This window comes from Muscardinus avellanarius (assembly GCF_963383645.1).
Source record: "Muscardinus avellanarius genome assembly, chromosome: 3".
Lineage (NCBI taxonomy): Eukaryota > Metazoa > Chordata > Mammalia > Rodentia > Gliridae > Muscardinus > Muscardinus avellanarius.
The window spans coordinates 78,974,811-79,038,848 of NC_137788.1; the positions used below are offsets into that span (position 1 = coordinate 78,974,811).

General features: G+C 41.2%; 1 protein-coding gene across 1 annotated transcript; it reads right to left on the reverse strand.

Moving 5' to 3' along the window:
* Window positions 1-8,075: 8,075 nt before the first annotated feature.
* Window positions 8,076-44,056, reverse strand: KYAT3 (kynurenine aminotransferase 3; the record flags this gene model as incomplete). The annotated part of the gene is made up of 12 exons (XM_080692086.1): window positions 43,995-44,056; window positions 42,892-43,036; window positions 38,110-38,259; window positions 33,600-33,686; window positions 33,035-33,160; window positions 32,820-32,940; window positions 25,981-26,057; window positions 23,847-23,936; window positions 21,678-21,864; window positions 15,354-15,427; window positions 15,013-15,099; window positions 8,076-8,138 (listed from the first exon to the last, which is right to left on the reverse strand). Exons 1-12 carry the CDS (start codon window positions 44,048-44,050, stop codon window positions 8,076-8,078), a joined length of 1,263 nt encoding a protein of 420 aa, XP_080548212.1. The 5' UTR covers window positions 44,051-44,056.
* Between the last annotated feature and the right edge of the window lie 19,982 nt (window positions 44,057-64,038).

Below are 64,038 nucleotides of genomic sequence, written 5' to 3' on the forward strand. Positions count from 1 at the left end.
TGAGTCAGTAGGATGTCAGGTTCAAGGACAGCATCAGCAACCCAGAGAGACCTTCAGCAACCCAGCAAGACCCTGTTTCAAAACAAAAACCAAAAAGGCCTGGGGATGTAGCTCAGACTGAGGCACTCCAAATTCAATACACATGCATATAGGAACACACACACACACACACACACACACACACACACACACACACTTAGGATAACATTTAAAATGCTTGAATGTGAGGAGAAAGATGTAAAGGGTAAGTTAAAAATGATTTCTGGCCGGGTGTGGTGGCGCACGCTTGTAATCCCCGCGCTTGGCAGGTGGAGATAGGAGGATCAAGTAGGTTCGAAGCCAGACGTGCTGGCTTAAGAACCCCTGTTTAAAAAAAAAAAAATTATATATATATATATATATATATATATATATATATAATTTTATAAATTTATAAATTTTATAAATTAAAAAAATATATGTATGTATAGGTCTTGGAGTGTAGCCTGGAGGTAGAAGGGCTTCCAGGAACCCCAGTACCACACACACACACACACACCAAAAAAAAAAAAAAAAAAAAATTCTGTATTTTCTAGCTTGAGCTACTGGATTGGTGGCATTCTTCACTGAGATAGAGATACTGGGCTGGATTTGGTTTGGCTGGTAGCATTCACATGCAGAGGACAAATGAGGTGTGACATATCTGGATCTGAAATTCAACAGAAAGGGCTGGGCTGGGAATCACTGGTTGAGAGTGTAGTGGAGCCATTTAATGAAAAAGATGGGAATATAATCTAGTTCAAAATACCAGTATTTAAGTAACAGAAAGAGGCTGAGAAGAATAGCCAGAGAATTTGAGATGTGTCATGTCACAAGATAAGGTTGAAGAAGGCTGCCCTGGTCACCAGTGGTAAATACTGAAGTAAAGTCAGAAACGGGGAATTTTCCTTTAAATTTAGCAACATGGAGGTCACTAGGGAATTTAGAACAATAAAGTATGAATCCAGGTGTGAAGGATTGGGAATAAGTGAGGTGTGTGCATATGTGTGTGAGAGAAAGTAGAATCATCAAGTGAGGAAAATTCTCTCAAGAGTTCTATTCTGCAGTAAAATTTCACAAAAAACCAACCCCCACAAAAAAAACCCCACCAGAATGAAACTGTCAGTTCTCTCCTTGTTGCTATATATATCATGTATTTAGTTATCTCCTCCAGTCTCGTGTCTTTCAATAACACCAACATGACTTATTAATTTATTAAAAAAATGATTTTTGTGTGAGTCTGGGGATGGAACCCGGGGCATTCGACCTTCGAATTACACCCCCTGCCCTATTTTTTTATTCTTTATTTTCAAACAGGGTCTCACTAAGTTGCAGAGGGCCTCACTAAGTAGCTGAGGCTGTCTACGAACCGTGATCCTCAACTCTCAGCCTCCAGAATGCTGAGATTACAAGCGTGCGCCACCAAGCCTGGCTATGACTTATTTATAAACATTTATCTGAGACCTCTTTCCTAAATCCTATAGTTAACTATCCATCTGCCTACACATCATTTCCACCTGAAAGTTGGACAGACAACTCAATGTGGCAAAGCTGAGCTGCTGGCCTCCCATGCCTGGGCCTCCCGGGCTCTCACCTCAGTGATACAGATACTCTTTGTAATTGCTCAGGCCAAAATGGGGCTCATCTTTTTCTCTTTCTTTTTTTTCTTTTCTCTCTTCTCTTCCCCCTACTCCATCTCTCTTTCTTTCCTTTTGGTACTGGGGATTGAACTGAGGGGCAGTTTTTACCTCCAAATTATACATCCAACCTTTATCATTTCATTTCTTTTCTTTTCTTTTGGTATTGGGGATGGAACCCAGGGGCATTGTACCTCTGAGCTACATCCCAGCCCTATTATTTTTTCTTTATTTTGAAACAGGGTCTCACTGAGTTGCGGAGGACCTCACTAAGTAGTAGCTGAGGCTGTCCGCGAACGGTGATCCTCCTGTCTCAGCCTCCCGAATGCCCCTTTTCATTTTTAAACAGGGTATTGCTAAGCTTCTGAGGCTGGCCTCAAATCTGTGACCCTTTTGTCTCAGCCTCCCAAATACTGGGATTAAAGTTGTATGCCACCACACCCCACTTTGGATTCATTCTCAATTCTTTACTTTCTCTCTTGCTCCTTAAACATGGTTACTAAATTCTATTGGTTCTACCTTCAAAATATATTCAGAATCTGGCCATTTCTTATCTTTCTACTGCCTCCACTGTGATCTTTTACTTGAATTATTGCAATGGTTTCCATACTTCAACCTTCAGTGCCCTTAGACTACTCTAGACATAGTAGCCCAAGGAATCCTTTTAAAGGACACAAGAGCCTCATGAATTTGGGCCCCCAAGGACAGAGTAAAAGGAGCTGGGCACAGTGGTATATGCCTATGTTAGGGTCCGAGATGCGCCCCCTTGCCCAAATAACGAAGAGCACACCAAGGATGTAATGCACAGGCAAAGTTTTATTGTACTGCAGCTCTTTGTACTGGCTAGCCAGTGGTCGAAGCTCTTTCACAAGCCCAACTGTCATTAGAGGAACTGTCCAGGTGGCTACCAGGGAGTGCCCTGGCCGAGCCAACGTCTAGCCTCACCAACAGGGAGCGAGTGGTCAGAGTCGACCCCGAGCACACTTCAGGCTCTATATCTATAGCCCCTGGAGGGGTGGTTACACACGTCACAGCCCGCCAGAAAGTAGGGTACAACCAATCAAATAAAAAGGTAAACAAGTACAACCAATGATTTCAAAAGAAAGCACACACACACTTGAATTACAGCAAATAGTTTTAAAGGACAGCCTTTCTTCGTCACCGCCCGCCAAGGAATGACTCTCTCTCTCTCACATGCTTGGTTACTATGGTAACCTTTAGCCCGGGCTGTAAAAGCCAGATGTTTGCTTATAGATAACACGATGGCAGGCTTAGAACTCACTTCCAAGAAAAATAGCTTTACACTCTAAAGCACTTTAAAATACTTCAAAAATATATTTCACACTTAAAAGAAACGACTCCTAACAAAAATCTTCTTACTTCTACAGGGGTTCTACTTTAATTCTAATATCCTGCTTTCTTATTTCTAATGGGTTCCCTACACTAATATTGTCAATATCTTAGACTCCTTTCCCTGCATTCCTTCACCTATAATCCCAGTACTTGGGAAACAGACAGAAGGATGGCAGGTTTAAGGACAGCCTCAGCTACATAGCAAGAACTTCAGCAATTTAGTGAGACTGTTTCCAAAAAAAATGCTGGGGATAGAGCTTAGAGGTAGAATGCCCCAGGTTCAATCCCTAATACCCAAATAAACAAACAAAAAAGTAAAAGAAATGAACTCTGAGTAGCAGGAAATAAAGAGAGCACACAAGTGAACTAGGGTCACTATTTGAGAAGACAAGTTACACTGGGCGTGGTGGTGCACACTTGTAATCCCAGCATTTGGGAGGCTGAGACAGGAGGATCATGGTTCAGGGACAGCCTCAGCTACTTAGTGAGGCCCTGTTTCAAAATAAAGAATAAAATAGGGCTGGGGTGTAGCTCAGAGGTAGAATGCCCCTGGGTTCCATCCCCAGTAACACACACACACACACACCCCACAAATGAGAAGACAAGCTACCCAGTTTTCAACAAAGAAAGAGACTGCAAACTTTTACCTGGATGAGTACAGATGTAGATGTTAACATGGGGGCACACGCTTGTAATCCCAGCATTCTGGAGGCTGAGACTGGAGGATTGCAGTTCGCAGACAGCCTCAGCTATTTAGTGAGGCCCTGAGCAACTTAGTGAGATTCTGTTTCAAAATAAAGAATAAAAAAATAGGGAAGGGAGTGTAGCTCGGAGGTTGAATGCCCCTGGGTTTAATTCCCAGACCCGCAAAAAAACAAAACAAAAACCAAAAAAACATTGCAAGGCTAAAATACCTTGATAACCAGTTATGGAGCTCCCCACGGGCCAATCTTAAAGTTTGTCTGATCAAATCATGGAAACCCCCTTGCAAATGGACCCACAGAAATTCTAGAACCCTGAGGCTGGGGCTGACATATGAGGCTTCAGTAATCACAGTATCAGATTCAACATTAGAGAATACAGTGTACTTGAAAACAGTGCTGATGGAATGCACCCATGTTACTGTGAGTGGCTGCATTGGCTGTGTGCTAATACCCACCGTTGTATAATATCGCACTGTGTTAATGTGCCCCTTATGTTCGACTGTCCAGGGACATTTTGGTTGTTCCCAGTTTGAAATAATTATGAACATGATATGTGGAAGAAATGGAATGCTATTCTGGTTCTCCAGATTAATCACCATCCTTATAATAGACCTGAGGCCCTCTGCTACGTCTCTATCTAATACCTACTCCTGTTCCTCGTGCTTATTCTATCCACTCAAGCCAGAGCTTTAGTACTCGTCAAACACAGCAGGCACCTTCCTGCGGCAGAGCCATCGAGCTGCCTCCTCCTTCTGCCGGGAAGCTTCTTACAATCTCCACAGGTTCCACTGCTTCTCCTTTAAGTTCCTTTCTGTGTCCCCTCCAGGAGATCTGCCTGTTTAAAAGCTGCATTTTGCCTCTTGCTTCTCCAACTTTCTCATTTCCTCTAGCTTGTCTATTTTGTTTCTTCATACAATTATTATGTATAAGTTTATATACAATAGACTTCATTTTGCTGGTGATTTAGTCAGTCTCCTTCCCCTGTCTTCCCGGGAAGGCTTAGAGGGCCCAGACCTTCACTTGTGCCCTGGCACAAAGTAGAAATTCAGTGGATACTTGGGATAAAGGGAGTGTGGGAAGACAGATGCAAAGAAGGAAAAACTTTTGCCTGAAGCAGCAGCAGGGAAGTAGACAGAGAAGATTGGAATATGCCTCTTTTCTGAGGAAGTCTGCATAGGATGACATAATAAGTGAACTAGTCTTGGCATGGTGACACATGCCTGTAATCCCTGTGAGGCTGAGACAGGAGAATCATAGATTCCAGGCCAGCACTGGCAATTTAGCAAGGCCCTCAGCAACTTAGCAACCTAAGTTTCAAAATAAAAACTGAAAAGGGCTTGGGGTGTAGCTGAGGAATAAAATGTCCCTGGGTTCAACCCCCATTACCACATAAAACAATAATAAAACTTCAAGGGAATGGCTGCACCAGTTCTCTGAAGAGAAGGGATCCAGAGCAAAACATCTGCTATGGGGTCAGCACTGAACTAGTCTAGTACTGCCAAGAGCAAGTTTAGAGCCTACTAAAAGTTTCATCAAGTCCTCGGCAATGTTGGCAGGCAAGACATCTCCCATGGGATTTCTACTGTTGTGCAATAGCTGACTTTTGGGATTGAGCCTCCTTCTTAGTGACTGGGTCTGTCAATGTTTAACCAACAATCTTCTCTGCTCTGTGGCCATCCGTAACTTGTCTGCCTTGGACAAGCCAAGGGATGACCTTTATAACTGCAGGGAATGAGGAAAGACTGGGTTCTGATGCAGTTAAGTCACTGGATTACTGGTAGGATCCCAGGAGGAAGGGGGTCATCTTCGCTGATTTAATTATACTGCTGCTGGTAGGCTTTGAAGTGGGAGGAGAATGGAAGCTGCTGGACTTTTATTATGGAGAATGAGAGAACAGTAGAAACTGCTGGCTAGAGACGGTGATGCACACCTGTAATCCCAGTACTTGGGAGGCTGAGACAGGATGATCACAGGTTCAAGGCCAGCTTCAGCAACATATTGAGACTCCCAGTAATCTAGTGAGATCCTGTTTTCAAACAAAATATAAAGCCGGGCATGGTGGCACACATTTGGAATTACACATTTGTAATCCCAGTTTTGGGAGGCTGGGACAGAATTGTGGTTCATGGCCAGCCTCAGCTATTTAGTGATACTCTTTGCAACTTAGTGAGACCCTGTTTCAAAATAAAGAATAAAAAAATATATATATGGCTGGGGGTGTAGCTCAGAGGTAGACTGCTTCTGGGTTACATTCCTAGTACCGCAAAATAAATAAAATAAAAAGGACTGGAAGTGTTGCTTTGAGGTAGAATGCCCCTGGGTTCAATATCTAGTAACACACACACACACACACACACACACACACACACACACACAATAAATAAATAAAAAATAAAAATTGCTGCTGTCGCAATAGGTCCAGAAAGGGGATGAGGAACACAAAATTATGTCTGGTTTAGGATTACAATGTGAATTCATGGTTGCTAGAACTTGTCGGGTTGTGCAATTTGCTTCCTTGGGGCTCAGCAGCCCTGGTGCAGTCACGGAGTTGCAACCTCTGGGCTGAGTTATTTTTATTGTTACTTTTTGACCCCTTAGGCAAGTGACAACAATGGGGCAATAATTCAAGGCAGCAAAATTATCTAGGCTGAAGTGGACAGTGAAACCTAAACTGGGCAAGGCAGGCAGGCAGTGGAGGTTATGAGAGGGCCAATAGGAATAACATGGCGGGCCCGTGTTGTAGACAGACAACAGTGACTATCAAACTTGAACCTTCAGAAGAGTCAGGTCTGGAAGGGCCAGGTCCTCAAATGATTATTCACTAGGTCTGGAATGAAGACCAAAATCTGTGTTTCTAACAAGAATCCTGACTGGTTCTGATGTTAAGAGGGGCATGAAGTGTTTTTTGAGAAATAGTGATTTGAAGTGGTGGTAATTACTTTTTTTTTTTTTTTTTTTTGGTGGTACTGGGGGTGGAACCCAGAGGCTTTTCTACCTCCGGGCTATACTCCCAGACCTATTTTATATTTTATTTGAAAATAAGGTCTCACTAAGTTGCTGAGAGCCTCACTAAGTAGCTGAAGCTGGCTTTGGACCTCTGCAATCCTCCTGTCTCAGCCTCTCAAGCACTGGGATTACAAATGTGCACCACCATGCCTGGCCTAAGTGGTGGTAATTTTAAAAATTATTTATTTATTTTTGTGGTTGCTGGGGATTGAACCCAGGGGGCACTCTACCCCCATCCAAGCTATGTCCTCAGCCATATTTTATTTTGAAACAGGGTCTTGCTAGGTTACTGACAGCGACAGTAAATTGCTGAGGCTGGCCTCGAGCCTGTGATCCTCTGGGGGTAGAATGCCCCTGGCTTCAGGACAAGTATGAGCTGGAAGGATAGGTGGTTCTAGGATGAGGTTCATGATGAGTCCGTGATCTCAGAGGTGAAACAGCCCTGAGTGATGAAAGTCTCGAGGTGAGCCCAAGGGAGTGGGCGGCTGAAGTGGAGAGGAGGTGAACCTCACCAAAGGTGAGGAGGTCAAGGTATGGAAAGTTGAGGTTATCCTTGTGGACCTTGAAGACACCCCAAATGAAGGCAGTACTAGGAAGATGCAAAACCATGAGCAAAGTGCAAGGCCTTTGGTAAACGAAGGAGAAAGAATTATGGTGCTTAGAGATAAAGCAAAGATAAAAGAGGGGTGTCACTGGCTAGGAGTTTTTACACAAGAGAAAAGTGAAACTAGCTCATATCATGAGAGGGTTTGTTTGTTGGGTTTTACATAGGTTCGGCCATAAAAACCCCACAAGCCACCTTCAAATGAAGTAGGTTCTATTTTTTTTTTTTGTGTGTGTGGTATTGGGGATAGAACCTGTGAGCATTCTACCTATGAGCTATAACCCTAGTCCTATTTTTTTATTTTTAATTTTGAAACAGGGTCTCACTAAGTTGCAGAGGGCCCCACTAAGTAGTTGAGGCTGGCTGCGAACCTGTGATCCTCCTGTCTCAGCCTCTCAAGTACTGGGATTACAAGTGTGCGGCATCACACCCGGCTAGGTAGGTTCTACTTTTATTTCCCTTTTGTAATGTGGAAACTAAGGCTCAGAGAGGCTAAGCATCTCACTGTTTTTATCTACTATGCCAAGGTGGTTCTTATAAAGTGACAGCAGAAGGTGTTTTAATACACCACAGATGAAAAGTCAGATCTCCTGACTATTGTTGGGAATGGAGCTGACTTTGGAAAAACAATGGGAATATTTATTTACATTCATTTGTACGGAAATACTTGTTTTTCAACATACAGTAGGGGGCAGCACTGAGTAACAATGCCAAGTGGGTCATCTGGTAGCCAGTTAATGTGTTCTGCACACATCAGGACTTGGGTCCACTCCATGCCTTGATGATTTCTTCAGCGGCATCCAGTGTGCTATCTTTCTGTAAATTAACAAAATGATCGTAACATTATCTGCCAACAAAAATTCAAGAGGAAGGTTTAAATATACAAGATATAAACCATAATAGCACTGAATGAAGAGTTAAGTGATATCCAATCTTAAAGAGATCTTTTAATACAGAACCCCCCCCCCAAAAAAAAAAACCACCAGTTAATCAAATTAATAACAAAGCTGGGTGAGGTGGCGCATGCCTGTAATCCCAGCTTTTGGGAGGCTGAGACAGGAGGATCGCACAGGTTCAAAGCCAGCCTCAGCAACTTAGTGAGATCCTGTTTCCAAATAAAATATAAAATAGGTCTAGGAGTATAGCCTGGAGGTAGAAAAGCCTCTGCATTCCACCCCCAATACCACACAACCACACACACACACACACACACACACACACACACACACACACACAACAACAACAAATAAGCCAATTAGCACAGAAGAGCTTACACTGAGAAACAGTAAGTCTGCTCTACTCCTCCTGTTTTTGCCTTATGAACCCCTCCATCGTCCAAGACAACCTTTTATGGCAATTTCTGGGCTTAGTTCTAATGGTTACCACCAAAATCTAAATAATGTACTTATGTTTCTATTTCCTTATTGTAAACCTCACATAGTTTTCACTAAACTTTGCTCTGAACAAGGAAAATTTAGTTCACTCTAAACATTCCTTTGACCTTTCCTATCACAATGTCAGCTATCATTATTGGAAAGCAATTCACTTAGTTTTTGAATAGGTAACACATACTATGATATAAAATTAAATTAAGGGGTAAGCAGTGAAAAATCTAACTTTGTGTTTTCTTCTGTTTCTCTACTTCCTCTTTCTTCACTGTCTACTAGAATGATTCAGTCTGAACCTAACCCTAACCCTAACCATGTGGAGGTTTCACCTGTTGAGGCCAGAGAGCCTGGGCAGCCTATGGAGGATGTGGCCAGAGTAGAGTAAGCAGGGTGACCACTTTGGGTGGAAAATTTGGTGGGGAGTAGCAGTGTTGGGATTGACCCGAATCCTGGTGTCAGAGCCCAAGTAAGTGAGGCATCTGTGGGTAGGGTGGCCCCATACAGGGAAATGAACCCTGAATAGGGTAAGGCAGGCATATTGACAAGGGTGTCAGAGCCACGTGGGCACTGAGGAACGGTTCCTATGCCGTGAGCAGGGGTGGCCTGGTGCAGGGTGTTGGAAATCCAGAGGAGGCACTTCTAAAATAGCAGGTGGGAGCCGGGCGTGGTGGCGCACGCTTGTAATCCCCGCGCTTGGGAGGCTGAGACAGGAGGATCGCGCAGGTTCGAAGCCAGCCTCGGCTACTCAGTGAGGCTTTCGGCAACTTAGTGAGACCCTGTTTCCAAATAAAATATATTTAAAAAAAAAAAAGGTCTGGGAGTATAGCCCGGAGGTAGAAAGCCTCTGGGTTCCACCCCTAGTACCACCAAAAATAGAGTTGTTAGGTCAAAGGCTATGCTAATTTACATTTGGATGGAAACTTTTGAACTAATCACTATAGAGATTTTACAAATTATACTCCTTTTTTTTTCTCTCTCTCTGTGTGTGTGTGTGTGTGTGTGTGTGTGTGTGTGTGTGTTACTGAAGAATGAACCCAAGATATTCTACCTCTGAGCCACACCCCCCCCCCTCTTTTTTTGTTTTGTTTTGTTTTGCAACAGAATCTTGCTAGGTTGCAGAGAGTCTTGCTAAATTGCTGCAGATGTCCTCTAGTCTGTGATCCTCCTGCCTCAGGCTCCCAGCCATGCACCATCACTCCTGGCAATATTCTTACTCTTAATGTGTGACAGAGTGTTTGATGGAAAGTCTTAGTTGTTTTGGTCACTGCCAATCTAATAGATAAAATCCCACTGAGCTCTAATTTTTGTTTCTCTTATTCTGACTGAGGCTGAGCGTGCGTTCCTCAGTTTGACGGTGCTGTTTCTTTGCCTTGTTACTTTTATTTCACCCTGAATTAAACCTGTTTTTTTAGCTATTAGATGTCGATGTAAGAGACTGAGTTTATACTGCTTCTTTCCCCCTGGCCTCCACAGAGGCCTTGATGATTTTGTCTAGATGCCCCAAAAGATTATTTCTTTATCTTTGAAGCCCAGTATATTAAAGAAGGAAGGTCTATCTCCACACTAATCATTCTGTCAGTAATTTTCCAGGGATAAGCCATTCCCTTTTAATCTTTAGATTCTCTCTTACTGTCTCTCTCTTTCTCCACTTTTATGAAAAGAATTCTGAAAATAAATCTAAAAAATTCCTTTTGGGTTCCATTTGTTCTACTTTTATTTTTTGGAGATCCTACATATTTCATTTTTCTACCTCTTGCATACGTTTCTCAATCTTTCATGTGCTTTCATTTCTAATGCCACCATAATTCCCAATAGCTTTGTTTTTTCCTTCAATTTCTTGCCTGAACTGACAGGTACTATTTCATCTTTTTTTTTTCCTTTTCTTTTCTTTTTTTTTTTTTTTTTTTTTTGGCAGTACTAGGGATTGAACCCAGGGGCATATTCTACCTCTGAGCTACACCCCCAGTCCTATTTTTTATTCTTTATTTTGAAAGAGTCTCACTGAGTTGCAAAGGGCCTCACTAAGTAGCAGAGGCTGGCTGAGAACCGCGATCCTCCTGTCTCAGCCTCCCAAATGCTGGGATTACAAGCGTGCGCCACCACGCCCAGCTCCATTTCGTCTTCTTATATTACTCCATCTTCCTTAAACTGAAAAATCCCTGCTTTAATCTGTTGCTATTTATTTACTTATTTATTATTGTGGTACTGAGGATGGAACCCAGAGGCATTGAGGCATTCTACCTCCAGGCTACATCCCAGCCCTGTTTTTTTTTTTTTTTTTTTTTTTTTTTTTTTTGGTGGTACTGGGGTTCTTGGAAGCCCTTCTACCTCCGGGCTACACTCCCAGACCTACTTTTACATTTTTGTTTGGAAACAGGGTCTCCTAAGCCAGCGCGCGCGGCTGGCTTTGAACCTGCGCGATCCTCCTGTCTCTGCCTCCCAAGCTCGGGGATTACAAGCGTGCGCCACCACGCCCGGCTTTTTTTTTTTTTTTTTTAATTTTTTGTTTGGAACCAGGGTCTCACTAGTTTGATGTAAGTTTCACTATTTGTTGAGGCTGTCCTCAAACCTGCCATCCTCCTGTCTCAGTCTCCCAAGTACTAGAATTACAGGTGTATGATGCCATTCCTGGCTTAATCTATTGTCTAAAAAGTTTAGAATTCCATATATCACAGTTTTTATTTGCTTCACGGTGAACTTTTCCAGTGAATGTTTCCTGCCACTTATTTTTCCTTGTGTCTGTCTCTCCCTTTACAGAGTCCTTTTTTGGTGTGTGGTACTGGAGATAGAACCCAGGGGCATCCTACCTCCAAGCTACACCCCCAGCCCTATTTTTTATTCTTTATTTTAAAACAGAGTCATACTAAGTTGTGGAGGGCCTCACCAAGGCTGGTTGCAAACTTGGGATCCTCCTGTTTCAGCCTCCCAAGTACTGGGATTACAAACGTGGGCCACCACATCCAGTTTTCTAGCCCTATTTTTTATTCTTTATTTTGAAACAATGTCTCTTTACGTTGCAGGGGCCTCACTAAGTAGTTGAGGCTGGCTGTGAACCACAATCCTCCTTTCTCAGCCTCCCAAGTACTGAGTTACAAACTGGCTTACAGTGTCCTTCCAAAGATTACTAACCGGTTCTTCTTTGATTAATAACTTTTTATTGAACTTTTTGTAAGCTCTCAAGGCCTGTGCACACACTGTTCCTAAGATTCTGTGTAATGAAGATGCTACCTGCTGACTGGCTCTATGACTTTTATTTTTTGGTACTAGGCACTGAACTCAGGGACATTCTACTTTTGAGCTACACTCCCAGCCCTATCTCATTTAAAAAAAAATATTTTGAAATAGAGCCTCACTAGGTTGATGATAATCTCCCTACTTGCAGAGACTGTCCTTGAACCTAAGATCCTCCAATCTCAGCCTCCCAAGTAGTTCAATTACAAGTGTGAGCCACCATACTTAGCTGGCTCTCCAATTTTTTTTTTTCTTTTTTTTTGTGGTACTGGGGTTCCTGGAAGCCCTTCTACCTCCGGGCTACACTCCCAGACCTATTTTATATTTTTGAAACAGGGTCTCTTACACCAGCATGGCTGGCTTCGAACATGCGCCATCCTCCTGTCTCCGTCCCCAAACGCGGGGATTACAAGCGTGCGCCACCACGCCCGGCTAGCTGGCTCTCCAATCTGAAGATGTATTTGCCGACCCGTGTAGGGGAGGAGCCGGGGCAGCACTCGATGACAGCAGAGATTCCTGGCTCACAACTAAGTATATGCAGGACACGAGGGATTCTGTGAGGGGAAGCCTTTTTAGTCTTTATTTTTTCTTAACTCATTAAATGGGTTGTCTCTAATTTACCATATTTCCTATACATCCCTCACCTCACAGCGTGCTTAAATGACATGACTCTGCTTCTCCCTGTTTCTTCCCTGACTCTAGAGATGTTTCTACTACCAGGACATCTGCCATCCCTACCATTCTAGGTAATGAGTCTGGCATCTGGGGGCTCTGTCATTTGAAGATGAAGAAGCAGGATTCCTTCTAGTATTTTCCCTCTACCATCCACTTCATTGTATTTGGCAAGCTCAGGAATCTGTGAATTAGTTTACTTTTCTCCTGGTTGTTTTTGAAAAATCTCCAAGAAGAGACCAAGGAAGGGCTGTGTTTACCATGTTAAACTTAAGTCTTATGTTTCTCTCTCCTCACCCCCATTGCTTATGTATAAAGAATGAAGTAATTTAAAGGGCATTCTCCAAGTTAAAGTGGTTCAGCTTATAGTTTATTGCAAAAGCCAGAGGCATTCAGTAGAAACCATACTTAAAATTTTAATCATTTCTTCAGCTAGTGCTCTATGGTAAGATACTCTCTTCCTGATGCTGGGCGGTAGCCATGAGCCTCAGCATCCCAGCAGCTCTGAGGTCATAAGAGTGAATCATGACTTACCATGTTGCCAAATTATGATGCTCAGAAGGTTCTAAGTGTTAAATGGATTTTTGAGCATACATTTTCAACCAGGTTTATCTGGATAAAACCTCACTGCTAAGTGAAGGTATAAGTATCCCTCTATTTCTAGAGCCATTGTTAAGATTATATTAACAGCCTTACTTTTTCTTCTACATTTAATCCAACTGAGTGTTTACACAATTATCATTTATATCGCGTTCTCATAGTTTGTTTATAGGTTTTAATCTCTACATGCTAAAAACAGAGTTTACACTATTCTAACCAGGATTATGAGAGTTGAAATAGAAAGTGCTTTGATCCAGACAAGGCTGCTTTTAGTAGCAGTAACATCTTAAGAACAATACCACATTTGGCATATTTTTTAGTACAGGTCTGATGATGATTTCTGTTTTTGTTTTCAAGGATGTGTTTTTGTTTTTAAAGAATATTTTCCTGGTTACAGAATACTAGGCAGAAAGAGATATTATATCTGTACTATGAACATGTAGTTTCACTGGATTCTAGTGAAATATAATTTTTTTTTTTTTTTTAGGATTGAACCCAGAATCATTCTGCCTTTGAACTACACTGCCGGTCCTGTTTTTATTTATTTATTTATTTATTTATTTATTTATTTATTTATTTTTGTGGTACTGGGGGTGGAACCCAGAGGCTTTCTACCTCCGGGCTATACTCCCAGACCTTTTTCATATTTTATTTGGAAACAGGGTCTCACTAAGTTGCTGAGAGCCTCACTAAGTAGCTGCGGCTGGCTTCGAACCTGTGCGATTCTCCTGTCTCAGCCTCCCAAGCACGGGGATTACAAGTGTGCGCCACCACCCCCAACATTCCTGTTTTATTTTGAAACAGGGTCTAAATTGCAGAGAGCCTTGCTAAGTTGATAAGGCTAGCCTTGTCTCAGCCTCCCAAGTACTGGGATTACAAAAGTGAGCCACCATACCAAGCTTCCTTTTTAATTTTTATGTTGAGATAGGGTCTTGCTAAATTGCCCAGACTGGCCTTGAACTTGCAATCCTCCTGCATCAGCCTCCTGAGTAGCTGGGATGACAGGCATGTGTCACTGCACTCAGTATAAGTTGAACTTTTTTATTTCCTGATATTTTCAATCATCTGGTAAGCCTATCAGTGTTTCAGATTAGGCATTATACTTTTAAATTCTTGTATTTTCATCTGTTTTTATTTTAATAGTTCTAATTCCTCTGTGCTTCTTATGACCATATTTTCCTTTAATTTCTTGAATAGTTTTAACATTTACTTTAAAGCCCTTATCTGCTAATTCCTACATCTGGGTCATCTTTAGGTACTTTTTACTGCATATTTTTTTTAAAGTTATGGGTCATATTTTCTTGTGTTTTCATGTCTCTAGTAATTTTTTTCTGAATGTTGGGCATTGTGATATTATATGGCAAATTATCTAGATTATGTGCTTTTTTCCCTCCACAAAGTTGAATTTAATTCTGGCACACAGTTTTATGGCAGCATTTCATAAATTAAAAACTGAATATGAAGCCGGGTGTGGTGACACAGGCTTGTAATCTGAGCATTTGGGGAGTTGACACAGGAGGAGGAACGTGGTTCGCGGACAGCCTCAGCTACTTAGTGAGGTCCTTTGCAATTCAATGAGACGCTGTTTCAAAATAAAGAATAAAAATATAGGGCTGGGGGGTATAGCTTAGAGGTAGAATGCCCCTGGGTTCCATCCCCAGTACCACAAAAATAAGTAAAAGAAAAAAAAAAACTTCATATGATACACATGAGCAGATTTTTAGCAAAATGAAAAAAGGTACTTTATAAAAATCAGAAAGATACTATGAATGTGTTTTTAAGTAGAACAGGAAACTTACTTTAATGAAGCAAAACCTCACAAACTTCTCAAATTGTGATTTTGTTTCTGAGTTACAGAATGCTGAAACAGGGATGGCTGACAGTTTCTGAAAAACAAATAAAAGGAGACAGTAGGGAAACTACTCACATTTCAAATATTAATTTTGAGACTATAAGAATTAGAAATAGATATAATCATAAATTTGTGTTTACAATTCCCAAAAGGAAAAAAAAAATATTTTTCAATTCCTTTCAAAAGCTAAGAGCGGAATATTATATAACAAAACTACAGCCAATGATTTTCAAAGCACATCAGCCAGTTTACTTTATAAATTGACTATTGGAGACCTATACACATTACCTTATTTTTAGTCATCCACTTCACAAATTTATAGTCATAAGGTTCATCATTCTTCATATCAGAGAGGTCAGCATCTAAAAATGACATGTATTTCACTTAAGTCTATCCAGATGAAAAACTTCCTCCTGATTTAAACTGGTGTAGAACTTTCCCAGAGGCTATTCACAGCACATGGGGCAGCCTTATCATAGGCCATGCTCAGGTGCAAACGAGGAGCTCACAGGAGAGCTTTACTGACGTCCATGATTACGTGCACACACATGCTTGTACACGCAGCCGTCAGCACAGGAAGAAACAGGAAGGGGAAGGAAAGAGCAGAGTTGCCTCTCCATCTAGAACTAAGACTCCATGATAATTACTAAGGAAACAACAAAGTCAGTACCCATCAGTAATGTTCACCCCTCTCAATATGTCTCGAGTTCCGTGAGGGTAAAGTGTCTCTTTTGCAACTTGTATCTCCAACACTTAGATTAATGTCTAGCACATAAGTAATAAAACAGATATTTGCTGAATAAATTCCATTATTCATTATTTATAAACAGAATATTTATATCTTTTAGATGCTATCCTTATTATTTTTTGCTTCCATACATTAAGCTGGGTTTTTTTTTTGTGTGTGTGTGTGTATGTGTGATACTGGGGGTGGAACCCAGAGGCTTCCTACCTCCAGGATATACTCCCAGACTCATTTTTTAAAAATATTTTTTATTTGCCGGGCGTGGTGGCGCACGCTTGTAATCCCCGCGCTTGGGAGGCGGAGACAGGAGGATCGCGCAGGTTCGAAGCCAGCCGCGCGCTGGCTTAGGAGACCCTGTTTCCAAAATGAAAAATGTAAAAATAGGTCTGGGAGTGTAGCCCGAGGTAGAAGGGCTTCCAGGAACCCCAGTACCACAAAAAAAAAAAAAAAAAAAAATTTATTTGGAAACAGGGTCTCACTAAATTGCTGAGACTGGCTTCGAACCTGTGCAATCCTCCTGTCTCAGCTTTCCAAGTGCGGGGGATTATAGGCATGTGCAACCACGCCCGGCCATTAAACTGTTTTAAAATTTGTCTTTAAATTTGGGGGGAGAAGCTTTAAATATGTATTCCTATTCTCTTCACTTCTGGCAACCTTGCTTTAAAGCCTAGGAAAACTTTCTATGGCATTCAGTTTTAGCCATCTACATTTTCATATTGTTTCAACTATATTGGCTTATTCTCTTAAATCTTCTAGAATATCCCCCAAAATCTGAAGTTGATGATTACTGTAGTCAAGTGAAACTTATTATTAATATACCGCTAAAAAATACTTTACTTTTTTATTCACTGCTAGTAGATCTTTTAAAGTTAAACATATAAAAACCTTGACACTGAAGAAACCATCACCTTTTTGTTTAAGTCTTAGCATACTTTTACCTGGTGATTTCCTCTCCAGTCTCCTCTATGCTTTAAGAAAAATGTAGAATTTCCATCTAATACTACTACTAATGTGCTCAGCAAAGAACAGAACCAGCCTTTAGTGTATGAAAAAATTCACATGCTGAAAATTAATCAAATTAGATGAAAGAGTTAAAAAAACAAAAACAAAAATTTCTTCATATTTGGGAAGCTTTTATAGACATTAACATATTCCCCCATGGGTGGAGTACCATAAAGGAACATCTTCTCCTCTCTCCTTTTACATCATCCATAGATAAAGCATCACTATGCATTTTACTATTTATATAATTATAATGACCAATAAAAATTAAAGTATAAATTAAAAAACAAAATATTTTCTAACCAAGCTTCATATATATATATATATATATATATATATATTTATTTATTTTTGTGCTACTGGGGATGGAACCCTTCTACCTCCGGGTTATACTCCCAGACCTATTTTATATTTTGTTTGGAAACAGGGTCTCTTAAACCAGTGAGGCTGGCTTCAAACCTGCGCCATCCTCCTGTCTCCACCTCCCAAGCGCAGGGATTAAAAGCATGGGCCACCACCCCCAGCTACATTTCTCTTTTAACTATATTAGTTCAAGATCTAAGACCTAAACTAGTACTGCATGCAGGAAAGAATGGGGAACTAATTAAAGCCTAGTGCAATAATCTGCTGCCTCAGGGTTCTTTTGATAATTAATGTCACAGTGTGATAAATCCCTTTTAGAATTTACTACCTGGAAATTTTCGGATCCAGAAAAGAACTGTTCTTATCTAAAAAACTGTTTTTTTTTTTAATCCAAGAATTACATAACTAATTCAATTTTTCCATTTGCCTTTGCTTCCACAAGTCCCAAGAACCTCTGTAACTGAAATATTCACTTCCTCCACTTCCTATGTGGCATGGTTTTTATTTTTCAATATAGCCATTTCTACTTATATATTACTCTGTAGACTTTCAATGTGAATATGCTCAAATTCCTTTTGGAAGCACATGAAGTACAAGTCAGTTTTTTTTATTTTTATTTATTTATTTTTTTGGTGGTACTGGGGTTCCTGGAAACCCTTCTACCTCCGGGCTACACTCCAGACCCATTTTTATACTTTTTTTACGCGCGATCCTCCTGTCTCCGCCTCCCAAGCACAGGGATTACAAGCGTGCACCACCACGCCCGGCTAAGTCAGTTTCTTTTAAATAAGCACAATAGTTCATGTGGAAAATCTTATGGATTTCTGATTTCAAGACAAAAAATGTAAGAGATGAAAACCGTTCTTTTTCTTTTTACCATACCATAAAATGAGACGCCTCATAAATTTTTTTCCTAAATTTAGACCCCATTTAGGAAGAAAGCTTTCCAAACCCCAGTATATAGAATATCAGAAGGGGGTGCATGTAAGAATGGAGCTTGGGAGCCTGCCATATCTGGCTCTCTGACAGTTGGACCGTAAGAAGCCCTGCTTGCCAAAGCCTCCTGTGTCACAACAAGTGAACAAATGTAAGGAAAGACACCTAGCTTTAGTGTGAGCCAAAGCTCATGTGGTGAATTCTTAGAATTTGATGTTGCCTCAGTATCCATTCTGAACTTTCTCATACCAGAGCAGGCTTACTCCCCCGCGACAGTTTCCAGCTCTCTGCCTCCTCCGTTCTTATTCTTTTCCTTACATAACCACTGCTGGGTGATCACCTCCCAAAGGGACAGCTAGATGCAACCCTCTTGACTTGCTGCACTGCCCACACCCTGCATGGACTGCAGAGATCCATCGGGCTGGCGACCTCCTGAAGCGTAGCTCTACAGAGTTTGTTCCTGTATAGCTCTCTCTGCCAGACACTGGAAATGCCCTGACGCCTCAGTAAAGGCTCTGGCTCACAGGTCCCTCATTCTCTCCCTTGCTCTCCATCCACTGGCTGAGCACGCATTTCCCAGAGCACTCCTTGCTTCCCGTCAGCCCGACCAGGAGTGCTGCCCGGATCCCTCTGGGACCTGTAAGTAACACACTGCTTCTGACAATTTACGTGTTTTTGTTGCCCTGTCTCTGCTGTGTCTTCCTTGACCAAAACCACAAAACCTAAGCCAGGCGCGGTGGGTTTGAAATCCCAGCATTTGGGAGACTGAGACGGGGGATCACTGTTCGCGGACAGCCTCAGCTACTTAGTGAGGCCCTTTGCAACTTAGTAAGACCCTGTTTCAAAATAAAGAATAAAACAACCACAAAAACTACTTTTCTTCTGGCCAAGTTCTCTGAGAGAGAGGCTGTCTTGGTAGGAATAAGCTGGACACATTTCAGATGAGAGCTACAAGGGTGTATGCCTATAAACACAGATGTCTGGTGAGAAAGACATCTGGTCATGGGACCCACACTTAGGCTAAGGATAAGGATAAGGAAGTATTCTAGAAAAGATACACTGTAAACACCCAGGTCCACCTCTAATACACCCCCACCAGGGCAGGGCTAGAGTTTATAGCCAATTTGTAAAAAGACTTCAAGACCAGATTACAGAAGAATCATAAAATCATGCTTTCCTGGAATCTGTGCAGTAGACAGGGAAATATTGTAAGGGCAGAGTGCTTGCCTAGCATGTGAGAGGCCTGGGTTCAATCCCTAGTACTGGGAAAACAAAACAAAACAAAAAACAAAGAACCAGCAGGTGCGGTGGCTCACGCCTATAATCCTAGTACTTGGTAGGCTGAGACATGAAGATCCAGGCTTGAAGCAAGTGTGCACTAAGTTAGCAAGGCCCTATTTCAAAATAAAAAAAATAAAAATATCTTGGAGTTGAAATACCCCTGGTGTTCAATCCCCCGCATAAAAAATTTTAAGTAGAAATTATTAATGTCAAATGGTCACTTTTTTTTTTGGCGGGTGTGAGGATGGAACCCAGGGGCATTCGACCCCCGAGCTACACCCGCTGTCCTATTCTTTATTCTTTTATTTTGAAAAAGGGTCTCACTAGGTTGCAGAGGGCCTTACTAAGTAGTAGCTGAGGCTGTCTGCGAACTGCGATCCCCAGGTCTCAGCCTCCCGAATGCTGGGATTACAAGTGTGCGCCACCACGCCCGGCTCTCGTTTTAGTAAATAATTGCTACATGAAGATAAAGTTAAAAATATAATAGTTCTTTGTTATAAAGTGAAAGGTTTCTTTTACTTTTTCCAGTTTTCTAAATTTTTGGTGGTACTGGGGGTGGAACCCAGGCGCTTTCTACCTCCGGGCTATACTCCCAGACCTATTTTATATTTTATTTGGAAACAGGGTCTCACTAAGTTGCTGAGAGCCTCACTAAGTAGCTGAGGCTGGCTTTGAACCCGTGTGATCCTCCAGTCTCAGCCTCCCAAGCGCGGGGATTACAAGTGTGCGCCACCACGCCCGGCTTCCAGTTTTCTAAATTTTGATATAAATAAAAATCTTCAGTTTTTCGAGTTCAGTAGCACATAACTTTATTGTAACCAAATTTATTTATTTGTTTGTTTGTTTATTTATTTATTTATTTATTTACACATCTGGGGATGGAACCCAGGAGCATTTGACCTCCGAGCTACACCCCCTGCTCTATTTTTTATTCTTTATTTTTGAAACAGGGTCTCACTAAGTTGTGGAGGGCCTCGCTAAGTAGCTGAAGTTGTCTGCGAATCACGAACCTCCAGTCTCAGCCTTCTGAATGCTGGGATTACAATTGTGCACCACCATGCCTGGCTATTGTATACAAATTAAAAAAAAATTAAACTAAATTTAGAATGGTCTTAATTTCTGTCAATAATTGGAGCTGTAAAGTTTTCTATTACTCATACTATTTTTAAAGAGAAATAAGTTACATATAAAACATTATCATGTTTCTAACTTCTAGATTTGTTGACAGCATGTCAGAATTACATCTATCAGCTGTAGGTAATATAAAGATCATTGCTTTTTTGCATAGAATATTTATTCATTTTTTACAGTATTGGGGATTGAACCCAGGGGCATTCTACCTCTAAGCAATACCTTCAGGCCTATTTTTTATATTTTATTCTTTATTTCTATTTATTATTTTTTGTGGTACTGGGGATTGAACCAACCCAGGAGCATTCTACCTCTAAGTTACACCCCAGCCCTATTTTATTCTTTATTTTGAAACAGGGTCTCACTAAGTTGTGGAGGGCCTCACAAGTTGCTGAGTCTGGCTACTAACCTACAATCCTCCTGTCTCAGCTTCCCAAGTACTGGGATTACAAGCATGTGCCACCACGTCCATCTCAGCATAGAATATTTAAAATCTAGCAATATAACTTCAGGCAAGTTATTTAAAACTTTCCAAGTCTTCATGTATGCAAAGATAGAGCTAACAGCACTTTCTTTAAAAGGGTATTTGAGGCAGGGTGTAGTGGCACATGCCTGTAATCCCAGAACTTGGGAGGCTAAGAAAAGAGGATAGCAGTTTTGAGGCTAGTCTCAGCAACTTAGAGGCTACTTTGAATTAAAAAATAAAAAGATCTGAAGATGTAGTTCAGAGGTAGTATGCCCCCAGGTTCACTTACTAGTATTTATCCTCCCCCCAAAAAGGGTATTTGAGTGCTTGGCATACAGAAGACTTTCAATAAATTTTATTCTCCTTCTTTCTTTTAGTATTCAATTAAGATATTAAAATATTAAATTAGAATATTAAATTAGAATATTTGAGTTAATATTTCTGGATGGCTTCAATATTTCTGGAAATCTTTTTTTCTAATGAGGTAGCATGTTTTATGTTAAGCCAAAGGAAATTAATATTTTATTCAAATAAACACAACTGTAAATAATGTTGACATGGTGAAAATCTATCATTATCTAGAGGTAAAATACTACTATCACTTTCCCCCCAATCTTTTGTGCATAGTTCTGCCAAAATTTCACACATTCGTTTCGGTATATTTGAAATATTAAAAATTTTTACAAACCTAGTAAAGACACGTCAGCAATGATGAAGTATCCTCCATCAGGAACTATGGGTTTTAGGCCAACACTTTCAAGTAAACACACCATCCGATCTCTTTTTACTTCTAATTCTCTTGGCAAAGAATTAAAGTAACACTCTGGGTCACCCATGCGCTTGATGTCAATCCAAAATGCTTGAGCTAAGGCTTCCTGTATGTTTTAAGATTGAAAAATGTAGAGAGGAAATATGGTCATGTTAGTCATTGCTTACTTTATTGGTATAATAAATAAAGATCATCCACGTAAGATTATTGGCAAAAAGGTCATCCAGGAAATCCCAGTTTAATTCCTGTGGACTTATATTAAACTCCATAGATTAATGGAGGAATCAGTTAGTTACACACCAATGATTAAGTCTTCTGGGACAAAATGAAAATGAGTCATGAAATCCAAAATTGAGAAAGAGGTACTATCCCTCATTCCCTGTCGGATGCACATCCTTGCTGTAACCATCCGTATCCCAGGAAGGTGCTCTAAGTGAAATAAGGTTGAGAAATGAGTTTCTGGAGCATGCAGCCAACAATACTACTCTGTAGACAAGTCAGAAGAGCCAGAAGAGGAACCGGGCCAAGGAAAAACCCAGTGTTAAATGTAGTGGATTTAATGTTTGTGCCCCTTCTAAATCCTTGTGTTGAAGTCCTAACTCCCAAGGGTATGGTGGTAGGAAGTGGGGCCTTTGGAAGGTGATTAGGCCAGAAGTGTGGAGCCCCCCGGATGGGATTAATGCCCTTATAAAGGAGAGTTGGCTCCCCATTTCCACCCTGGGAGGACACAGTGAAAAGGTGACATCCATGGGGAAGCAGGCCCTCATCTGACACAGAACCGGCCAGTGCCTCGCCCAGGGACTCCCTCACCTCCACAACTGTAAGAAATACATCTCTCTTGTTCACAAGCCACCCAGCCTATGCTGCTTTGTGACAGCAGCCCAATGGGCTAAGACATTAAATATCAGGAAGCTGTGCAAAGCAGCAACAGGTCCTGTGCAGGTAAACAAGCCAGAATCAGGGCGTGCCAAGACAGCAAGGACCTTCTCAAGAAGAAGGGCAGAAGCTTGGTGGGCAAAGTGAACAGGAATGATAGGAAAATGGTATCAGAGCAAACCAGGAGACCCAGGCAAGCAACCAAGAACTTGGCATAGCCAGAGGGAAAGAACAGACTGCTCAAATCTTAAGGAAACTGATCAGAAGCAAGAGATGTCAAGAACTAAAAGATGAATTCATTCACTCAGAAGATACATATTGAGCAAATACATAAATGTGAAGCCTGATATTCAGATACAGGCTGGGAAAAGAACAATTCACAAGATAGATGTAGTCCCCACCTCAGGGAGCTTCCAACTAGTGCATCCTGGAAGGTGGTAACAGAGAAATGAGATAGGAAACAAAGAAATTAAAAGGCAGGATATAATTTGTTCTCTTGGAAGAACTGAGAGAAGTCTAGCGTAGCTAAGGAGTAGCAAAAGACACAGCATGAGGAGATGTGATCAAAGAGAAGCCCTCGGGACAAACGAATTCACAAATAAAACAGAATTAATAATTCCCCAATACCAGGAAACCAACTGCTAGTTTCCAAACATGGTTGTTTGAAGGCAAAACAAGGCACCCAGCTGAAATGGAGAATAAGATGTTCCTATATGTAAAGCTAAAACCTGCAAAGCTAAAACTGACATATGAACAAAACCAGACTCTCCTGATAATAGTGAATATCTGTCTGACCCTAAGTTCCCAAATTATATTTGAAGCCCCGGCTCAAGAAGGATATGCAGAAAAGAACTAAGTCAATTCAAATACGCAACTTATTTTTATTTATTTATTTTTATTTATTTATTTATTTTGGTGGTACTGGGGTTCCTGAAAGCCCTTCTACCTCCGGGCTATACTCCCAGACCTATTTTATACTTGTTATTTGGAAACAGGGTCTCTTAAACAGGGTCTCTCCCTCTTCCACTTTGCTACTGGCTGGCTTCGAACTTGCGCAATCCTCCAGTCTCCACCTCCCAAGCGAGGGAATTACAAGTGTGCGCCACCACACCAGTGCGCCACCACGCCCGTGCGCCACCACGCCCAGCCAAATATGCAACTTAAAAGTGATACCTCCACCCTGATTGAACCCCACCATGCTCCTGCACCTACCTGTAAAGGAGTCGCACATGTGTAAATGCTGTTTTGTTGAACTGTCTGTAAATGTTTTATCAAATGATTGGGACCAATGGTCCAGCCAAGCTGTGCAAAGATAAAAGATAAAAGCAGGCTTCAAAATATAGTCTGATAGTGTACACACACACACACACACACACACACACACACACACACCAAATCAGAAAGTCGTTAATGCAATCATTCAAGTAGGCCATTCAGAAACATTCACACTATCAAAGCAGATCGGTATTAGTACTTAGAAGCATTTCAATATTGTCCTTTTTATTTTTATTTTTTTGCAGTACTGGGGATGGAACCCAGGAGCATTCTATCTCCAAGTGACACCCCAAGACCTATTTTTAAAAATTTTTATTTTGAAACAGGGTCTCATTGAATTGCAAAGGGCCTCACTAAGTAGCTGAGGCTGTCCCCAAACCGCCATCCTCCTGTCTCAGCCTCCCAAATGCTGGAATTACAAGCGTGCGCCACCACGCCCGGCTCTCAACTTTGTCCTTTGGGGCAAGTTTCCAACCGGAGTCACTAAGCTCTGCCTTGTGAAAGTAAACACAGCTTGCAATCATTATAATCATTATTAGTCTTCTCTCGCTCTTCCACTTTGCTACTGCTGCTCTTCTAGAGGAGTAAAAACCAGTAGGAAAGCTTGTTTGAATTATAGAAAAAAGTAACAATGAATTAGGGTTCAGCAATGCTTCCATTATCAAAATATATAAACTTCTGATTCTAGAGGCCGATTGATGCTCTCTGCACAAAGAGTTGAGTTTCATCTGGATGAATTGTCTTATAATAAATGATAGAGCTGGGCATGGTGGCGCACGCTTGAAATCCAAGCACTTGGGAGGCTGAGACAGGAGGATCACGCAGGTTCTTACTGAGTGAGGCTCTCAGCAACTTGGTGAGACCCTGTTTCCAAATATAAAATAGGTCTGGGAGTGTAGCCGGGAGGTAGAAAGCTCCTGGGTTCCCCCCTAGTAACACACACACACACACACACACACACACACACACACACACACAAAATGGTAGAGTGGTTAAGTGCACACATTCTGCCCTGGCTTGAATTTATTACCAGTTTAATCTCGAGTAAGATACTTTTCTGTGTTTTAGCCTTTTAGTCATCTGTAAAACAGGGATAATAATTGTAATCCTTATAACCACCTTATAATGTGGTTAGAAGAGTGAAGGGAATTAGTCTATGTAAAAAAACCACTTATAGTCTAATACACAGTGAGTGTCAAAATGTCATTTTTTTCCTTTCATACTCATATGCAGTAATTTGAAAATTCTTTACCAAAAAAGTATCAATAGTTGATCACTTATAAAATGAACAATTACCCAAGTTTCTTGCTTTTCTAGCAATGATTAAATTTCATTAAGGTGAAAGTTGAGTAAGTCAGCCCAGTGTGGTGGTACACGCCTGGAATCACTGTACTTGGGAGGCTGAGACAGAAGTATCACAGGTTGAAGGACAGCCTCAGAAAGTAGTGAGACTCTCATCAACCTAGTGAGAGCCTGGCCTCAAATAAGAAAAAAAAAAATCCAGCTAGGGGTGTAGCTCAAATGTAAAATGTCTCTGGGTTCAATCTCAGTACCACAATTAATAAATGAATGAATGAATGAATAAATAAATAAATAAATAAATAAATGAAAGGCAATTGAACAAGCCAATAAATATGTAAAAGTCATTAAAGCCTATGTAAACTAAGTATATGTGCATTTTAAACACAAAACATTCTACAAAAAATAGAATACATAGCCGGGCGTGGTGGCACACGCTTGTAATCACTGCGCTTGGGAGGCGGAGACAGGAGGATCGCGCTGGTTCAGAGCCATCCTCGCTGGCTTAAGAGACCCTATTTCCAAATAAAAAAATATAAAATAGGTCTGGGAGTGTAGCCCGGAGGTAGAAGGGCTTCCAGGAACCCCAGTACCACCAAAAAAAACAAAAAAACAAAAAAACAAACAAAAAAAACATACCTATTTTTAAGCAGCTGGAAAAAAAATAAACGTTTTGTGTGCACTGAGTATGGAACCTAGGCCCTCACATGTGAAGCGTGGGCTCTATCACTGAGCTGCTGCCCTCGCCGAGGTAAATTCTTACTCCTCTTACCTTCCAGCCAGTCACACTGAAAGTTTTTCCTGCACTTCCTACTGTTAATGTTCTCTCCCACATACCTGGAAAAGTGGCTGAAAAGAAAAAAAAAGTTAAATAATTGTTTTTCAATCAATCTACATTTAGTATAATCAAAAAACATGAGAGGTCCATGAATTCAATGAAAATAAATGTATTAATTACAACACAACATAGTTAACATAGCATAACGTTAGTATAAATAAATGTATAATTATAATGTAATTATTATAGTATAATATGTATTACATGTAATATAATTAAGAAAAGAAATGCCTCAAAAACTGAAGGGATATAATTACATCAGAGGTAAGAATAGTCCTTTTCAATTGTACCTCTTAAATATTTTGCTGTATTCCAAGTAGAATACAATTGTAGCGTTTATGATTTATGTGGTTTTTCTACTTTTAAAATACAGGCAGGCGGGTGTTGTGGTGCATGCTTGTAATCCCAGCATTTGGGAGGCTGAGACAGGAGGATTACGGTTTGTGGCCAGCCTCAGCTACTTAGTGAGGCCCTCTGTGTATCAATGAGACCCTGTTTCAAAATAAAGAGTAAAAAATGGGGTTGGGATTTAGCTCGGAGGTAGAATACCCCCGGAGTTCTATCTCTAATACTGCAAAAAAAAAACAAACAAAAAAAACCTTGTAGATATTTCACAATAATCTGAAATTACTTATGTATTGTAGTGAGTTATATGTAGTCATTGCAGTATAATTATTTTAATAGTTATTTTTACATATTCTGAGTCTGATTCTCCAAGCTTTTCAGAGCAATGGTTCTTAAAATGTGGTCCCACTGGAACAATGTCAGCATCTCTGAGGACAGACATATAAGGGAGACTATTTTGGGGGTCTCATCTCAGACCTACTGAATCAAACTCTGGGTGCAGACACAGTAATCTATGTTGTGCTTTATCTATAAACTGAGATATAAATTTCATATTATCTAATTCACCCATGTAAAGTATACAATACAGTTTTTTTTAACCTTAAAAGGAGCCTTGTACCTTTTAGCTCCATTCCCAACATCCTGAGGACCAACAGCATTATCAGCTGTGTCTAGATGAAGTTTATCCAATATATATTTTTTTTCTGAAAGGCGCATGACAGTCTTTGTGTGCTGAGGAACACTGGCCAGCACTTCAGCACTATGCTTCTGCTTTAAAAAGCAAAATCACTGTGAAAAGGATGCTTGATTATAGACAGGGCTGCATCAAGAAGAGGGTGTCACCTTGTTCAGCCGCAACTAGATGTGTGTGGAGAGTGAGTCCAACTTTTGATCCTTCTTTGAGTGATGTGCCGTGAGTATTGATTTTGAGTTTGCAAGTATATTTTTAGGGACTGGGTGGATTTCCAAATAGAGAATTTGTAAGGAAGGAGACTCAGCTGTCTAAAGGTTTAAGTTGATGAATACCTTTAAAAGCTGATTAATGTCTTTACTCATGCACCCATCAGATATTCATTAGCGACTGACTACCAGGTGTTAGGGACTAAGCTAGGTCTAGAAAAAACAATATGAGTTTAATACAGCTCCTGTCTTCAAAGAGCTTTATATCAGGCTGGGTGCTATAGCCCACACTTATAATCCCAGTACTTGGGAGGCTGAGACAGAAGAATCACAGGTTCATGGCCAGCCTCAGCAACTTAGTAAGACCCTGTTTCCTAATAAAGAAGTAAAATAAGGCTGCAGGTGGTGTAGATCAGAGGTAGAACACCCCTGGGGTCCATCCTCAGTACCACCACCACCACCAAAAAAAAAAAAAAAAAAAAAAAAAGAAGTTTAATGCTTTGGGGATGGGGCACAACACACAATGCAATTGTGATACAGTGTGTTAAGTGCTGGGTTAGCAGGAGGCCTGGGATGCTATGTAGAGATTAAAAAATTAAAAAAAAAAGAAGGTTGAATATAGCTTTCTGCAGCCAGGGATGCTTGAGCTGAGATGTGACAGAACACTTAACCTTCGCCAGGCAGAGAAGGAAGGAGAGGCAAGGGACTTTGAGCTACAGGAAGGAAGGCAAGTAACAAACGCCTGGAGATACAGTGGTAACAGTGAGTAAATTATGTGTTTGTGAATCTTCCAAGAATGCTACTTGTAATGCTGGTATTTAAACTCCTCAACTAATTTAGTTGTGAAGTTCTTCATATGCAATCTCACAAAATTTTCTACTTGCTTTTAGAAGCACAGAAGAAGTTTTGTGTTATCTTTTTCTATTTATTTATTTTTAAATTTTTTATTGGTGCATTATATTCACACATCATATTGGGGTAAAAAAAACTACTTGTGTGTACATACATGTACACATCACCGATTTAACCCCTACCTGATTCCCACCCCATTCCCTCCCCATCCCTCCTTCCCTTGCTTGGCTTAGTGGTTGACTTCGATATGTTTAAGTGCATTGTGTGTTGTAGAGATTTTCCTTCTTCCCCGCTCCTTTCTCCTTCTTTTGGTTGTCTTGTTTGCTCCTCTATAGGATTTCCTTTTTCATCTAGAGTTCCTCCTACGACCCATTTCTCCCTAACTCTCACATATTAGGGAAAGCATCTGATTTCTTATTTTTTGTGACTGACTAATTTCACTTAGGATAATGTCCTCCAGTTCCATCCATTTCCCTGAAAATGATGTAATTGAGTTTTTTTTTTTAATGGCGGAGTAAAATTCCATTGTGTATTATCTTTAGAGGGAAAACAAATGCTCATTCCTGGGAGCAAGGGCTGGGGCTTCTGCTTTCTTAATGTACTCATAAGCCAGGAAAATATCTACTAAAATGTAAGGCAGTTAAAGAAATTTCTAAAATGTTGCATAAGTAATTCAGTCTATTGTGAAATATCTGCAAACATTTGTAACAGTAGGAATAATACATAAATCATAAAACTTATAATTGTATTCTCTATAGGATTGAACAAAATATTTGAGGATCTATTTGAAAAAGGACTATTTTAACATTTGATGTTGATTAAATCAAGTTTGAGACATTTCTTTTTTCCCCAAAGTATTCCTAAAGAACACCACGACTCACTCCCCACTTTTGCATTTGACCAAAGCCTACACTATGTATAGGGTAGATACCATTTCCTTTAAAGTCATAATGCATGTTCCAAATCAGGAAACCCATGAGTAAGAATGGCACTTAGGAACAAATTCTTTGAAAAGAAGAACTACCCAGAAAAATTAACACAATTCTAACGTGTTTTCACTGTAAGTTATGTATGAGGGGAAACAAAACTACTCCAATATCAAATGTAAGTTTCATTCACAAAAATATAAATTCTAATATTAGTATTTAAAAGAAGAGCTAAGTAATTTGTCAATCATTACTTTAGCTGTATAAAAATGGATCTTTTTTCAAGTAGTAAGCTAATCAGCAGAATATTTAACAAGAAATGTTATACTAATTTTATAAATATCAGCATATAAATGTTGAGGGTAAGGGAGGTTTTGTATGTTGACTGAGATATCATTTAACTGGCCAGAAAGCATCATTTGAACCAAGAATCTGATCTAATGAGGGAAAATTCTATCATTTTATAAGAAGAGCCTTAAGTAATATAAAATATTTCAAAGTTCATATCCCTTTAATCATAGAGCCTTGGGCAGCCACACATGTTAATTTAAACAAAAGTATGACAACAGACAGCTTTGAATGTGAATATGGTAATTAATGGGTTAAAAAACCAGGAAAAAAAGAAAGACCCCCCCTCCCAAAAGACACACACACAGAACTTTCCACGTCTGATGATTTAGGAAAATGATATTCATTATATCTTGTTTAGATTGCAGTTACATCTGAAAGGCAACTCATTTCTGCACTTCTCATTTATAATAAATAATGCTTAATTTAGCAAGCGGCTCTGTTACTCATAGGCGATTTAGGCTTTAATAGAAGTCAAATAAGGATTAGAGACATGATGAAGAGTGCTACGCCAGGGAGAGTGGCCTCTGTGGTAACAAGAAGATGATACTAATTCACCATGTATGGCTGGAAAGTCTTATATCAGAAAACTATTACCACACTTTGCAAATTAAAAGGATAGCTATTTTGCATCTTTCATGTATCAGACCACTGTAGGTGACAGAATCTCCCTGTTTTAATGCAAAAAAAAGACACTTTCTAAATAATAATAATGGATTCATTTTTTTCCCTTGCTTAACCTTATGGACTTTTATAACTAAAAAAAATTTTGAGTTAAAATATATTTTGCATATCATTAGCAAGTAATGCTATCGGTTCCACTTTACCCTGGCGGCCTTATAATTCACATGTCTAAACAACAAATTTTGAGGTCATTTAAGGTGAGTTTTTGGAATGAATATTGCTAAGTTAAGTACAAAAAATTATTTATGGTGGACTAATTTTCAACTGGGAAACAGTTCAAATGATCTGAGAGACAGATTAACAGTCAGTCATTGTTGATATAGTTTGATTCAATTCAGATGAATATAAAATTTTGTCTGTGTTAAAGTACCATGCTCTGCAGATCCTTCCTTGCGTTTTCTCTTTACTCTATTTATTTTTCCTGAGAGAATTCGTTTCTTTCTGTGGGTGCAGCTATTGTCATTTCTCCCCTTTGTGGTGTTGGGGACTGGAGTCAGAGGCACTCTATCACTGAACTATACCCCTAGCCCTTCTTATCTATTATTTTTTTGTGTGTGTGGTACTGGGGATAGAATCCAGGGGCATTCTACCTCCAAGCTACACCACCAGCTCTATTTTTTATTTTGAAACAAGGCCTCACTACGAAGCTGAGGCTAGCCATGAACAGCGATCCTCCTGTCTCAGCCTCTCATGTCTTGGGATTACAAGCATGTGCCACCATACCCGGCTTCTTATCTAATTTTTAAACTCTTGAAACAGAGTCTTGCTAAGTTAGCATGCCCTGGTTTAGAACCTGTGATCCTTTTGTCTCAGCCTCCCAAATACTGGGATTATAGGACTGTGACACTGTGGCTGGCTTTCACACAATTTTTTTCAAGCTTTCGGCAATTGCTGCCATTTATCTGATAGCAAATGCCATGTGTTATGAAACAAATGAGTCATTAAGACATTAATATGAATGTCAAAAATCAGAAAAACTCAATGTGTTTATTTTAGCGACTCTGTTACATGTAAGTATGAATCCTTTGTGATTTTCATATTGATTTCTAATTGAAAGATTTCTCTTAGGAAAAATTCCTTCTAATTTCAAGATAGATCTGCTTCTAACTTCCATTATGTCCCTATTTCATGATGCAGAACATTGTAGTTTCAAGATGCTTTAAGTTTCAGAACAAAATTCTACCTCCAAGCTATACCCCTGGCCCTATTTTATTTATTTATTTTTTGGTACTGGGGATGGAACCCAGGGACATTCAACCTCCGAGCAGGGTCTCACTGTGTTGCTGTCCACAAACTACAATCCTCCTGCCTCAGCCTCCCAAATGCTGGGGTTACAAGTATGCGCCACCACGCCTGGATCCTAGCCCTATTATTTATTCTTTATTTTGAAACAGGGTTTCACTAAGTTGTGGAGGGCCTCACTAAGTAGCTGAGGCTGGTGGCGAACCTGAAATCCTCCTGTCGCAGCCTCCCAAGTACTAGAATTACAAGTGTGTACTACCGGCTGGGCAAATTTACATACTTTATTCTCATATAGAAAGTCTTAGAAAATCATCCTACTTTTCCACCCTCATTAGTGCCAGTAACTCTAACATATCCTTATAAATCCAATGACTTATCTTTCTTAACCATTTCTTGAGCTTGCATGCTGGTTTATCTGATAGGAATCTAGTTTTCATTTCCCTGCCTACCTCATTCCATATTTTGCCTGCTACTTATTCTCTGAAGCAGCTGCTTTCTCTTCTCATATTTATTTCTTTTGTAAGGTACTATGGGAATAATTATGATGCATACAATGGCTGTTTATATATACATGCACTGATTTAAATATTTACTTACTTCTGCCATAGTTTCTTTTCGTCATCCTTCCCTTGTCTTTTCCATAGTCTTTATTTATTTAACAATTACTTTCTGATTACTTACTATGTACAAGACCTAATTCTGGAGAATGGACATTCAGAAGAGACAAACCCAAACAATAATCTCTATTTTTTCTTGCAGTTTAGAAGTGAAAGACATAGTTTCTGATATTTACTGTAGAGAGAAACACAAAACAAAACAGAGAACAGACAAAGGCAATGCTAGAGGGAACAACGCCACTATCTTAATGTGGTGGCCATGAAAAGTGACATCAGAACAAATACCGAAAGGTTGAGAAGACCAAGCCATGTAGATATTTGAGGGTAAAGGTGTTTCCAGGCAAAGGAAGGGCAGACACAAAGGCTGGTCCAATGTTGCAGCCCAGATTATACTCCTATCGTTTTATAATTAAGCCACCTCCAAAAGACACTGGCATTTGCCCAGTAGTAATGGCCAAATCCCAGACAAGGACAGAAAGGCAACAGCTCACTGTCCCTGTACTTTCTTCTGCAGCCTTGGCATTTTGGCCGCTTGCACAGCACACAGCCCAAAACTTCTTCAAGAACAAGTATGTACGCTGTGTCTAATGCTAACGCCAAAGATAGAGGCACCAGTACAACTCTATGGGCTTCACAGTTTAATAGTGGGAGGTGAAAATGATTCCCTGAGGTTTGTATTGTTTGCCCTTCAAGCTCTTCATTCATTCAGACATCATTCATTCAAATAACTATTTTTAAGCGCTTGTGCAGATGCCCATTACAGAGACTATTTTAAAGCCAGCCTGGGCTCCTTTCCAATGAGTTGCTCCAAATGTGCCCAAGCACATTTAGATTCGTGACTCTATGTAATAACCAGTACCTATTTTTAAATGCTTGTTTCCAGGGTATACAAGCCACTCATAAACCTCGTCACTGATGCACAGTGTGTCATATTTGATGCAAAGGTCAGCAATTACTTGGAGCTCTTCTCTGGTATACACCTACACAGATGAAAGGAAAGAGCACAGCCAGTGATTCAACATGTGAGCAAACAATAGGTCAAAGACTGTACAGAGAGATAAGAGACTCACTCACCTTGCCGATGGGGTTATGAGGAGTGTTTAGTATAATGGCTTTCGTTTTAGAATTAAATTTACTTTCCAGTTCTTGAGGGTCTAATGTCCAGTCAGAGCTAGACCACCTTTTTCCATCAACAGATTTCTAGGGATGAAGAATGAAGAATGTGAATGTGATTTAATGCACCTGATTCATGTATAATACAAATGAATAACATAAAGGAAAAACTAGAGAAAGATATAGTAAAGGTGAGTGAATAGACAGCTGATAACAACATGGCATGAAGTACTAGGCTGTAGTGCTGCTCTGAGAGCCTGTGAGGACCTGCGTCTTATGCTCACACCTGTTACATGGAAAAATGAACCCTGCCACTGTTAACAGCTGTTAAAGGTGCCTGGATTCCTTCCCAGGAGCCAGCTAAAACCGTACTTAACATGTGTGATGCTGTAAGCCTGATAGAAGCTTCTGTGCTTCCGCTCGGTATATTAATTATTTTGAAAAAAATTTAGAAACTTTTACTGGCGACAAAATAATAGGCGCTTTCAAAAATTCTTAAAACATATGAATCAACTGGCAAACTTACAGATCTTAGGGGAATGAAAACAGGTTTGGCTCCAGCCATTCGCACCATGGGCTCATAGCAGTCATAGAAAGGCACCATTATTATGACCTGAGATAAAAGCAAATAACACCACAATGTGTTAATCATGAATGTGTTTCACCACTAGTATGCACCTACTGTGCGCCAGGTGCCAGAATACATTTTGAGACACAGCAGTAAACGTCAGGCCTGGCCCTCATGCACCTGTTGTCCAAACACAGAAGGCCTTGGATATGAACTTGTCCCGGGAGTGTAAGCTGGTATCCTTGGTAAGGGAGATCTATAGATGGGCTTGCAGGAGGGGGGTGCTTCAGATTAGATGTAAAATTTTATATGTGTTGGGGAGATTTATCTGAGGAGAGAGGCCATACTTTTTCATCAAAGAAAGGGATAAGAAACTAAGGGCTGTTATAATTTTTTTTGGCAGTACTGGAGTTTGAGCTCAGAGGCATTCTACCACCAGATACACCCCTAGTCCTATTTTTATTCTTTCTTTATTTATTTATTTATTTTTTTGGTGGTACTGGGGTTCCTGGAAGCCCTTCTACCTCTGGGCTACACTCCCAGACCTATTTTATATTTTTATTTAGAAACAGGGTCTCCTAAGCCAGAGCGCGCGGCTGGCTTCGAACCTGCGCGATCCTCCTGTCTCCGCCTCCCAAGCGCGGGGATTACAAGCGTGCGCCACCATGCCCGGCGTTTTATTCTTTATTTTAAAACAGGGACTCACTAGGTTGCAGAGTGCCTCACTAAATTGCGGAGGCTGGCTGTGAACCTGTTTTTCCCCTGTTTTGGCCTCCCAAGTACTGGGATTACAAGTATGCACCACCATGTCTGATTAATTTTTTTGAGGTCCTGGATATTGAACCCAGGGGAGCTCTACCTCTGAGCTACACACCCAGCCCTATTTTGTTTTGAATCAGGGTCTCTCTAAATTACTGCATCTTAGCCTTGAACTTGCAATTGTCCTTTATCAGCCTCCCTAGTACTGGGATTACAGGTGTATACCACTGCAAACGGTTACACTAATTTTGTCTCATTTAATTTTTACTGCTTAACTTTAATGGTACCCAACTGACTTGTTTATTTTTCGTGGTAGTGGGGATTGAACCCATAGTGGTGTTCTACCACTGAGCTACATCCTAGGCCTTTTAAAAAAAATTAGATTAGGGTCTTGCTAACTTACCCAGGCTGGGCTGTAATTTGAGATTCTCCTGCCTCAACCTCTGGTGTCACCAGGATTATAGACAGGTGTGTGCCATCACACTGGATCTTGACTGTTTTTATTTATTTATTTATTTATTTATTTATTTATTTATTTATTTATTCGGTGGTACTGGGGTTCCTGGAAACCCTTCTACCTCCGGGCTACCCCAGACCTATTTTTATACTTTTTAATTTGGAAACAGGGTCTCTTAAACCTGCGCGATCCTCCTGTCTCCGCCTCCCAAGCGCGGGGATTACAATCATGCGCCACCATGCCTGGCTTTTATTTTTATTTATTTATTTATTTATTTATTTATTTATTTATTTATTTTGGTGGTACTGGGGGTGGAGCCCAGAGGCTTTCTACCTCCGGGCTATACTCCCAGACCTATTTATTTGGAAACAGGTTCTCACTAAGTTGATGAGAGCCTCACTAAGTAGCTGAGGTTGGCCTCGAACCTGTGCGATCTTCCTGTCTCAGCCTCCCAAGCGTGGGGATTACAAGCGTGCGCCACCATGCCCGGTGCCTTGACTGTTTTAAAGCGCACTTTTTATAGCTTGTATTTTATATGATGTCAAGTACCTGTTCAGTGCCTTTCACATGGGAGCCCACATGTCCCAAAAGCCCCTTGGCACTAGTCAGTTGAGTCAGACTCAGTGCTTCCTAAGTACAATAAGATGAGTTTGGTGCCAGAAACTGGAGGAAAAAGAAATGAAGCAGGAAGGGACCCCCTGATCTATTGAGGGGGCCCTAAGGGCTTCATCCACCTGCAGGGCTCCCAGGGAGGTGATGAGCATGGGGAGCCTGGGTGGGACACAGAGTGCTGCCACCAGGTGAGAGCCTGGCCGCCTGTGCAGGGCACAGAGCGCCCGGCACTCCTCACCTTCAGCTCTTTATTTTTAAAAGGGGAATAACTGCCTCTCTCTTTTGAAGAGCTCTCACTATTTTAGGTGCCAGTTGCACAGCAATAAATGAGTTCTTCTGGAACTTAAGTCCTATTAAGAGAGATTTATAAGGAGGGAGAAAACAAGCAGGTGAACTAGATATTGCAGACAGAATAGGCTGGAGAGAAAATGAAACGCCCCCATTCTTGGGTAGTTGCCTTAATACTCACAAGATGGCTCACCACCTTTTTTTTTTATCTCATGGAGGGTAGGACCAAAGAAAGCGGAGGGCATACTTTTTCCACTTAAGTAAATAAACCAGAAATTGCACACATCACTTGCACTTACAAACCCATGTGCACAACTTAGTAGGCATGGTCTCTGCTTCCAAGATAATGCACTGAACATAACATCCCCGGAAGAGAGGAACACTGTCTTCACAGGGCAGAAGACGGAAAAGCAAAAAGTGCACCCCTTTTAAGATTTTTTTTTCCCATACAGGGGGTCGAATGTAGGGGAGCTCTACCTCTGAGCTATACTCCCAGGCTTTTTTATTTTGAAACAGGGTCTCATTAGGTTGTTGAGAGTCTCACTAAATTGCTGAGGCTGGCCTTGAACCTGTGGTCCTCCTGTCTCAGCTTCTCAAGTATTGGGATCACAGGCATGCACCACAACGCCTAGTCATCTTTAAGCCTTTCAATAAGGGTGCTGTTCCCATTTATGAGATCAGCTCTCATGACTTACACTCCTCCAAAGGCCAAACATCTTAAAGCTCTTGCACTGGGGATTAAGATTCAACCTAAATTTTGAAGATGACACCATCATTCAAACCATAGAAATGATCGACATAACATTGTACCAACAACATACATATATCACTACTCTTAATAAAAATGTTTACCTTAAATGTATTTATAATGCAAAACCATACCAAGAAACATAAAACATTTTGAGATGATGTATATAAGATACTTTTATACAATACCAAACAGTATAATCATGAATGTTACTGGTATACACTGTATTTCTATTTTTTTTTTGGTAAATTAAGAATGACTACCACAAACACAAATAAAATACTTTAGCACTAAAAAAGGGAAAGAAAATAGATTAGTATAATATAAAAGGACATGAATGTGGTTTCAAAATATTAGATTAAGTGATCAGAGGAGAAAGAATAAAGAAGGCTATGGGCTGAACTGGCTGAATGTGGGATACTCCAAGAGAGTTGGAGGAAGAAACAAGGCATCAGTAGCATAAAGCTATGAGATACTTTCAACCATATAACAGGATTAAGAGAGATTTTGCATGTGAAAGTCTGACTCTCCTCCTTAATTTGTTTCCTTGATTAGCTTAGAATATAGCATAGTAGAAGAAAACAGGGGTACAGAATAACAGCATAAATTAGGCTGTGGTATATTTTATAAAGGTATATGATAAGGAGCTCTAAAGGCTCAAAGAAAGTAAACAGTATAGGTCAGGACAATATTCATACTCCAGATCCAGCCTGAACACAGCCTCTCTGGAGCTCTCCATGTCTACCTTAGCACAGCTGACAGGTTCCCCCTGTAGTCACCACTATTAATTAGATGCTCTCCACTACTGGCTGACATACAACCTTCCTCTTAGTCCATTTTTATCCAAATTTATTTCCTCTAATACATTACCCCTTTGGGGAGAAACTCAACTAAAAATTTTTCTTTCTCACACTGCCTTGCATATGGGAGGTCCTCAGTAATTTCTGAATACATGAAAGGTCAAGAAATATTAAAGCAGGGCATTAGAATGGCACTGGGGATGTAGGGAGGGATGACTGAAAGAGGTGCCAGCCACACTGCACTCTAACATTGTCCTGGGCACAAAAAGGCATTGACTAAATACTTGCTGATTGGGTTCAGATGAAAGGTTATTCCAGCAATGAAAACAAAGGGTTCTTTCTCCTCATTATTAGCCTCTTCCACTTACCCTTATCTAAGTAGACTGTAAAAATAAGACAAAGTAACGCAACAGAATGCATGAATGTCAAAGATACAGGGCGAGTGAGAGGAGCCAGACCCAAGAGTATCCCTGTGTGATTCTATTTATATCAAGGAAAAGAGCAGCAGCAGGACCTGTGGTTGGCAGAAGACAGGGGGTTGGGTTACGTTAATTCTGGGAGAACACAGACTAGGAAGGGGTGCATAGGAGCTTCTGGGCTGCTAAAGATGTGTGTGTTTTTATCTTGGTTATATGGAAAATTACCCGGCTCTCAATTTAAGATATGTGAACCTCACTATGTATGCATTACACTTCAAAAATAATTTAAAATAAAAAGGATAAGAGTGTGAAATAAGTAAAAGATTCAAATATGTGACAAATGACCATGGTGACTACAGTGTTACAATAGTGTTAATATACTTACTTCATCTCCCTCATCAATTAGTCCTTGAACAGCATTAAACAGAGACCCATAAGCTCCTACTGTCACAAGGATTTCTTTATTTGGATCAATCTGATTTTGATATAACTTTCCATATAGGCAGGACAGAGCTTTTACAAGTGATGGATGACCCTGTTGGATTAAAAAATAAGAAAGAAAAACCTTAAACATGATTATAGAATCGACTTCTTTGAAGTAATATGACTCTAAGATATGAATTTTTAAAGTTTGGGTTTGATGTTTATAATAATTTAAAGAGTAGAGTTTTTAATGACAATAAGTTAAATGAATGGTCATGAAGACTTGCAAAAGATGAAAACTTTCTACTAAGTAAAGGTAATTAAAAATAAGTAAAGGCAATACATAATTTCAAAGTGTTTGCTTTGAAAAAAATAAAATTCATCTACCTATATATCTACCTATCAATAATTTTTTGTGGTACTAGGGATTTAACTTAAGGGTGTTCTATCACTGAGCTCTTTTTATTTTGAAACAGGGCCTCATTAAGTGAGGCCATACACTGGCCTTGAACCTGTGATCCTCCTGTCTCAGCCTCCTAAGTACTGGGATTATAAGTGTGCCACCATGTCTGCCTTCTAGCATATTTTTAACAGTAATTTTTTTCCCTAATTGAAATTATCTTAAAATATCTACATTAACTGTATATCTTCTGAATTTGCTCTTACCAATTACTGGAGAGGTTATGCCACCCAATGGACTGAGGAGAGAAGGCAGAAGCAAATTCACCAAAGACTCACATACCACTGGACACGGTGGCAAATGTTAGAAAGAAGCAGAATATTATTCACATTAACAATCAGACAGCAGCAGTTGAGAATAACCATGATCAGAGGAGGAGAGAAAGGATTAGAAATGTACAAATCTGAGACACGTGGTGATCCTCCATCTTAAGATTCCTCTTTTAAGTTAACCTGTAATAATTATACATAAGCATGGGGGACAGGGTGAAAACTCAGTACATATATACAAAGTGTGTCAATCAAATAAAGGCCAACAGCATTTCCATATTCTCTATTTATGCTTGGAGGTTTTGAGCTCCTCTCTTCTAAAGTTTCATAAAATATATAATAGGTTATTGTGAGCTATAATCATCCTGTGTTGCAAAACTCTAGAACTAAGTATTCTTCTTGTCCTCGTTTTGGTATCCGTTGTCCACTCCCTCTGTCTCTCCTTCACCCTCCTCCTTCTTGCCTCTAGCCATTACCCTTCTACTTTCTTCTGCTTTTGTTGTTTTGAATACTGGGGATTAAACTCAGGGATTTCTACCTCAGCCCTTTTTATTTTTATTTATTTTGAAATAGAGTCTAGCTAAGTTGTGAGGATCTTGCTACACTGCTGGTCTTGAACCTGCAATCCTCCTTTCTCTGATTCCCAAAGACAGGGATTATGTCACCATGCCCATAATCTACTTGAGAACAACTTTTTTTGTGTGTGTGTGGGTCTTAAGATGGAACCCAGGAGCATTCAACCTACTCAGCTAAACCTCCTGTCCTACATCTTTCTTTCTTTCTTTCTCTCTTTTCCTCCCTCCCTCTTTTTCTTTCTTTCTTTTCCTCCCTCCCTCTCTTTCTTTCTTTCTTTCTTTCGAGGGTCTGGGGGTGGAACCCAGGGGCATTCGACCTCCGAGCTACATCCCCTGCCCTATTTTTTTTATTCTTTATTTTGAAACCGGGTCTCACTGAGTTGCAGAGGGCCTCACTAGGTAGCTGAGGCTGTCCGTGAGCCTCGATCCTCTGGTCTCAATATCCCGAATGCTGGGATTGTAAGCCTGCGTGCATGCATGTGCCACCACACCTGGCTTTATTCTTTATTTTGAAACGGTTTTACTAAGTTGCAGATTGCCTCACTAACTAGTTGAGGCTGTCTGTGAATTGTGATCCTGCAGTTTCAGCCTCCCAAATGCTGTGATTACAAGCATGCACCACCACGCCTGGCTTGAGACCAACTTTTTTAGCTTAAGACAGAATATGTGGCATTTGTCCTTCTCTATCTGATTTATTTCCCTTAACATGGTGTTTTCCTGTTCTGAACACGGTGTTACGAACATGGTTATTCTCAACTGCTGCTGTCCTGATTGAATACTATTCTGCCTCTTCCTAACATTTGCCACCATGTCAGCACTGGTATGCGTGCCTTTGGTGAATTCGCTTCTGCCCTCTCTCCTCTGTCCATGTTGCGGCAAGTGACAAGATTTTATTCTGACTTACCAAGGAATAAAGTGGGTGCCTTGGGATTTCACTTTAACACTAGGTCTAGCAAATTATAGCAAAAGGTGATCTGAAAAGCAACATAAACACCACACACCATTCCTTAAAATGATAAGGGTTGTGTTCTAATTAAAATCACAATTACAAAAATAAGTCAGGCTTCATAAAATAAGTAAAACTAAGCCAAGATGTGTAAAGAAAAAATTATTATGATCTCTCCTCAACAATACTCCATTTTCATTCCTGGGGATGGTAATATCCTGTTTTTTTTTTTTTAATTCTGTTTGTATGCTAAATTGCAATTAGTGATTTTTTTTTTTTTTTTTTTTGTGGTACTGGGGTTCTTGGAAGCCCTTCTACCTCCGGGCTACACTTGCAGACCTATTTTTAAATTTTTATTTGGAAACAGGGTCTCCTAAGCCAGCGCACGCGGCTGGCTTCGAACCTGTGTGATCCTCCTGTCTCTGCCTCCCAAGTGTGGGGATTACAAGCGTGCGCCACCATGCCCGGCTGCAATAAGTGATTTTTAAATATGAAACCAACCTATACTCCTACAACAAACCTTAATGGTTTGGTCAGAACGTATTGTTTTTAAAAAACCTGTGCATGCATGCACACACATGTACATATACACATGCATGTACATATATACATATTTCTGGATTTTTGTTTCTATGCTCATGAGAGAAATTGGACTGAAGTACTCTATTTTTTGGTCTCATTTTTTATCAGGCTAATGCACTGGCATCATAAAATGAGTGAGGAAGTTTTCATCTTGCTCTATTTTCTGAATGAGTTTGTGAGGACTTGGTACTATTTCTTCCTTAAGTGTTTAATAGATTAGTCAATCAGTCATCTGAGTATGAAGGCTTTTTTGTGAGATTTTAATGATAAATTCATTTCTCTCATTGACACAGGGCTTGCCAGGTTTGCTATTTCTCCCTGTGTCAGGTTCAGTATCTTTTAAGTAATTTGCTTATATACGAGTTGTAAAATATATAAAAATTTACTCATAATAGCCCCTTATTGGTTTAACATCTATATGATCTGTAATGAATTCCTTTTTTACCTCTCTTATGGTACTTTTTTCTTTTTTAGTGATGGATCTAGCTGTAAGTTCTACTTATTGATCTTTTCAAAGAATCAGTGTCTGCTTTCATTATTTTCTCCACTGTTCACTTCTATACTTTCATCATGCACTTGAACATGGCTGGAAGAAAGGACATGGAGAAGGACCAAGATGAGTCTGTAGGGTAGATGGGGAGAGTCTGGCATGCATGGATTCCCACCCTGTGAAGCCCTGGGACAAAGCCAGCCTTGCTGATTTTTCTGGCAATTCCATCTCCAAAGCAAAGTCCTCCTATGACTTTTTATAGTTAGATTAGTAAAGATAAAATAATAAAAACATTCCCTCCTGTACCCAGTCCCTCTCCATTTACCACACTGTTGGAAAAGAAAAACAAAACACTCAGCCATATAATTACAGTGCTTTTGAGTATAACAGATATCAGTTTATAGTTTAAAGGTTCATCTTGATCTAGGAAATACCTGGGTATCCTAGGCATTCATCATAGGTGCTGAGATGGAATAGAGGGGAAGAATGTAGCTAATTGGGAGCAGAGAATATTAAGAGATCTGTGCTGGCCCAGTGTGGTGGCACTTGCCCATCATCCCAGTACTGGGGAGGTTGAGACAGGAAAATTGCAGGTTGGAGGCCAGCCTTAGCAACTTAGCAAGATTCTTTCAAAATAAAAAATAAAAAGGACTGAGGTTTTTTTTTTTTTTCTTTTTTTCTTTTTCTTTTGTGCTACTGAGGGTGGAACCCAGGGGGCTTTCTACCTCTGGGCTAAACTCCCATACCTTTTTTATATTTTATTTGGAAACAGGGTCTCACTAAGTTGCTGAGAGCCTCACTAAGTAGCTGAGGCTGGCTTTGAACCCGTGTGATCCTCCTGTCTCAGCCTCCCAAGCGCGGGGATTACGCCACCACGCCCAGCTTAAGGACTGAAGTTTAGCTCAAAGGTAGAATGTACCTGGGTTTGATCCTCAGTATAAAAACAAAAGAGCTGGGCATGGTGGTGCAGGCTTGTTATCCCAGCATTTGGGAGGTTGAGATAAGAAGTTCCAGACAGCCTCAGCTACTTAGTGAGGCCCTCTGCAACTCAGTGAGACGCTGTTTCAAAATAAAGAATAAAAATTAGGGCTGAGGGTGTCACTTGGAGGTAGAATGCCCCTGGCTTCCATCCCAAGTATTGCAAAACAAACAAACAAAACAAAAACAAAACAAAAAAGTCAGAGCTGAGAAAGCAGCATGAGTGTTAATGGGACAGACAGACATGTTTCAAGAGAAAATTCTTCCTGCCATTGTTGGAACAACACAAAAATAAGGATGGGGAAGGAAGCTTATCCTAGGAGATAAGGATAAGGGAGAGAGTTCCTGTGATACTCAGAAAGTTAGAGACACTAAGTGATCAAAGTGTAATTGCAACACAGCACAGAAGACCGGCTCATGCCCCTCTGGCTCTGGTGTACTTACAAAGCCCCGCGTATACTGGTTCAGGCCGTCAGTTAATGCAATCTTTGATAGTTTTTCTTTTACATAAGAAGGAGGGGAGATATCTGGAAGGCCCTGGCCTAGGTTCACAACAGAGGGATCTGCAGCCAGCTTGGTAAATTCAATCCTAAGATTAAAAAACAAACAAATATAAACAAATAGTATAAAGTTTGCTTTTTTAAGAATCTATCTCACGGTCTTATTATATAAAACTGAAAAATAAGACTTAGTTTAGCCTTACGGATTAAAAAGAGTTCCCAACAAAAATTTTACTATCCACAAAAGGAGTTTATCTGATAAAATGATAAATCAATAAACTTAAATGCTCCTTACAGACCTCAACTCCATGATGTCTGTATTTTAACCATTTATATATATATTTTTCTCAACCATTCCTAACTGCTGCCAAGTTATCGAGTACTAGAAAACAGGACTAATAAGAGAGGTCCATGCATTAGAAGATCAGGTGTATAAGGGCATCAACCAAGCTTGTTGTTTTGCTGCTGTGTGTCTAGTGTCCAGCAGGCAGAGAGCTTGTACATTTGCTAAGTAAATGCATCAGTGGGTGTGTGGCTTGCTTCCTTCCATCCATTTAATGGATGAATTAAATGAATGGCTTCAGCCAGGCACAATTGCCCCTGGCTGTAATCTCAGTACTTGAGAGGCTGAGACAAGAAAATCACAGTTTAGAGGACAGCCTCAGCAACTTAATGAAAACCTGTTTAAACAACAACAACAACAACAACAACAACAGCAACAGCAACAATGAAAGCTTCTAACTACAGCCCTCTGCAACTTAATGAGACCCTGTTTCAAAATAAAGAATAAAAAGTAGAGCTGGGTGTAGCTCAGAGTTACAATGCCTCTAGGTTCAATCCCTAGTACCACATACACACAAAACAAAAAACGAGAAAGAAGGAAAAAAATAGGGTTGAGGTTGTAGCTGAGAGGTAGAATGTCCCTGGGTTCAATGCCCAGTACTAATAAATAAATGAAGAGCTTAATTTTTGGTCTGTGAAAAAGGCTAAAAATTCCCACTCCAGGAAACGTCACCAAATTATTCTTACTTATTCTACGACACTCACCATACATTACCATCAAGTCCTTCAATTCGTTTGGTATTTTTGAATTTCAGAGACATTTTCTGAAAGATATGAATATTAAAAGTGTCTTTTAGTTCTTCAAAAACATTTGAAAAGGTCGGTAACTCACGGGGTCATCTTCCTTTCCCCTGTCACCAGCTCAGTACTCCCGCCACAGTGAGACGTTCTAGGGCACAAGACGGTCTGCCACTGATTGTTCTAAGGAGTGATTTTTCTTCCACTTCTCTCCTAAGGATAAAATTATCATACTAGCCTAAAGAGTTAGTGAATTTAAAGACCTGGAATGTACTACGGAGAACGATCATAATGCTAAGGGTCAGTGTAAAACAGTACCTTGGGTCATGTCCTGAAGATCATTTTACACGAGCGGCACAAAGTTTCACAACAGAGGTCCTTTTGTATCACACAGGAAGCACTCCATAAATGGTATTATTATTAATTATTTTGGTACTGGGAATTAAACTCAGGGGCATTCTCCCTCTGAGCTACATCTCCAGCCCTTTGTATTTTTTATTTTGAAACAGAGTCTCTCTAAGTTGCCAAAGGTCTCACTAGCTTACCCAAGCTGGCTTCAAACCTGCCATCCTCCTGTCTCAGCCTGGGGTCACAGATGTGTGCCACCATGCTTGGCTATAACAAATGATTTTAAAGCTACTCAATAAAGAGCCCCAAATAATAACAGCTCACAGTATGGCGCAACAAGTGTGCCAGGCACTCACGGGTCTCCGTGCTCCATATAATGAACTCAGGGATACATCAGCCTGATGTCCCGGTCTCACCATGAGCCACACTGACATAGGAGGAAAGGCAGGGACACACAACTTTTCACATCTGCCTAAGTTTATAAAAAGTAGTAAAGGTCAAATCCGGATAGATTCAGCCCAGGATCTGGATCTAGTCTGCCTTCAGACTCCATACTCAGAATGGTCATCTTCTACAGTCTTTACGTAAGAAGACCTAGGAATATTATTGGAATGCTGCCTCTTAAAACTGTGTTAGTTGCCGGGCGTGGTGGCGCAAGCTTGTAATCCCAGCATTCGGGGAGGCGGAAACCAGAGGATTGGGGTTTAAGGACAGCCTCAGCTACTTAGTGAAACCCTTCACAACTCAGTGAAACCCTGAGTTGTGAAAAATAAAATATTTTTATTAAAAAAAAATAAAAATACTAAAAAGTAGGACTGGGGTGTAGCTCAGAGGTATAATGCCTCTGGGTTCCATCCCCAATGCTGCCAAAAAATTTAAAAAAACAACAAAAAAACCCCAAACCAAAAACAAACAAACAAACAACTTGCATTAATGCTAGGCATGATGGCACACATCTTTAAACCCAGTATTTGGGTGGCTGAGATAGGAGGATCGCAGATTCACAGACAGCCTCAGCAATATAGTGAGACTCTCAGAAACCTAGTGAGAACTTGTTTCAGAAAAATAAAAAAGGGTTGGGGTTGTAGCCTAGAGGTAGAACACCCATGGGTTGTCTTCAGTCACACACACACACACACATACACATACACACACACACACACACACACACACACACACACCCCTTAGTAATTTAGATCAGGTCTACTCACGCCAAACAAGCTGAGGTTGTGGTAGAAAAATATTAGAAGTTATAGTTATTGTATGGCTTCCCACTTTTTCATTCTTTAGATCCTAAAATTAAGTTTATTTTATCTCTCAAAAGTACCGAATTAACTTTGATTTCATTGTTAATAAGCTGGTGGAAACAAAAGAGATGACTGACAGCATTTCTGCAGAGTTTTCTAATAGAATATTAAAGCAATTTTAATTCAATCTGGGAGGAAGATAATGATAATGGTTATTAAATAGACCATTGTTCTCATTCTATTCCCAAGAATGAGACCAGAAAAATACCTTTCTCAGTCTCCTACTTTTAATCTTTTGAAACTCCAGTGAAGTAAATCACAGACAAATTCCCTAGAGGTTACAGTGCCTTCTAGAATAGATAATGAAGTCCCAGCTGGACACGATGCTGCTTTAGAGACTACACTGATAAAACTCAAGAGTCCCAGCCTGGTGGAAAAAGGTTTTGTAACAAATGCTCTCCCTTTATCACCTCCGAGACAACATCCAGCGCTTAATGATTCATTCAGTATGTGACTGAAAACACCAAGTACAGATTCATATATATAATGTCAGCACAGTGTACAGTAGAGAAGTTAGACACTAGGTGCAATTTTGAAAATCAAGGTAAAATGCACTTCCAGATGTAATGTTCTTTAAAGTAGGGAGACCATCATCCTCCACCACTCAATTTTTTCTCCCCAAGAGTCAATGTTCTCTCTCTCCTATATAGGATCTTTCTGCTGTCCAAATGGCAAATAGTCCTTCTCTACCAGTGTTTATCAACCTTTTTTGTTTTAACCATTGCTTCCCTGGGGAACCTTTTTTGAGACCCTTTCTAATCATCTCCCTTCCTCTCAAGTAAATATTAAAGCATAAAATTTGTCAGATAGATTTGAGCTTTGAATGGTCACAAAACATTGCGATAGCTTAGGTTTATCTTGCCTTTCAGGCAGGGGTGATAATGTCTCTGTTAAAAATTATGTTTTCAACTCAACCCTATTCTGGCCCCACCCCTGTTTCTTCCTACACAGAGCCTTCTCTGATTCTCAAAGCAAAGATGCAGATGTGTGCCTTTTTTTTCTTCTCCTAAGCCCTTCAACTAAGTGTGGTCTGTTCAAATTATGGAAGGTAATTTGTTTTTCTCAAAATCTACTCAGTTAAATGTCAATCTCATCCAGGTGTGGTGGCACACACCTGTAATCCCAGTATTTGGGAGGCTGAGACAGGAGGATTGTGGGCTTGAGACCATCCTCAGCAGCTGAGTGAGGTCCTGTTTCCAAATAAAATAGGGCTTGGGGTGTATCTTAGAGGTAGAATATCCTTGGGTTCAATCCCAAGTACCACTAATAAATAAATATAATAAGTACATAAATAAAAAGCCAATCTCTTATAGAAAAAAAAACCCTTCATATTAACACCTAGACTGGTGTGCAAAAACTATCTGGGTCCTGTGGTTTAGCAAAGTTGTCCTCAACACAGTGTCCAACATATACTACTGTGCCTCATTCATGGTTACTGTACAACCAATATTTGATGAGTGAATTAAAAATCACTGCTATTAGGCATAAGTGATGGTACCATTTAAGTTCAGTTAAATAGCTCTTGTGTCAGACAGCTCAGTTAACTTATGCTGCAGTAACAAATCACCCCAAAGGCTGGGTAGCTTAAAATCACAAAGGTTTATTTCTTGCTCAAACCACATATCCACTCAAGTCTGGCCACTGCTGTTCCATGTCACTATCATTCTGAGACACAGGCTGATGAAACAGCCTTAATCTGGAATACTGCCCAACCTGAGAAGTTCTTAAAAGTTTCGGCTTGGTGATACACATTTCATGTCTGTTCCTATTTCATTGGCCAATGTGATTTCATGGCTAGGCCCCGCACAGGGAAAGATAACAGTATGGCATGGAGGAGCAACAAATAGCCGTGAAACACAACACGGCAGAAACAGGTCTGGAGGTGCAATCGGACAGGTGGTTGTTAAGAGCTGAACCGTACCCCCTTCAGTTTCACACACTGGTGTCCTAACTCCCAGTACTTCAGCATGTGGCTCTGTTTGTTAATGGGGTTACTGCAATGTCATTAGTTAAGATGAGGTCATGAGGTCAGGCAGCAGGCACTGTGACTGGGGTCCTTAGGTAGGGGGTAAAAGTCCAGGCAAGGGCTCATGAGAACCTCATGGAAAGGTGACGGCAGAGATTGAGGTGACGCGTCTACAAGGCAAGAAACACCAAAGTCAGTCCGAGTGCCCCCAGAAGACGGGGAAGGTATTGAAGAGATAGTTCTTCATGGCCCTCAGGCTGCAACAATTGTATTTATTTATTTATTTATTTATTTATTTATTTATTTTTAGTATTGGGGATTGGTCCAGGGATATTCTACCTCTGAGCTATACCCCCAGCTCTATTTTATTTTTTATTTTCAAACAAGGTCTCACTAAGTTGCTGAGGCTGGGTGTAAACCTGTGATTCTCCTGTCTCAGCCTCCCAATGACTGAAATTACAGGTGTGCACTGCCACATCTGGCTCTCTTTTTAAATTTTGATTCGGGGCTTTTGGTCTCCCAAACTGTGAGGGAATAAATTTCTGTTCTATAACCCACCTAGTTTGTGGTAGTTTGTTAAAGCAACTCAAGGAAATTATTTCACTGGTGAAAGTTTCCAAGACACCTTACAAAGTCCAAAGACACCAAGATTCAGTAGTAGATGTAAAAGTTTACTATGTAGGAACTACTTCCCTGAGTAGATCCAGTATCAGGGAATAAAAGTAAACCAACGTCCTATAGAGAAACAGGCACGAACCTCAGGTATATAAGAAAATACCTCTAAAGTTTATATAAGTTTTTGGACCCAGATAAACCTGTGAGATGACTTCTGCTACTAGGTAGACTAGAGGCCAGACATAGTTATACATCATACATAGTTATACATACTTCTATGTTATTAGCACAAACTGAATTTTTTAAGTACTGGGGATGAAACCCAGAGGCATTCTGCCTCAAAGTTACATCTCCAGCCATATCTTTTTATTTTGAAATAGGGCCTGTCTGAGTTGCAAAGGGCCTCACTAAGTAGCTGAGGCTGTCCGCGAATCATGATCCACCTGTCTCAGCCTCCCAAATGCTGGGATTACAAGCGTGTGCCACCATGCCCAGCTAAAAATCTTAAACAGTAATCTGTTAGTTTGAAGAAGAAAAATGCAGTTCTACAAACTTGCCACAAGGTGGCGCAACTGGTAAAGGTAAAGCTTATACCTTTTATTTACTGCAAAGGGGCTAGAACAAGGAAAGTTTGCAAAGATGAAAAAAATTATCCATGATCCTAAGGGTCTAGTACACTAAACTTTAAATTGTATGTGTTTGCATGACTATGTCCATAAAATCCGATGTGGGAGGTCTGATGGGGGAAATCTAGGCTGTTGATAGCTATATGCTCTGAGCCATGAATCAAGCCTTATCCAAAGAAGCCAGGGTCACAACCCAAAACTAGTAAAGCAATAATAAGAAAAGGCAAGAGAAGGCCAGAAGTAGAGATAACAAATTTACATACAGTGCATATTTATGTATATTTTGTATTTTGATGTTTCAACAACCACAGTTATGATACTTACATACTTTCGTTTCTTTCTTTCTTTCCTTTTCTTTTTCTTTTTTTTTCCTTAGGTCTGGAGATAGAGATAGATAGCATTGACACCACTTCCTAAATGGCTTTGTTTGTTCAACATGTAGATCTATTTAAACAAAGAATCTTTGTTGCTGGGCGTGGTGGCCCAAGCCTATCATCACAGTGACTCAGAGGCTGAGGGGGGAAGATGACCAGTCTTAGAGAGACCCTGTTTCAAATTAAAAAATAAAAGGGCTGGGGATATGGCTCAGTGGCAGAGTATTGCTGGGATCAATCCTCAGCACCACAAAAACAAACAGATAACACCACCAACAACCACCACCACCAAACAAAACAATCCCCCCCAAAAAAACTTTATTATACTCTTAGCTAGCCTTTTATGCTTTGTGTTTCTTTTGTGGGGCCTAAGGGCATTAGCTGCTCACACTTCCATGAGATTATGTGAGTTCTCTGGGCAGCGCTGTAACTTTGAAGGCAGAGGCATGCTCCAGCTTGACAGTGGAGAAAATACCAGCATGCATCAGATGCCTTTGAGGCTCCAAACTGTACTAATCAGATCTCTTAGTTGCACAAGACAAAAACTCAACCTTAAGCAGCTTAGGCCCAAAGGAAAATTTATTAAAAAGCTCATGTTACTACAGGAAGGTCAGAGGTGTGGTCAGGCTAGACTTAGACTAAGTCTATGGTGATGAAGAGCAGGTCAGCAAAGTGAGGCATCAGGGGTGATGGACGTGCTCTGTGTTGACTGTGGCTGGGACACACACCCATCAATGATCACTGAGCTCTAAGTCTACCCGAATGCAGTTTATTGTACCTTCAGAAAGCTAATTTTAAAATGTTGCTAGGATATTTTGAAACTGTGCCTTCTTCCTCCCTCTGGACAAAATGCTCCTTAAGCAAATAGGCACTAACAGAATTATCTCATCCATCTTAGATGTTTTCCCAAGAAGGTTAAATAGGGAAAAGAACCAGAAAAATGACTTTCTCTTGCCACTAGATGGCCTAGCAAAACAAGAGGCTGTGAAAGCAACTCAGAAGTGAAGATGCAAAAGGCGGATTATAACAGACTCCTAGATATGCACATTTAACTGCAACTTTTAAGCACCACATATTTAATTCCTTTATTTTTATAGAGATTGATATCTACCTGAAATGCTGTAGCAACTTAACATGTGTTGACAGAACAAATGAGGGAAAGGAAAGGAATTTGGACTCCGTCTGGGGGACAATATACTAGAGGAAAATGATTTTAATAGAAAACCGTGCATTGGTCATACTGCACCCTTATGTGGCTGATTCTAGCATAGATGGAATTAGTCTTTGAGCTATTTTGCACCTTGTAAATTGAAGGTACTTGGTATGCTGCAAACTCTAGAGAGACTTTTTTTGGTAATGAGAATTGAACACAGGGGCATTCTACCACTGAGCTACATACCTTAATTTTGAAACAATGTCTCACTAGGTTGATGAGAGTCTCACTACTTGCTGAGGCTGTCCTTGAACCTGAGATCCTCTTGTCTCAGCCTCCCAAGTACTAGGATTACAAGTGTGTGCCACCATGCCTGGTTTGGCTAGAAATTTGATTGAGCCAGTTGTGGTGGGCCAGCCTCAGCTACTTAGTTAGACCCTTGGCAAGACCCTGTTTCAAAATAAAGAATAAAAATATAGGGTTGGAGTTGTAGATGGAGGTAGAATGCCCCTGGGTTCAATCCCCAGTACCGCAAAAAAAAAAAAAAAAAAAAAAAATGTTATTACTTCCCTCTATCTGGAAAAACCAGTTTCACATTCATTTGCAATTGAATTCCTTTACTTCATAGAAATCTGTTTTCCTCTGGTCTCAGCCTCCCAAGTACTAGGTGTTAGATGAATTAGGCTCTTACTTCAGAACCCCCCCATAAGCTGTTTCCTGAGAGGCCCTGGTCTGACCAGTTAAGCTACCATCCCCCTCTGACTGCACCTGGTCACTTACCTGGGAGACCTGCCCCCTCCTGGTGCCCTTGGCCAATCAGTGAAAGGGACAGTCCCCATTGACCCCCAGCCAATTACCTGGCCGCACGACCCCCTCCCATGGGACTCTAGCCAATTAGTTCAAAGGGCATTTCTCCTAGCCTATGAGCCCCCAATCCATAACCCCAAGCCCCTATATAACACTGCCCCCAGCACATGCTCCCTCTCTTCCTGGATTCTTCTTTCTCTCTCGCCCTCTGTCTGTCTGTCTGTCTGTCTGTCTGTCTGTCTGTCTCTCTCTCTCTCTCTCTCTCTCTCTCTCTCTCTCTCTTTCTTCCTTTCATACTGGCCCCTCAAATAAATCTCTGGGCTACAAGGTGGTCTCTGGTGTGGTCAAACTTTGTCCTTTCACTAGGATTATAGGCCTGTTGCTATGACTGCCAGCTAGAAATCTGTGCTTTTGGACTTTTCCTCATTTTAACTTCTGCCAGGTTTCCTTATATTATTTAAATAAAATAAAAACCTTTGAGCAGGGCATGTAGGCACATACCCATAATCCCTGTATTTGGAAGACAGAAGGATTACAGGTTCAAGACCAGTCTTAGTAACTTAGTGAGACCCTTGGCAATTTAGCAAATCAATCTTTCTTTCTTTCTTTCTTTCTTTCTTTCTTTCTTTCTTTCTTTCTTTTCTTTTCTTTTCTTTCCTTTCCTTTTCTTTTCTTGCTTGCTTTTTTTGTGGTACTGGAGATGGAACCCAGGGGCATTCTACCTCTGAGAGACACCCCCAGCCTTAATTTTTTATTTTTTATTTTTGAAACAGGGTCTCACTGAATCGCAAGGGGCCTTACTAAGCAGCTGAGGCTGTCCGCAAACAGCCATCCTCTGGTCTTGGGCTCCCGAATGCTGAGATTACAAGTGTGTGCCACCATGCCCATCACTAAGCAGTAGCTGAGGCTGTCCGTGAACCACAATAAAGCTGGGTGTGGTGGCACATGCTTATAATCCCAGAATTTGGGAGGCTGAGAAAGGAGGATTGGGGTTCACAAACAGCCTCAGCATACTACTTGGTGAGGCCCTTTGCAACTCAGCGAGGCCATTTCAAAATAGAGAATAAAAAATAGGTCTGGAGGTGTAGGTCAGAGGCAGAATGCCCCTGGGTTCCAACCCCAGTATTGCCAAAATAAATAAAAAAATAAAAAAAAAATAAATAAAAATGGTTGAGGGTGTAGCTCGAGACAAAGTGCTATGGGTTCAATCCTCAATGCTGATAAATAAATATATCAAGTAAAAATAAAAAACTTTTAATACATATTCATTTTTATGAGTCATGATTTAAACTTTTTCTGAAAAGATCAGCCTAGGCCTAGCTTCAGTATCACCATCATGTTACCTTAGGGGACGCCAGCCTGAGAAAAGGGTCACCAGGTGCCTTACTAGTCATGCATAACTGCCTGCTTGGCTTCTGTAACTCCTGCTTGGCTTATACCTACAGAGAAACAAAGGCTGCTAGGAACTTTCTATCCTTAAAAGAAGGGATTATAAACATGAGCCACCATGCCTGGCTTCAAAGACTTTCTATTCAGTTAAAACTAAGTCTGAGTGGTCTCCTCTGGTGGTCAGTCTATAACAATCTTTTAATAGGACCTTTAGAGAAACTGGAAACAAGAGTTTTTTTTCTAAACCTCAGTGTTGATTGTAACTGGAATAATGGGAAAAATGGAGAGTTAGGTAAACTGGGGAAAAAAAGGCTTGATTTACTCACTATAAAAATTAGGTCCAGCCAGGCGTGGTGGCGCACGCTTGTAATCCCAGCATTCAGGAGGCTGAGACTGGAGGATGGCGGTTCTCAGACAGCCTCAACTACTTAGTGAGGCCCTCCGCAACTTAGTGAGACCCTGTTTCAAAATAAAGAATAAAAAATAGGGCAGGGAGTGTAGCTCAGAGGTTGAATGCCCCTGGGTTCCATCCCCAGAACCACCACCCCCCCAAAAAAAAAATTAGGTCCAAGCTAAGATCTTAGCAGAGAGTACTGCCTCACCCACACCCACACCCACAGGGCAGCCCCCTTCCCAGTCTAGGCCACATAATGTCGTCCTCCAAACACAGCCAACCTATTTAGGTTGGACAGAGTCAGACCAAACCAATCAGAAAACTCCTAGAACTGGGAATTACAGACTAGGAGACTAGAATTAGGTTGAATGACATGGAATTGCTAGTAGTTTATCATTTTTCACTTACAAAACTGGATATTTGATATAGTTCAACCTAATACAAAATGCTCATATACACATTATTCAGATAAAATAATTAGAAGAATTTTTTTTTCTCATTGGTGTATCTCTCACTTTTTCCTCTTTTTAAGCTGCTGAGTAATTTCTTTTTCTTTTTGTTTCACTTTTTTCTTTGTAGTACTGAGGGGGACTGAGTCCAGGGGCATTTCACCGCTGAGCTACAACTCCAGCCTGATTTTATTTTATTTTTTTTGAGGGTCTGGGGATGGAACCCAGTGGCATTCAACCCCCAAACTACACCCCTTGCCCTGTTCTTTATTCTTTATTTTGAAACAGGGTCTCACTAAGTTGCAGAGGGCCTCACTAAGTAGCTGAGGCTGTCTGCGAACCACGATCCTCCAGTCTCAGCCTCCTGAATGCTGGGATTACAAGCGTGTGCCACCACTCCCGGCTCCAGGCTGATCTTATTTTGGAACAGGGTCTCACTAAGTTGCTGAGACTGGCTGGGAACTTGTGATCTTCCTGTCTCAGTCTCCCAAGTACTAGGGTTATACAGGTGTGTGCAAACAGCCTCAGCTACTTAATGAGGCCCTTTGCAAGTCAGTGAGAACCTGTTTGAAAATAAAGAATAAAAACTCGGGCTGGGGGTATAGCTTGGAGGTAGAATGGCCCTGGATTCCACTCCCAGTACCGCAAAAACCCCCCAAGAAACAAAAACAAAAAACAAAAACAACAACAATAAAAACCCACAAAACAACAAAAAACACCCTTCTTCTCATCCCACAGTGGTCCCTCTGAAAAACCCGGCCCATGCATTTCCCAGGCCACTGACGTGTACAATAAAGTGGCTCAGTTACCTATGCCCTGGTCTTGACCTGTTTGCTTTTCCATGAGGACACTCCACCTGCTCCTCAACTGGCTGCATTTCCTATTTACAGGACCTGCAAGTTCGGTCACTACAATATCTTTTCTTGAACAGAAAGAACATTCCTGTCAGTGTCCCTGAGCTGGACAGGGTGAGTGTGGTAGTTTGGTTAAAAGACAGGGTGAGTGTGGTAGTTTGCTTAAAACATTCACAAGCTTTAGCCGGGTGTGGTGGCACACGCTTGTACTCTCAGTACTTGGGAGGCTGAGTTAGGAGGATCGCAGGTTCTTGGCCAGATTTAGGTACTTAGTGAGGCTCTCTGCAACTTAGTGAGACCGTCTTTCAAAATAAAATGTCCCTGGGTTCCATTTCTAGTACCACAAAACAACAACAACAACAACAACAACAACAACAACAACAACATCCACAAGCTGTGACCTTGGGCAAGTTACCAAACCTACTTTCAGCTTCCCCTTTCTCATTTGTAAAACAGGTATATTAAAACCTGTACGTAGCCAGGCGTGGTGGCACATGCTTGTAATTCCAGTACTTGGGAGGCTGAGACAGGAGGATTACATTTTGTGGACAGCCTTAGCTACTTAGTGAGGTCCTCTGCAACTTAGACTTTGTTTCAATATAAAGAATAAAAAATAGGGCTGGGGGTGTAGTTCCAAGGTGCAATGCCCCTGGATTCAATCCCCAATAACACACACACACACACACACACACACACACACACACACACACACACACTGTAAGTTCAAAAGTTTTGTTAAGATGAAAAGGGACAATGAAATGGGTATGGTGGGTTATATCTGTACTCCTAGTATTTGGGAGGCTGAGACATAAGGACTGCAGGTTGGCAGCCAGCCTCAGCAATTTTCTATAGCCCTTAGCAGCTTAGTGAGGAGGCCCCATTTCAAAATAAAAAATGAAATAAGGCTGAAGTATAGCTCAGAAGTAGAATGCCCTCAGATTCAATCCCCAGTAACACACACACACACACACACACACATACACACACACACACACATACACACACACACACACAATCAATCTCTCTCTCTCTCTCTCTCTCTCTCTCTCTCTCTCTCTCTCTCTCTGAAATGGGATAATGAATACATAATACCCAACTACCCAACACACTGATCATTAGGGGTGATCAAGGACGAGACACCTTCAGCTTATCTAACAGAAGCACTCATCCAATAAAATACTTACGAAAAATACCTGGAAATTAGCATCTTTTTTTCAGGGAATATGTACATTAATTGGTCTGCATTTGACAAGTAATACTTACAGCAGAAGTAGAGAATCCAAGGATTTTTGAATGATAAACTGTCTTTAGAAATTTTGTGCTACTGCCAAGGGAACAGATTCTTTTCGGTGCCAAAAACATGCTATGGGAGAAAAGAGAAATAGAGAAAAGGAGTAAATACAGGCTAGTGACATCACTCTTAAGACATATAACTAGCTGACAGACCACAAGCTTATAGACAATCTAAATATAGAAAATCTAAATTACACATTTGATAACTGCACTAGCTTGCTTGCTTCTTTTGAATTTTCTTTCTGGATTAGGCTACGGGGATAGTTTTAAGGGAAGGTATTATCAAAGATCAGGAACCACTTGAACAATAATCAGTATCACAGAATTCTTTGATCTAGGACAAGAGTTTTCTTTTTAGCAAAAAAATGCCATAAATGCCCATTTATTTAAGTTCTGCATTTCTTAGATACTTAAGCAAAGTATTTGCAAAATGTTTTCTTGTAAGTAGATAAATGAGAGAAGCATGCTGAACTTCTTGAGATAAACTAGGCTGGGAGGGTGGGTGGTTAAGAATCAGGATACCAGAATTCTAGTCTTCATGCTCAAAAAGGGTGTGGTGGTGTATGCTTGTAATCCTAGTACTAGGAGTCAGAGACAAGGAACTCAGGTTTTCAGCTGCTTAGTGAGGCCCTCTGCAACTTAGAGTGAGACCCTGTTTCAAAATGAAGAGTTAAAAAAATAGGGCTGGGGATATAGACCAGAGATAGAGTGCTCCTGGGTTCAATCCCAGTACTGCCAAAAAAAAAAAAAAAAAGGTCACAAACTTATCTCCCAACCCCCTCAAAAAGCTGAAAAAGCCAATCCTATCTCATTGATATTACCTATTTTAAAAAATAGATTAATCAATTTCTGGCTTAAAGGTACCTCAGAAAATATCTTTAATGTCATTGGCTGATGACTTGGAGAATTTAGGGTGCAGCTCTGGGGAATTTTGACCCAGGCTGGGTGAGCCAAGCCCTCCAGCTTGCATTCATCTTCTTAGGGCCAGTTTTTATCTGGAAATCCTAAAGCCAAACTCCTCGCCCCTGTCTCCTTATCTTTAGTAACATATCACCTCTATAATGCAATGTCCTCTGGTCACTGACTTGCTCTTCATTTTTCTCCCACTTCCCAAACCTTTTACTGTGTCCTTGGGAACAGCCTTCACTGTAATCAGTAAATCTCACTTTGCTATAGGAGCATCCCACCACCCCCTACTGGCTTTAACTTAAATCTCAACATTCCTAGGACACCGCTTCCATATTCCTCAGATTATATAAGAACCCTTTGTTCTTATATGCTGCAGGATCCCTTCCCCTTATTACTTCACATTTTTACCAGATAGTTGCAGCTAGAACACCTCAGATCAATTCTCAGCGATTTTCAGTTTACATTGTATCATATTAACCATCACTACCACAGAGCACCACCATCATTTTCTGTTTTGCTGTAGTCAGACTGTTACCTCTCTGGTTGTCCTCAAGGACATTATCTCCAGACCTGCGGGAAAGTCCCTGTCATTCCCTAAGGAGTTGTCAGGAGGCAACACTTGTCTTCTCATCTCCAGGTACTATGTTCATCCTAGGTGAGTCTATTGCCTTCAGGGATGACCCAGGGAATGACTAGCACTGCCCCGCCCATGGTTCATGTCCTCCAGTCTGTCTTAGTCTCTTTTTCCTCCCTCCTGCCAGACCCTGAACCCTGCCAACAAATGCCCCAAACGGCCTATTCCAAACTAATTAATGAAGCACTCAGCTTGCTTAGTTATCCCAACTGTCAGTGCTCCCGGGTATTGTCATCTCCAGGAAGCTGCCTCTGCCTTTACCAGTTTAGATGGCAGTCCCACCACTTTAGAAAAGCTCCCATGCTGTCCTAAGCCCCAAGCCCCTTTTCATCTGTCTGAATAACTGCGGCATGGGCTAAACCTGACTACAACTCACTGTCTGCTTTTCCCATGGTCCATGGAGTTGAACTGCTAGAGAAAGCCACACAAAATAGGTAGACTGGTTTCACCCACAAATGAGTGGTCATCAATCTCAAATTGGACCCCAGAACTTCCCATAATTTCTACTATATTTTGATTTTAGGCTATACTTTTCTTTGAAGATCCAAATGTTTGGGGCAGCACTTTTTTTTTTTTGTACTGATTATTGAACCCAGGGGCAAGCTACCCCTTACCTTCTACCCCTACCACTTTAAAATTTGAAACTGGGTCTTGTCTTGCTAACTTTTTTTAAAAACTATTTTTATTGGTGCACTGTAATTATACATCATAGTGAGATTCAAATCCCAACCCCCTTCCACTATTCTACTGCTCTCTCCTCATTTATCTAAAGTCCCTTTTGTTTCTTATTTTCTTCCTAGCTTCCTCACGTGAGAAGAAACATGTGGTCCTTGACTGTCTGGGACTGACTGCTCTCACGTAGCATAATATTTTCTAGTTTCATCCACTGTCCTGCAAATGTTGTACTTCTGTTCTTTTTTAATGACGTCTTGCTAACTTTCTAAAGCTGGCATCCAACCTGGGATTTTCCTGTTTCAGTCTTTCAAGCACTGGGATGACAGGCATGTGTCACCATGCCTGGCCTAAGCAGCATACAATTTACAGTGTGTGTGTGTGTGTGTGTGTGTGTGTGTGTGTAGTCAGAGATGACCCATCAAACAACTGACACTTCTCTGTCCATTGGTCTTATTCTCATTCATCTATCTAATATCTGTCTATTTCTATATCCACTGATAAGCAAAATAATAATTTTGAGTGTCATGAAAAGTTGAAAAATAATCAAAAGGTATCTGGCTTTTAATTGTAAAAATTTCACTGCATTTTTCTAGTTTCTCCCCTCCCAACAATGAAATGTTGAACTGCTTTGTGAAGCAACCAGCGAAATATGACTCAGAGTGATCCAGTTTGATATGATCACAGCATATTTTACATAAGGTGGTAACGTGCACATTCAAAGACACGTGGTCAATAGAAAATCAAACTGTAATTTATTTTTATTTATTTATTATTTATTTTTTATTGTTGGTGGCACTGGGGTTCCTGGAAGCCCTTCTACCCCTGGGCTACACTCCCAGACCTATTTTTTATATTTTTATTTGTAAACAGGGTCTCTTAAGCCAGCCTGCCTGGCTTCGAACCTACGCGATCCTCCTGTCTCCGCCTCCCAAGCACAGGGATTATAAGCGTGCGCCACCACGCCCGGCCCAAACTGTAATTTATTTTCACTGGAGAAGACTGTTTAAAAGACTGAGAAGGTATGCCTGGCAACCTCAAGCTGAGAAGGTAGTGAATTAATTACTAGGGGTAGAATCCAATGCTCTACTGTAGCAAAAGGATTAAAATCAAAGTTTTAAGACATTTTAAAACTAAAGTTTAATGCTCTGGCCTTAACTTCAAATTATCAAGTCATGAATATTTTGCATATTGGGTAATAGGGTGTGTAGATAGAGATTAGAATGCATTAATTTGACCAAGTCCTGAAAGCTTGGGTTAACTGCAAGCTCAAGGGAGACTAACACTAGGCAGTTGCAAAAAGGACTCATGCTAATGCCCAGTTCAAACTGTTACAAGAATCTGGCCAAGCCAGGCCTGGTACCGCCTGTCTGTAATCTCAGCTACTGGGGAGTCTGAGACAGGAGTCTCAAGTTGGAGTCTAGCCTGGCAATTTAGAGACCCTGTTTCAATCAAACAGTAGGGCTGGGGATGCACATCAGTGGTAAAGCCTCCCTGGGTTCTGTTCCCAGTACAGCAAAAAACAAAGGAAACAACAGGAAAGGCCCAAAACAAACAGAAAGCAAGATTATTCAGCTCATGCTCTGATATGTCATGACACATTTGCTTCCAGAATGTTTATAAAGCTCATTGATTACAACAAAGAACGTTTAGGGGGTAAACAAGGAGCTGGCTGGTATAAACAGTGGGAAGAATACGTCTCAAAGCCATGCCATTCGATAGAGAGTGAAAAAAATAAAATACCCAAAGTTGTTTGGCACGAGATTCAAGGGGCACCAGGCAGAAATTGCTGAGATGCTCTCATGTGAAATGGGATTCGTGTAATTATAAAAGTTCTCCAAAGGGAAGGAGATTGGTTGCCTGGCTAAGTTAGCAGGAGCTAGGTTTGGGCACAGAGGTAACACTTAGTAAGCGAGCAAGCCATCTCACTCCCCCACAGGTAGCGCCAGGAGCCCAGGGTCAGACGCAGGGCTGCTGCAGTGGCCAGGGCCCAGAGCTGCGGGGACTCCAGAGGCAACTAGATTGGCCTGCTTCCTCCTTTAAAAACTTTGGATTCCGCGTAGTCCGCAAGGACAGCTTTTATTTCCTTTTTCAAATTTAAGTACTGGGTCCCAGACTGCTTTCTCAACGCCCTGAATTGCAAAATCAAGGACAGAAGGAACAAGGCGACGACCGGGGTCTTGGGGCTCCCCCTGGGAGGCCAACCATCGAGACCCAGCCCTTCCCCAGAAACACCTGTGAATCCCTGGGCGGATCCTAGGTCTCCCCCAGGCTCCGGCGGTGGGGGCGAGTCCGCGTCGGGATGGACGCCCAGCGTGGGCGCTCCCAGCCAGGCGCGAGGCCGCGGCTGCCTCGACCTCCCCTCGGCGCCCCGCTGCGCACACCGCGCACACCCGGACCCCCAGGCCCGCTCCCGTCCCGCACGCTCACCTGGCTGTAGCTGGCGCGAGTCCGGCCCGCGGGAGGGCACTGGCGGGCGCGATTTGGACGAGGGGGCGGATCCCGGGCAGGGCTGACGCGAGTCCAGTTCTAGGCCGCGGATTGGCTGCGAGGCCGGAGGAGACGGGCGGGGGAGGGGGAGGGGAGGGCGGGGCGGGGGCGGGTCTGGATGTGGCCGGCGATTGGCTGTGGGGCCTGGGCCGAGGGTGAAGATTGGCTGTGGGCGGAGGCGTGGGACCCGAGTTAGGGGGCGGGCGGGGGCGTGGGCTGGGGGCGAGTGGAGATTGGCTGAGGAATTTAGGCCCTGGCTGGGATTGGGTGTGTAGCTGCTTGGAGGTGGGTTGTAGGACAAGGACTGATTGGGGAGGGTATGGGACAGGGATTACTTTTGCAAGGAGGATTGTCCTGCGCCTCTGGCTTGGGCACAGGGTGAGTTCAGGTTAGAATAACTGTGGAAAGTGCTCGAGAGAGGGCTGGACTGAAGGAATGAGTGAGAAAAAAGGGCTTGTAGATGTATTTGTCACCGGCGATGGGGTGAGGAAAAACGGAGAGGACCTTTACCTTTCTGAAAAGTGAAAAGAGTTCGAGCAAAAGAACTGAGAATGAGCCGTGGCTTGTAATCCCAGCATATGGGATGCTAACAGGAGGGGCGCTTCGTGGACAGCCTCAGCTACTTAGTGAGGTCCTTTGCAACTCAGTGAGACCCTGTTTCAAAAATAAAGAATAAGCCTGGTGTGGTGGCGCACTGTCCTTGCTTTGGAGGCGGAGACAGGAGGATCCTGCAGGTTAGAAGCCAGCCTCACTGGTTTAAGAGCCCCTGCTTCCAAATAAAAAATATAAAAATAGGTCTGGGAGTGTAGCCCAGAGGTAGAAGGGTTCCATCCCCAATACCACCACCACCACCAAAATAAATAAATAAATAAATAAATAAATAAATAATAAAATAAAAAATAGGGGTGGGTGTAGCTCTGAGGTAGAATGTCCCTGGGTTTCATCCCCAGTACTGCAAAAACAAATAAAAAAAACCCCAAACCCAAAATGTCCCCAAAACAAAACAAAAAACAAAAGAAAAAAAGAACTGAGAATGAAAGGGGCTGCAAGACAGAAGGAGGAAGATACACGACACTTTATTTTTAAAATATATTTTTATTGGTGCATTGTAGTCAAACAGCTCATGGAACACAAGACTTATGAGGATATACAAGCACACGTCACCCGATTAGCTTTTATCCGATCTCCATCCCATTCCCTCCCTTTCCCTCATTCCCCTGCTTGATTTAGTGATTGACTTTGATATGTTTACGTACATCATGTGCTTTAAAGAGTTTCCATCTTCACCCCTCCCATGCTCTCAGATAGGTCACCTTAATTGCTCCTTTATAGGACCCCTTCTTTAACTAGAGTTCCTCCTATTACCCATTTCTCCCTAGTTTTTGCATATTAGGGAAAGCATCTGATTTTTTTTATTTTTTTGTGATATTTCCCAGTGGATGTTGCACTGCAGGCTCTAATCCTGGCCTTGCTGGCCCCAGCACTGGCCTTGCTGCTCGGCAGACTCCCATCCCAGCCTCAGAGTCTCCAGCACCGGCCTCACTGTGCAGCGGGCTCTGGTCTCTGTCACTGTAGTCAGGTCGGGTACAGACGTTCCCTTTTTTCTTCCCTTTTTTTTTAAGTAGGAGAAAACAGAAGGTGTCATTTGCAAAAGCTGGGAGCCCGAATACCTAGTGGCAATGAATTTTGTCTCTCCTCCGAAGGCACAGCTTCACTATGGAGAGTCGTCTCTGCTGCTCCAAGTGCACCCTGGCCTGCAGTGCTGTGCAGAGGATTGCAGCAGTCATGAGGGCCGATGTCTCACAGAGCACGCAGGATGACGGTCCGACCCGGCTATGTGGGTTTCCCTCTGATACGTCCCAAGCACTTTTCCCACTTATTATGTTGTCCAGAATTCCTGAGCATGTGGGGCAAAAGAGTCTACTTTTGGGGAGATTTTCCTCAAAAGTTCAAGGTGGATTGGACTGGTCTGTCTGCCCCTCCCAAACACTGGTTGCTGCCGCTGCCATCACCATCTTGGTTCTGTCCTGAACACACCTTTCCCACACAGCATGTTGTCCAGAATTCCCGAGCATGTGCGGCAGTAGCAGTCTACCTTTGGGAGATTTTTTTCAAAAGTTCAAGGTGGATTGGATCTGATCTCTGCCTCTCCCAAATACTGGCTGCCACCACCGCCATCTTGGCCAGTAATAAATATATATATACTTTTTTTTTTTTTGGCGGGTCTGGGGATGGAATCCAGGGGCATTTGACCTCCGAGCTACAACCCCTGCCCTGTTTTTTTATTTTTTATTTTGAAGCAGGGTCTCATTAAGTTATGGAGTGCCTCACTAAGTAGCCGAGGCTGTCTGTGAACCATGATCCTCGGGTCTCAGCCTCCCAAATGCTGGGATTACAAGCTTGCACCACCAAGCCTGGCTAATATTTTTAAATAAAAGAAAACAGTACATGTCTTTGGCAGAGGTTGTGAGCTTGAGCACTCAGCAGCAATGGATTTTATTTCACCTCCAAGAGCAGAGGCCCACAGCCTCACCGCATAGAGAAGGATCTGCTGTTCCGAGTGCACCATGGCCCCCAGTGCGGTGTAGAGGAGCAGGGAGGCCAGGCTCACTGAGTCCCCCGGGGATGTGCAGCTAGGCTTCCCGCCTGGCACTGCTGGGCTCCCTCCAACATGCCCGGAAACATTTTTCTTACAGAGTATGTTGTTAAGAATTCTCGTGCATGCACGGTTGAAGCAGTCTAATCTCTCCTGGGATGTTCTTCCAAAAATCACTTTTCTTGCATGGCAGGAGCCTCACTGTCATCTTGCCTCTAATTCTGCCATTATCCTATTCTTATTTTTCTACACGAAACTTTAAAGAGTGAAGACTTGACATGGGATAGGAGCAAAAGGAAGGACGCCCTGGGTGCCTCCTTTGGGGAGGGCGGCCTTAGGGAAAGGTGAGTTTCTGTTCAGAATCAAGTTCTGTGTTTAGATTCTCTTTCTTACATTTTAAGGAGAAGAAAGAATAGGGGAGGTGAGGGGGGCATTAGCGCTGTTACTCAGGCCCTGATGAAAAGGCAAAAACAATCTGGTTGAGGGAATTTATGGTAGCTGGCCCAGCGGCTTTGTTTTTCTCTGTGTTTAGACAAGACGACTAAATGCTCTTGTTTTTGTCGCTTCCTTCTGATTGGGAAGACTTTATAAAACTGTCCTAGTGGTGCAGTGCATGCCTAGCCTGTGGTGGGCACTGGGGTCAATCCCCAGTACTGCAACGCCAACAAAACAAAAACAAGCAAAAATAAAACTGACTTAAAAGGTTAACTGCTATAATAAGCAATAACTTATTTATTTTATTATTACTGTTATTATTATTATTATTATTATTATTATTATTATTTTGCGGGTTTGGGGGTGAAACCCGGGGGCATTTGATCTCTGAGCTATACCCCCTGCCCTATTTTTCATTCTTTATTTTTTTTAAATTATTTTTTATTTTTTAATTTTTTGGTGGTATTGGGGGTGGAGGCTTTCTACCTCCGGGCTATACTCCCAGAACCATTTATATTTTATTTTGGAAACAGGGTCTCACTAAGTTGCTGAGAGCCTCACTAAGTAGCTGAGGCTAGCTTTGAACCTGTGTGATCCTCCCGTGTCAGCCTCCCAAGCGTGGGGATTACAAGTGTGAGCCACCACGCCCAGCTACATTCTTTACTTTTGAAACAGGGTCTCACTAAGTTTCAGAGGGCCT